This window comes from Hyla sarda, chromosome 8, assembly GCF_029499605.1.
Source record: "Hyla sarda isolate aHylSar1 chromosome 8, aHylSar1.hap1, whole genome shotgun sequence".
NCBI classification, from domain to species: domain Eukaryota; kingdom Metazoa; phylum Chordata; class Amphibia; order Anura; family Hylidae; genus Hyla; species Hyla sarda.
The window spans coordinates 29,392,324-29,464,412 of record NC_079196.1 but is presented as its reverse complement, the minus strand read 5'-3'; the positions used below and the strand labels follow the sequence as shown (position 1 = coordinate 29,464,412).

Genomic DNA, 72,089 nt, shown 5'->3' with positions numbered 1-72,089 from the left:
CACCCATGTCCACCCCTCCCAGTCACCCATGTCCACCCCCCAGTCACCCATGTCCACCCCCCCTGTCACCCATGTCCACCCCCCCTGTCACCCATGTCCACCCCCCCGTCACCCATGTCCACCCCCCCCATCACCCATGTAATCCCTCCCCCGTCACCCATGTAATCCCCCCCAGTCACCCATGTCCACCCCCCCTGTCACCCATGTCCACCCCCCCGTCACCCATGTCCACCCCCCCCCATCACCCATGTAATCCCTCCCCCGTCACCCATGTAATCCCCCCCCCGTTACCCATGTCCACCCCCCGTCACCCATGTCCACCCCCCCCCCGTCACCCATGTCCACCCCCACTCTGTCACCCATGTCCACCCTCCTGTTCACCCATCTGTCCCTTTGTTACCCCAGTCCACCCCTCTCTGTCACTCCTGTCCCTCTTTTACCCCCTTGTCCACCCCTCTGACCCCCTGTCTCCCCTGTCCACCCTCCTGTCACCCATGTCCACCCCCTGTCCACCCCTCTGTCACCCCTATGCCCCCGTCACCCATGTTCACTCTTCTACACCCATCTATCACCCTTGTACACCTCTCTACACCCCTCTGTCACCCATGTACACTTCTCTACAACCCTCTGTCACCCATGTACACTTCTCTACAACCCTCTGTCACCCATGTACACCCATCTGTCACCCATGTACACTCCTCTGTACCCCCCTGCCACCCATGCACACTCCTCTGTACCCCTCTGCCACCCATGTACACTCCTCTGTACCCCTCTGCCACCCATGTACACTCCTCTACACCCCTCTGTCACCCATGTACACTCCTCTACACACCTCTGTCACCCATGTACACCCCTCTGTCACCCATGTACACTCCTCTACACCCCTCTGTCACCCATGTACACCCATCTGTCACCCATGTACACTCCTCTACACCCCTCTGTCACCCAAGTACACTCCTCAACACCCCTCTGTCACCAATGTACACTCCTCTCTACCCCTCTGTCACCCATGTACACTCCTCTCTACCCCTTTGTCACCCATATACACTCCTCTACACCCCTCTGTCACCCATGTACACCCATCTATCAGCCATGTACACTCCTCTACACCCCTCTGTCACCCATGTACACTCCTCTACACCCCTCTGTCACCCATGTACACCCATCTATCACACATGTACACTCCTCTGTCACCCATGTACACTCCTCTCTACCCCTCTGTCACCCATGTACACTCCTCTCTACCCCTCTGTCACCCATGTACACTCCTCTCTACCCCTCTGTCACCCATGTACACTCCTCTACACCCCTCTGTCACCCATGTACACCCATCTGTCACCCATGTACACTCCTCTACACCCCTCTGTCACCCATGTACACTTCTCTACACCCCTTTGTCACCCATGTACACTCCTCTACACCCCTGTCACCCATGTACGCTCCTATACACCCCTTTGTACATTCCTCTACACCCCTTTCACCCATGTATACTCCTCTACACCCCTGTCACCCATGTACACTTCTCTACACCCCTGTCACCCATGTACACTCTTCTGCACCCCTCTGTCACCCATGTACACTCCTCTACACCCCTCTTTCACCCATGTACACTCCTCTACACCCTTCTGTCACCCATGTACACCCATCTGTCACCCATGTACACTCCTCTATACCCCTCTACACCCCTCTGTCACCCATGTACACCCATCTGTCACCCATGTACACTCCTCTATACCCCTCTACACCCCTCTTTCACATATGTACACTTCTCTACACCCTTCTGTCACCCATGTACACCCATCTGTCACCCATGTACACTCCTCTACACCCATCTGTCACCCATGTACACCCATCTGTCACCCATGTACACTCCTCTACACCCCCCTGTCACCCATGTACACCCATCTGTCACCCATGTACACTCCTCTATACCACTCTGTCACTCATGTACACTCCTCTATACCCCTCTGTCACCCATGTACACTCCTCTACACCCCTCTGTCACCCATGTACACCCATCTGTCACCCATGTACACTCCTCTACACCCCTGTCACCCATGTACGCTCCTCTACACCCCTGTCACCCATGTATGCTCCTCTACACCCCTGTCACCCATGTATGCTCCTCTACACTCCTGTCACCCATGTATGCTTCTCTACACCCCTGTCACCCATGTACGCTCCTCTATACCCCTGTCACCCATGTACGCTCCTCTACACCACTGTCATCCATGTACGCTTCTCTACACCCCTCTGTACACTCCTCTACACCCCTCTGTACACTCCTCTACACCCCTCTAAACCCCTCTGTCACCCATGTCCACCCCTCTACACCCCTCTGTCACCCATGTAAAAATGGGTACTGTGGTGGTACTGTGGTGTCCCGGTACCGTATTGCATACCGTACCTTGTATGATGGTCCCCAAAGTCAGAGTTACTACGTTCAGGTAGGGTCCTCCAGGTGGGACAGCCCCTAGTCGCCTCCTCCTTCTCTAATTCTATAGTGTTTATGTGTATATATTTAATAATGTATATTAATATAATTACCTTTATAGTATCGCAGGACCTTTGGTCATGTGATTTATGTTGGTTCCTCTATGGTATGTTGGAGGACCTTTGGAGGTCCTTGGGTCACATGCTTACCCATAACTCTTTGTACAGGAGATTGACAGTTGTTATGGACCAGTGAGCTTTAGTCCAGCCCCTGCCCATATAAGGGAGCTGTAGCCAATGATCGCTCTCTTGGGTTGCTGCTCTCGTTAATGCCGGACTATCAGCACGGATCTGCGCAACTTACAAAGACAAGCTAGGCCAGAATCCTGCCGGCCTCGGCCTGAAACTAAACCGTGAGTTAAAATCTCAATCCCCGCTAAAAGTAGTGTGATTACTGGACTGAATCCAAACCCCTAAATCCAGTGGATCTGCGCAACTATTACCTTCCTAAGCTCAATAGACTCACGAGGTCCCAACCACTTGTCATACTCTAATAGACTTTGTTATATGGACTGTTCCTGTTCATTATTGCATAAAACCTTCAGTTAAAGTCCTGAAAAGTTTCTGCAAATCTCCGGTTGTGGACAATCAATTATTTCCTATCTCCCGATCGCTCTTGGGACGGGTGGCGGTAGTACAAGCATACAGAGAATAGCCCTCACCCTGGCGTAACGAATAGAAAGGGTTAACCAGACACCCTTTAGTTACCACACAGCTACACCCGATATACCCTACAACCCCAGGCTACCACACAAGCAACAAATACAAATAAGGCTAGGGCTACATGGTGACTTTGGCGCAACACAGGTTTCATTGTCAAAGATCATTGTGTCACTCTCCCTGGCAGATAAAATAAATGTATGGGGTAAAGTTGTGAACCACAAGTGGCTGTAGCCATGACTTGTAATCCATTCTGAATGAATTTCTGGTGCTTGATAGGTCATGGCCACTTATTGGTTGCAACGGGACCCAATTCACTTACATAAGCTATTCAGGTAAAGTGAAACAACAATATTTGGCTGCGTGAGCTGTGTAAAGCCAAAGTTGATGTGTAGCCCTAGCCTTAGACCAGTCTTACACTTTGGAATTTCCAAGCGGAATTCCACTTAAAGGGGTTCTCCGGTGCTTACACATCTTTTCCCCTATCCAAAGGATTGCATTGAGGCTTACATTGAGGGACGGAGCGTGATGTCACACGGGGGCGGAGGCGTGACGCCACACGCCGCCGGCCCGGTGGTCATCTGTAATCAGTCCTGGAGTGAACACACTCCGGGGACTGATTACAAACGGGGTGCCGCGTGCAAGATCACGGGGGGCCCCCAGCTGCGGGACTCCCGGGATCAGGCATTTTATCCCCTATCCTTTGGATAGGGGAAAAGATGTGTAAGCACCGGAGAACCCCTTTAAAAAAAATCAGCTTGGAAAACTCCAGAGCAGCGGAGTCTCATTGTTGTCAATGGGGTTCTGCTGCACAATACACACTACGGAATTTCGATGGCAGAGCTTTCCGCCACTGAAATTCCTCCGCCAAAAGAATGATCTTAATAATACCGGAATACCGCACAGAATACATTGCCGTCTATGGCAGCGGCAATGTCCGCACGGTCCTGATTCAGTTGGCGTTGGTCGCCCTTGGAATCTCTTGCTTCTCTATGTCTGCTGTGTATTCTATGTCACCCCATTGTGTATTGTACATGATGTAATGCAACTTAGACATCTTTAAGGAGTTCACAAAATGCATTTAGCCCTCCAACCTAAAATAGTTACATTGTTATATTGTCATCTTGTCATCTGTATTTGATCTTCGTGGGAGAAAAAAAAACAAAAAAAAAAAAACGAAGACCCGAGATTGTAATTGAAACAAATTAAGGACTAATGAATGACATCACCGAGGGCAGATGGAGGACGTCTAAGGGTCCTGCATTGACTGGAGACAATAATCTCCTGTATAAGAGTCAAGTGGTGAGCTACAATTATATCCTCACTCCCTAATTGTCGCTGGGAAACATTGTTAAAGCTTCGGGATAACCACGGAATGAATAGATGAGATGTAGAACGTAACACAATGATCCCTCGCCGACGATACGCGCAGATCTACGACTCCGCTGCCGTGCGCAATTACGTCGAGATCAGTCGATACCTCTGGTTTCTTCTACCGCATGACGACCCCCGAAAACTGGCTCAGATTGTGTGTGTGTGATCTCAGTAAAGTATTATAATGCGTCTCGAAACAAAATAAAATCACTCCGTTCCCTGCGTTTTATATTCTTTTATATTCCTTTTAAATCTGTTTTGCTTTACCAACAGCTGCGAGAGCAGGAAAAATGTATGAAAAACACACACTATTAAAAGCGGATCAAGTTTCACTTTTTTTTCAAAAGACCGCAGAGAACACTTACCAGATACTTTTTACTAAGCTGTTGCTGCTTTTGTTCCCTTCAATATCTTCACTTCTACCAGATACTTGTACATGACTTTTTTTTTTTTTTTGGGTCAATAAATAAGTTAACCTAGTAAAAGAGCATTTCCCCTTAAAGGGGAATGAGCAGCTCGCTCATTCTGACAATATTTTTTTTTAAATCAACTGTGTGCTAGAAAGTTAAACAGATTTGTAAATGACTTCTATTAAAAAATCTTAATCCTTCCAGTACTTATCAGCTCCAAAGGAAGTTGTGTAGTTCTTTTCAGTCTGACCACAGTGCTCTCTGCTGACACCTCTGTCCATGTCAGGAACTGTCCAGAGCAAGAGCAAATCCCCAAAGCAAACATTTCCTGCTCTGGACAGTTGGAAGCAGAGCAATGGTCAGACTGGAAAGAACTACAAAACTTCCTCTGGAGCATACAGCAGCTGGTAGGGAACTGGAAGGATTACGTTTTTTTAATAGAAGTCATTTACAAATCTGTTTAACTTTCTAGCATCAGTTGATCTGAAAAGAAACTTTTTTTTTTTTTTAAATCAATGGTCTCCAACCTGCGGCTCTCCAGCTGTTGCAAAACTACAACTCCCAGCATGCCCAGACAGCCTACGGCTGTCTGGGCATGCTGGGAGTTGTAGTATTGCAACAGCTGGAGGGCCACAGTTTGGAGACCACTTCTTTAAAGAGTACCTGTCATATCATAGAAAAAAAGAATCCTTTTATATTGTTATTTCATCATGATGCTTTACATGTCTTCTGTATTTGGCTCAAAAATCCCTTTGTTTTGCTGCTCGCTCATTCTGATATCCACTGCTCAGGAAGGGGGCATGTCCGAGGCAAGCACTGATCTGCCCTTACTCACCATGCAGTCACTTCCTCCCCTTTCTATAAAAAGGAGATACATTTTTTTATGAAGTATATTAAAAATGTTAATATTTTGCCAAGATTTATAACATATAAAAAGTTTTTGATTCTGACAGTGCCCATTTAAATCCATAAATCAACATTAAGACATTTAGTTTCCTTTTGTTTCAACATAATGGGCCTCATTTACTAAGAATGTTGGGCTTTTAATAGTGTGAAATGTTGTTTTAGACTTGAACGAATTCTCTCTATTTACTATGGAGACTCACAGATTTACAAGTTGGGAACATTTTCGGACCACCTTTTTCTAGGTGTAAATTTCCAGCCATTTCTTATGTAAATAGGTGTGGTTGTGAAACCACGCCCCCATTTGTGACAGACCACTCCCCTTTTTTCGGCTTTTCACAATGCAATGTCATGTTTGTCGGATTTACCTGGTACACACTGGAGCAGACATGTCACCGACACTAAATAACCTGAAAAAAAATAGTTGGTTTTGACATGGTATGTGGACCCCTACTCATCTTTTTTAAAAGCCATGATTTCTATAAAAAGAGATAGGGCATGATGTGGTATGATGTGTGGCTTAAGGCAGTATTTTCCAACCAATGTGCCTCCAGCTTTTGCAGAACTACAACTCCCTGCATTTCTGGACAGCTAAATGCTTTTTTGTTTGACTTTGTTTTATAATGTGTACAAGAATGTTAGTGTAGCATGTGGTATGATGTATAGAGTACAGCAGTGTTTCCGAACCCGTGTGCCTCGCACTGTTGCAAAACTACAACTCCAAGCATGTCCGGACAGCTAAATGCTTTATTGTTTGACTTTGTTTTATAATGTGTACGGGAATGTTAGTATAGCATGTGGTATGATGTATAGAGTACAGCAGGGTTTCCCAACCAGTGTGCCCTCAGCTGTTGCAAAACAACTCCCTGCATGTCCGGACAGCTAAATGCTTTATTGTTTGACTTTGTTTTATAATGTGTACAAGAATGTTAGTGTAGCATGTGGTATGATGTATAGAGTACAGCAGTGTTTCCCAACCAGTGTACTTCCAGCTGTTACAAAACTACAAGTCCCAGCATGTCTGGACAGCCAAATGCTTTATTATTTGACTTTGTTTTATAATGTGTACAGGAATGTTAGTGTAGCATGTGGTATGATGTATAGCATAGGGCAGTGTTTCCCAACCAGTATGCCTCCAGCTGTTGCCAAACTACAACTCCCAGCATGTTCGGATAGCTAAATCCTTTTTTTTTTGTTTGACTTATAATGTGTACAAGAATGTTAGTGTAGCATGTGGTATGATGTATAGCTAAGGGGAGTGTTTCCCAACCAGGGTGCCTCCGGCTGTCCGGGCATGCTGAGAGTTGTAGTTTTGCAACTGCTGGATGGCCTAAACTGACCATTTACATGTATCTATCAAACACCTACTCATGACAAAGCTCCGCCGCCCTCTGCTTACTTACACGACCTTCTCCAATTTTCTGCCTGCAGCAGATAAAGAAAAATGAAGGCGGCATCTTGTTGAGATTATTCCTCCACTTAAACTACACTTATTCCTGCAATTACGAAGCTGAATTTAATTTTCCTTCGCTTTCATTTTCCTACCTTTTATTGAGCCTTAATTGCGGCAGATAGGGAGGAAAACGAGTAAATCATCCAAATTCGGAGATGGTTACGGTTGTTTTTTTCTGTTCCCGTTAAATATCAGTGTACTTCATGTCAATTGCATATTGGCAATTATTGGCTAATGAAGAAAAAAAAACAAAAGAAAAAAAAAGCTTACGGCAATACGACGACGTGTTCAATTTACACCCGGCTCCATTTACCTTTGTAGATAATTCTGTTGTTTTATCCCTTTGATGTTTTTTTTCTCATTGGGACAAACGACTTTCTACCTAGTCACCCGTATCTAATGCATTGCTACAGTTTTCATTAATGTTCCCGCACCTTGTGATCGTTTTACCGGTAATTCATGATCCGCGGTTACCTTTGTAACAGGTATCAAGGTGCAGGAGGTAAAGACAAGAATATGGGTAAAAGAAGACAAACAGCTTTTAAAGGTGAAGTTTGTACCTTGTACGTTCTGCATCCAAGGTGACATAGTCGTGATCACTGACCCCCAACCTGAACCGGCGCTATTAATCTACCTGAAATACCTGAGCTCAGTCATATAGATAACTGGTCACCAAATAACTAACCAGAGAATAACCGAGGCTCCGGAATAACTTACATACAACATAATACTAATACAATAATCATTGTAGTATAATCTGCAGTTTATATAAGATAAATAGAAGGATAGATGGATGGATGGATGGATAGATAGATGGATAGATAGATGTAAAAAAAAGAAAAATAGCAGCACACAGGTACTTTGGTGAACAAAAATGGTGGTCTTTATTCACCCATCATCAGAGGCGCGTTTCGGCTGCCTCTCGCAGCCATTGTCAAGCCTTGACAATGGCTTGACAATGGCTGCGAGAGGCAGCCGAAATATCGCCCTCTGATGATGGGTGAATAAAGACCACAATTTCTTTTCACCAAAGTACCTGTGTGCTGCTAATTTTCTTTTTTTCTAAATTTTTGGGACTTCTATTGGGACCAAGTTCAACATAGCTAGCACCTAAAGATTGTTTCTTCTCTCAGTGCTGCCCACAATTGCATTCTACTACCTAGATGGATAGATGGATAGGTAGGTAGGTAGCTAGCAAGCAGCATGGTCGCCTTACCACTGTTGCCTTGCAGCGCTGGGGTCCTGTGTTCAATTCCCACCAAGGCTGACATCTGCAAAGAGTTTGTATGTTCTCTCTGTGTTTGTGTGGGTTTCCTCTGGGTACTCTGGTTTCTTTCCACACTTTAAAATACAGTGGTACCTCAACATACGATGGTAATCTGTTCCAAATGGACCATTGTATGTTGAGGGATCCGTGCAATGTAAAGTATAGGACAGTGGTCTCCAACCTGCGGACCTCCAGATGTTGCAAAACTACAACACCCAGCATACCCGGACAGCCAACGGCTGTCCGGGCATGCTGGGAGTTGTAGTTTTGCAACATCTGGAGGTCCGCAGGTTGAAGACCACTGGTAGAGGAAGTTGTACTCACCTGTCCCCGTCGCTCTGGACCGTCACCGCTCGTCGCCCTCCATCGCTGTCGCCACGTCCCCGGGGTGTCCCCGACGCTCTGGTAAGGCCTCTGCTTCCCCGGAATCTTCTCTCTCCGTCGCCGCCATCACGTCGTTACGCACGCCGCTCCTATTGGATGACGGGACGGCGTGTGTAGCGACGTGATGATGACGATGGAGAGCGCCGACGATGCAGGGGATCCCGAAGAGGACGTGCCGGAGCCCCGAGGACAGGTAAGTGATCGTCAGCGGACCACACGGGGCATCGTAAACGCCAACCGGTGGCAGCTGAAGCAGTCTGCGCTGCCGGATAGCTGTTTATGCGATGGCCCCGACATACAAAAGCATCGTATGTTGATGCTGCCTCTGAGAGGCCATCGCATGTTGAAATGATCGTATGTTGGGACCATCATAGGTCGGGGGATCACTGTATACTGATAGGTTTAGATTGTGAGCCCCAATGGGGACAGAGACCAATTTGAGTGTACAGCACTTCAGAATCTGTGTGTGCTATATAAATGAAGAGTTATTATTATGTGAGATAGATACTGTAGGTAGACAGAATGTCAGGTGTGTTTTGTCAATGATTGAACGCGAATTTTAGGTTAATGTTTAGAAGATGGAAAACTCATCAACCTGACCTTCTTCCCCCCCTTTCTGATGCTTCAGGTGACACTCCGTTTACCAATACAAAATGACTAGAATTTATTTGAAAGATTACTAGTTTGTCAATATGTTACAAATAAACTCACTAAGCTCCGTAATGTACTGACACCGGCTGATCACAAGACAGAAGAACTCAAATTCACCTATAGCAGTTGTTTTTTCCAGGTCCCAGCAATGGCTCCCAGTACTTAGACCCCCCCTGGGCTTATAGCAGGTCCTAGCCATATACCAACCAGTTGCAAGAACAAATATATGAGAGCAGATAACAATGCAAGCTGGTAAAAAAAATAACAAGAAAAGTAACTCACCATAAGATGAAAGAGATCGAAAGGTAATGGGACTGATAATGGCACAATGGATGATGAAGATGGACATGAGACAGGAATTGAAGCAGACAGATAATGAACATAAACTAAATAACTTGTGGTAACACAGGGTATTAGGAGAAATACCTTATCACTTCGTGACGCCAGGGCACCGTTATCCTATACATGGCCCGAGGTTGGAGACAGCTTCTCCTGGGCCAGACACAGGTTACGGATAACTGTCTTTACTGAGTTGGGTGCAGATGATGTTACACAGACTGTTGGTTTTGGGTGAGAGGATGCAGCGTAACCATTGGGAGCCCTGTTGCCTTGCTGGGACTTGTGGTGCTTTCACCAAATGAAATAATGCTGACTTGAAAGATGGGTAGATGATTCCTGGAAGGTAGGGTTCTGTCACGGTATTGAAGCCTTTTTCGCCGAGGCATGAGCTACCACTGTACGGGTGATCCTTGAATGACCAAATAAAGTAGATTTGAGCTAGGCTTTCCCTTGGAGCTCACAACACAACAGCACACCTTAACCTCATCAGGTTTAGTACTATGGCTAGACCTGGGTAACTCCTCCCCCACTACACTATATAGGGAAAAATTTAGGGGTTCCCATTGGCAGGCAGGGTAACATGGTGTTTACACAGCTCCTCACTTAAGGGTACAGTTACACTTTTTTAACTTACATAGGCATGACAACAGCAAAATACTTAAAAAACGATATTACTTCATCAAGTGCAAAACAAAATTATTAATAGCATAAGTCATTTTGATGGGCCCAACACCTTGTACTGCAAAGCTACCCAAAATAGTCTGAAGCCACAGGACAGCCATTGGTGCTGGGACACCACAAACTGACCCTAACTAGCTTTCCGTGAATCTTTCCCTGAGTCTGTCCCTGCACACTGAACCTAACACTACACACCACTGACCTTTATTGTCACTAACATTATTCCTAATGAAAAAGCTTATCTTCAAAACAGATGCTAACACAAAGAGTAGTGTAACAGCCGGGCTCCGCCCGGACACGCTGGCCGTGAGCGCGCTGTCTCTGCCAGCGGGACATACCCGCATGTGAATCCCAGCCTGTCACTCACCTCCCTCAGCCACTGCCTCACTTTGTCCCTGTCCTCGCAGCTCTGGTGCACGTGGCTCCGCCTTCTAGGGCGCACGCCATAGCTCTGTTTCTTAAAGGGCCAGTGCCCAATTAATTAAAGTTATTACACCAGTCCCCTGGTCCATATATTCCTGCTCCACCCTTGCTTCCCTGCCGGATCTTTGGTTGTTTATGCCATAGTGAAGTCCTGTGTCTCGCTACTGTGTAAATGTTCCCTGTTTCCCTACCTATCCTGTACCTCTGTACCTGCCCTGACCTTCTGCCATCTGTCACGTTCTGCCAGTGTCCTTTCGTGCCACGCCACCCCCCCCCCAGCTACCTGTGTGGACGAGTCGTGCCAGGGGTAGCAACCTGGGTGCCGCCTGCCACAGCAAGAGCATCCCACTTTGTGGCGGACTCTAGTGAAAACCAGCGGCACCTTAGACTCCACTCCCTGGCACGGCTCACGTCTACACCCATACAGGCCCTGAGGATCCACCTCCTGCTGTCCACCTGCCGTTATTCCTAACAGTAAGATCCGGTTATGGATCCCGCTGGGGTGTCTTTGGCAGATGTCTCGGATCTTCCATCCATCGTGGCCCAGCAGTCGTAGCAGTTAGCCCGTCAGGCGCAACAACTGAACCAACTTACAGCCATGATGCAACAGCTCCTTCCTGTGCAGCAGCAACAACAGCAGCAGCCACCTGCTCCTGCGCCTGCAGCTTCTCCTGGGACTCAGCTTCGTTTGTCCTTGCCTTCTAAGTATGATGTAGACCACAAGCTGTGTAGAGGCTTTGTGACACAGTGTTCTGTCCATCTTGAACTAATGGCGGATATGTTCCCGACAGAGCGTACTAAATTGGCGTTTGTCTTCAGTCTGCTGTCCGGAAAAGCCCTGGCCTGGGCTACTCCTCTCTGGGATTGTAGAGAACCGGTCTCCTTGAACCTGTCTGCATTCCTTTCTGAATTTCGCACAGCTTTTGAAGAACCCGCCCGAGCCTCCTCTGCCGAGACGGCTCTAATGAACCTTTGCCAAGGAAACTCTCCATTGACGACTACGTGGTTCAGTTCTGCACTCTTGCCTCAGAACTTTCTTGGAATGACGAGGCCTTGTGTGCTACCTTTAAAAAAGGACTTTCCCCTTGAATGAAGGATGCTCTCGCTGCACGAGATTCTCCGACTAACCTGAGCTAACTTATCCATTTGGCCACCCGTATTGATGTGCGTTTTCCCGAGAGTGAGGAAGAACTTCTTTTGGAAGGAGATCCTGCCCGAACACGGCGATTACCCCGACTGGCACCTGTGTTGCAACATCCACTTCTACTATCTACTTTGCCTCCTGCCAAAGTGGCTATGGAAGTGGGCCATTTTAGCTTGACGCCACAGGAAAGATCCCGTAGACGCAATGAGAATTTATGTTTATATTGTGCCAGTCCAAAGCACTTTCTCAAAGACTGTTCTGTATGTGCTTCACATCCGGGAGATTGCCCTCATCTTGGTCAAGTTGGAGTGGCATCCCTTGGTGTGAATTTTGCCTTTCATCGCTTGACCATCCTGGTTCAAGTGTTCACCTCTGCCAGAACCTCTTTCATTGACTCTGCTCTTTTGGATTCTGGTTCCGCTGATAATTTCATTGGTGCCTCCCTGGTCCATAAATATCATCTTCCACTGTCACATCTCGCCAAGCCCTTTAGATCTCTTCTGTAAATGGACAGAATCTGAATTGTAAGGTGCAATTTCGCACGCAACCCTTTGACATGCATGTGGGAGATTTGCATAAAGAAAAAATTGTGTTCTATGTGCTACCACAGTGTACTTCAGAGCTTCTTCTTGGTCTTCCTTGGTATCAACGCCATTCTCCACATCTCAAGTGGAGGACCGGAGAAGTCACTTCCTGGGGACAATATTGCCAAGATCACTGTCTTGATCCTCCTGTGATTCCTTCTGTACCTGTTAGAAGACGGAAGGCTCCTCAACAGAAGCCTGCAAATTCCTTACAGCCTTTGCCCATTTCTAACACTCCTTGGTCTCATGTGGTGGGGAACTTTTTTAGTTCCAAAGAAAAGGGGGAGACCAAAAGGGGGGGGTACTGTAACAATGGCTGTGAGCACGCTGTCATGTCTCTGTTGCCGGCGGGGCTGGGATCCGCATTGCGGGATGCGCCCGCAAGCGAACCTCAGCCCATCACTCACCTCCCTCAGCCACTGCCTCACTGTGTCCCTGTCCTTGCACCTCTGGTGCGCGTGCCTCCGCCTTCTAGAGCACGCACACGCTGGAGCTCTGTTTCTTAAAGGGACAGTGCCCAATTAATTAAAGTGATTACACCTGTCCCCATGATCCATATATTCCTGCTCCTCCCTTGCTTCCCTGCCGGATCTTTGGTTGTTTATGCCATAGTGAAGTCCTGTGTCTCACTACTGTGTACCTGTTCCCTGTTTTCCTACCTATCCTGTACTTGTGTACCTGCCCTGACCTTCTGCCATCTGCCACATCCTGCCAGTGTCCTTCCGTGCCAGACCACCCCCCAGCTACCTGTTTGGACAAGTTGTGCCAGGGGTAGCGACTCGGTGCCTCCTGCCACAGCAAGACCATCCTGCTTTGCGGCAGGTTCTGGTGAAAACCAGCGGCACCTTAGACTCTGCTCCCTGGCACAGCTCACGTCTACATCCACACAGGCCCTGAGGATCCACCTCCTGCTGTGATTCCTAAAAAGTAGGAGGACTCTAGAACCCAAAGACAAATACGGAGACAATACCAAACTAAGGAGCAAATGCAACAACATCAAGCTGGAAGAAACAACAGCAACTATAATATACAGAACTAATTACTACACAAAAATGGACCAAGAACCACCAGGGATGACTTGGAGCAAAAGTAGCCGACAACAAGGTACTAGAGAGCTAAACTCACAGAGCATACACTATAATCCGCACCACACTGCAAAGGTCAGGAATATTCAGAGAGGCTAACCAATTAGCTATTAGGTAATTGTATAGCAACTTCCTCAAACTATTAAAATATAATTTTAATGATATCACACAGTGAATGGCGTAAACACAAAACAATACCAAACTCCAAAACTGGTGATTTTAGGTCACATTACATCCTAGAAAAAGAAAAAAAAAAAGAAAAAAAATAAAAAGTGATGAAAAAAAATCCCATCAAATCAAGAATGATGGTACCAATGTAAACAAAAGATTACGGTGCAATGAATGAGCCCTATAAAAAAAAAAAGCTTATTGGGCGTACAGATATGCCCTTGCTGTTTAGGTCTTAAAGAAGTATTCTAACCTTGGACATTTGGGGATAAGATGTTTGATTGCAGGGGTCCTTCCGCGATCTAAGTGCAGCCCCAGCATTCTGTGCCAGGCGCTGCTCCCGAGATGTGATGTCACGGCCACACCCCTTCAGGCCATCACGCCCCCCTCCTATAGACAGGAATGGAGAGGATGTGGCTTGACGTCATGAGGGGGGGTGTCAGAACTGTTGAGAATGCCTGAGATCATGGGGAGGTCCCCGCAGTGGGACCCCCTCAATCAGACATCTTATCCCCTATCCTTTGAATGGGGGATAAGATGTCTGAAGGTGGAGTACCCCTTTACCGATAGAATCGTATGAATTTGAAGGATGGAAAAATGTGATGTGAATACAGCCGTAAAGGGTATCAATGCATTGTCTGCCCTTCCCTCCCCCAGTGTTTAGCTCTACTTATACTCGGGGCACTTATGTTATTGTTATTTTATTTTCCTTTTGTTTGACTTTTCAGCCCAGACAAAAGGGATTTGTTACCGGCACATGGCGAGAGATGTAAAGTAGGCTAATTTAATGAGAGCCGGACCAAACTTTCTATTCATGTAATCTATGTCGGAACAACACATCTACCTTTTAACTCCTGACTTATAAAGAAAGAAGGTATTTTAAACACAAACACATCTCATTCCCGTCTCACTGAACTGTGGTGCATGCTGTGCCATTTGGGGATTTGGGCCTTTTTTTTTTAATGTCTAAGCTCCACAGGTTCTAGTAAAATGAGCCGGAAAAAAAAAAATGCTAAATTCAGATTTGCATTATAAATATTATACAAATATATATATTTAAACCTTTGGTTGATCTTTTATATCAAAGCTTCTTTTTTGCAAGCGGGTTTCAGTAATATAAATGCAAAGGAATGAAATAATTGACTTGAAAGTCACCGGGAAGGAGAGGGATTTTTTTTATTATTGCTTTACCCTTATTTTAGTGTTTTTAAAGGGACATTTAAAGGGGTACTCTGGTGGAAAACTATTTTTAAAGAATCAACTAGTTCCAGAAATGTAAACAGGATTGTAAATTACTTTAAAAAAATCTTAAGCCTTCCTATCAGCTGCTGTATGATCCAGGGGAAGTTCTTTTCTTTTTTAATTTATTTTGTCTGACCACAGTGCTCTCTGCTGCCACCTCTGTCCGTGTCAAGAACTGAACAGAGCAGGAGCAAATCCCCATAGCAAACTTCTCCTGCTCTGGACAGTTCCTCACATGGACAGAGGTGTCAGCAGAGAGCACTGTGGTCAGACTGAAAAGAACAACACAACTTCCTCTGTAGTATACAGCAGCTGATAAATACTGGAAGGATTAAGATTTTAAAAAGGAAGTAATTTACAAATCTGTTTAATTTTCTGCACCAGTTGATTTAAAAAAATATATCTATCTATCTACCGGAGTACCCCTTTAATGTAAATTTCACTCACTGGTCACTTTATTAGGTACTTGCTAGTCCCAGGTTAGACGCCAGTGTGCCTTCATTCTTTGGAGCATACTTTCTACAAGATGCAGGAGACATTCATCAGAGATTTGGGTCCATATGGACATGATGACATCACACAGCTCCACCATATGGACATGATGACATCACACAGCTCCACCATATGAACATGATGACATCACACAGTTCTTCTATATAAACATGATGACATCACACACTTCCTCCATCAATGACATTACACAGTTCCTTCATATAGACATGATGACATCACACAGTTCCTCCATATGGGCATGATGACATCACACAGTTCCTTCATATGGACATGATGACATCACACAGTTCCTCTATATGGACATGATGACATCACAGTTCCTCCATATGGACATGATGACATCACACAGTTCCTTCATATGGACATGATGACATGACACAGTTCCTCCATATGGACATGATGACATCATACAGTTCCTTCATATGGACATGATGACATCACACAGTTCCTTCATATGGACATGATGACATCACAGTTCCTCCATATGGACATGATGACATCACACAGTTCCTCCATATAGACATGATGACATCACACCGTTCCTCCATATGGACATGATGATACCACACAGTTCCTCCATATAGACATGATGACATCACACAGTTCCACCATATGGACATGATGACATCACACAGTTCCTCCATATGGACATGATGACATCATACAGTTCCTCCATATGGACATGATGACATCACACAGTTCCTCCATATGGACATGATGACATCACACAGTTCCTCCATATGGACATGATGACATCATACAGTTCCTCCATATGGACATGATGACATCACACAGTTCCTCTATATGGACATGATGACATCACACAGTTCCTCTATATGGACATGATGACATCACACAGTTCCTCCATATAGACATGATGACATCACACAGTTCCTCCATATAGACATGATGACATCACACAGTTCCTCCATATAGATATGATGACATCACACAGTTCCTCCATATGGACATGATGACATCACGCAGTTCCTCCATATATGGACATGATATCACACAGTTCCCCCATAGTGTTGAGCAGCATAGGCCATATTCGAATTTGCGAATATTCGCGAATATATGGACGAATATTCGTCATATATTCGTGAATATTCGCATTTTGTAATATCCTCGCTTTATTTTCGCATGCGCGGAAAATCGCGTACGCGAAAATTTGCATAAAAATTAGCATAAACAAAAATTCGCATATGTGAAAATTAGCATATGCTAATGTTCGCATATGCGAAAATTTGCACGCAGTCTCACACAGTACTATTAGAGCCTTCTTTACACCACACAAGCTGGAAGGAGAGAGGGATGATCACTGTGATGTGTACTGTGAAAAAAAAAAAAAAAAAACAATATTCGTAATTACGAATATATAGTGCTATAATCGCAAATATTCGCGAATTTGCGAATATTCGCGGATAAAATTCGCTTTGCGAATATTCGCGAGCAACACTATTCCCCCATATGGACATGATGACATCACACAGTTCCTCCATATGGACATGATGACATCACACACTTCCTCCATATGGACATGATGACATCACACAGTTCCTCCATATAGACATGATGACATCACACAGTTCCTCCATATGGACATGATGACATTACACACTTCCTCCATATGGACATGATGATGTGGTGTCCCAGTACCGCATTTCATTCGGTACTTATTTATCTATGGGTCCCCGTAGCCAGAGTCCCTAGGACTTAGTAATATCTGTTAGTCAGTCCGCCCCTAGTCGCCTCTATTATAGTGTATAGATTCCTAATGTATCCATAGAATAATGTATATAGTATTATTTCTGCATATAAATGGTTAATTACTTGTTTCCATGGTATCGCAGGGCCTTCGGGTCATGTGATGAGTTCCAAGCCTCATTCTGGATGCGTTCCAGGCCTCACTTTGGTATCTCTAGCCTCATTTTGGGTTTTTGCAATGTATATAGATCCTGTGATGTAAGCAATCCCATGATACCATGTAAAGTGAGTGGCAGACGTTCGGACCAATCAAAATCGCCACATATAAGGGAGCGGCGGCCATCTTATCTATCTCTTGTTCCTGGGATAGCAAGCAAGCAAGCCCTGTATAGCAGTAATCGCAGTGAGTTAGGCCTGAGCCTTGCGGTAAAGGCTGAATGATCTAAATTATGGAGTGTATCATCCCCTAAGCACTCTGCAGTATCACCGGACCCAATATTTCCCCTAAATCCGGATGGATCTGCACATCACTCCCTAAATTCAGAGGCTATAAGTTTCATGCAAGGTCCGCAACTTCTGCCAGTCGCTAAGCAACCTAAGAACTGTTATATGAGACTGTTACTACACATTGGATATTGCAAGCACTGCAGTAAAGTTAGTCAAGTTCAAGTTAAATCTACTTGTGCACCTTCAGTCATTTCATTGCACCTATCGCTTCTGGGAAGGGCGGCGATAGGCCGGAACATAGATTCAGCATACCAGCCCACACCCTGGCGTCAAGAGTGACTGGGTTAATATTAACCCCTCATATACCAACATCATACCATCCCTACCATACACGCCCCAAGGGCTACCACAATGACATCACACACTTCCTCCATATGGACATGATGACATCACAGGCATTATCTTGCTGGAAGTATCATCAGAAGATGGGTCCATTGTGGTCATAAAGGGATGGACATGGTCAGTAACAATACTCAGGTACGCTGTGGTGTTTATACCAGGATCAATTGGTACTAAGGGGCTCAAGGTGGGCAAAGAGAAAGTCCCCCCACCATTACACCATTCCCCACCAGCCTGAACCTGATACAAGGCAGGATGGATCCATGCTTTCATGTTGTTTACACCAAATTCTGACCCTGTCATCTGAATATTACAGCTGGAATGGAGACTCGTCAGACCAGACAACGTTCTTCCATCTTCCATTGTCCAGTTTTGGTGCCTGTGGGAATTTTAGCCTCAGTTTCCTGTTCATAGATGACAGTAGTGGCACCAATTGTGGTCTTCTGCTGCTGTAGCCAACCTTTTTCAAGGTTGGATGTGTTTTGCATTCAGAGATGGTATTCTGCATACCTTGGTTACAAGTGTTTATTTGTCTTACTGTTTCCTTTCTGTCATCTCAAACCAGTCTGCCCATTCTACTTTGACCTCAACAAGGCATTTTCAGTGAGTGTATATTGTACTGGACCTGGCCATGGACACAGATACAGGATAAGTGGTTAATGAAGGTGATGTTGCTTTCATAGATGCAAGAATGTTTCCTATAATTAGTAAAATACTTAGTGTGAATCCAGCCTAACTGTGTGGGGGCACTATCACTGTGTTGGAGCAGTATGGCACACTTGTACTGTGAGGAAAGCTCTAAAGAGGTACTGTTACTAATTGGGGGCACTAAGGAATGCACTGTTATTTTCTAGGGGTAGTAAGAGGGTACTCTTACTGTGAGAAGTTCACTAAGGTCGCACAATTATTGTGCTGGGGGCAGTATTACTATGTGTGTACATAAAAAGGGCACTTTTTCTTTGTGTGGAGTTAAGGAGGCACTATTCCTGTGTGGGGGACAAAGGGAGGCACTGTTATAGTGTAGGGCATGAAGGAGGGCATTATAACTGTGCAGGGTATAAAGGGGACATAATTACTGTATGGGGACAAAAAGAGGCATAATTACTATGTAGGGCCCATAATACTATTACTGTGTAGGGCATGAAGGGGTAACAATTACTGTGTGGGGGATAAAGCTGGCACTATTACTGTGTAGTGCATAAAGGAAGGCACCATGGCGGTAACGTTGACCAGTTGCCCATAGCAACCAATCAGATTGTTTGTTTTATTTTTCAGAGGTCTTTTCTAAAATGAAAGAAGTGATCTGATTGGTTGCTATGGGCACCTGGTCAACTCTTTCTTTGCACAGGTTTTGATAAATCTTGTGAGACACTATTAAAGGGGTACTCCCGTGGAAAACTTTTTTTTTTTTTTAAATCAACTGGTGCCAGAAAGTTAAACAAATTTGTGAATTACTTCTATTGAAAAATCTTAATCCTTCCAGTACTTATTAGTTGTTGAATACTCAGAGGAAATGGTTTTCTTTTTGGAACACAGATCTCTCTGCTGACATCACGAGCACAGAGCTCTCTGCTGACATCTCTGTCCATTTTTAGAACTGTCCTGAGTAGGAGAAAATCCCCATAGCAAACATATGCTGCTCTGGACAGTTCCTAAAATGGACAGAGGTATCAGCAGAGAGCACTGTGGTCGTGATGTCAGCAGAGAGCTCTGTGTTCCAAAAAGAAAACCATTTCCTCTGTAGTATACAGACCCTAAAAAGTACTGGAAGGATTAAGATTTTTTAATAGAAGTAATTTACAAATCTGTTTAACTTTCTGGCACCAGTTGATTTAAAAGAAAAAAAAAGTTTGCCACGGGAGTACCCCTTTAACATCTGGGATCTACCTGTTCTGGGTGGTAACTTTATTTATAAGGGGCCGGGGTAGTTGCAGACATATTGTGGGAAGCTGGGGGATGGGAGGTTTGTGTAGAAGATGGGGGATAGGTTGGGGTGGGAATGTGCTGTAGACCCTGGATGTTACTATATGTCATCACTTACATTGTATACAGAGCCCGTAGAGTAGGGGAATATTGGTCTTTTCAGAGCTGTTTTTATTCAGTAACAGTATGGTGGTATTATTGCCTCTGTATGTGGCGGTAATAATATGTTGCCCTGGTGTGGCAGTATTATTTGCTAACTGTATTGTGGCATTATTCAGTAGTCTTATGCAGTGGTCACATGTGATCCTGATGTGGTAAAAATATTTGTTCCTTTTATAGTAATATTACATGGTATCTGTATGGCCGTATTATTTATAGGTTGTGTACAGTAGACGTGACTCTTCTGAGCAGAGGACACAACCGCTTATCTCCCCGAACACCGGCAGCCACATCCTCTGCTCAGCAATGTCTGCTGTACTGTATATAGCCTACCCAGCTGGCCTATAGTGCTCGGAGTAGATACTCTACATACTGACTATTACTGTTCTCTCCCAGTACACCGGTACCGACACAGGTTGGACCGGCCGTGTGCCGATAGGGTCGCCACCTTTCTTGAAAAAAAATAAATAAATACCGTCCATGCTAATTTGTATAATCAATTATATATGCATGATATCACAGGATACACATATGCGGGGGAAATTTTGTCCTATTCTTACCCCTATAACTTTTTTATTTTTCCTTATATGGGCTCATGTATGAGGCTTATTTTTTTGCGCCCCGATCTGTAGTTTTTATTGGTACCATTTTTGTTTTGATAGCTTTTTTTTAAATTAAATTCAGGAGTTGCAGTTAAATACTAACTACAACTCCCAGCCAGCCCTGATACAGCATGTGGCTCAGAAGCTGCCCCAAATGAAAACTACAACTCCCAGCATGTTGGACTATATAGTAGTAAATAGTATAGGTCAGTTTTTCCCAACCAGGGGTGCCTCCAGCTGTTGCAAAACTACAACTCCCAGCATGTTGGACTATATAGTAATATATAGTATAGGTCAGTGTTTCCCAACCAGGGGTGCCTCCAGCTGTTTCAAAACTACAACTCCCAGCATGTTGGACCATATAGTAGTCTATAGTATAGGTCAGTGTTTCCCAAGCAGGGATGCCTCCAGCTGTTGCAAAACTACAACTCCCAGCATGTTGGACCATATAGTAGTATATAGTATAGGTCAGTGTTTCCCAAGCAGGGATTCCTCCAGCTGTTGCAAAACTACAACTCCCAGCATGTTGGACCATATAGTAGTATATAGTATAGGTCAGTGTTTCCCAAGCAGGGATGCCTCCAGCTGTTGCAAAACTACAACCTCCAGCATGCTGAGAGTTGTAGTTTTGACACCGCAGGAGGCACCCCTGGTTGGAAAAATCTGGTGTAGGTTATGATACAACATTTCGGGAGTTGAAGGATTGGTTGGATAAATACCGGCCACTGCATTGCCGGTATTTTTAATATAAAAATACCGTCAGGATGGCCAAAATACTGGCTAAGGCCCTTTTCACACTATAAAAATACCTCCCTTATAAACGTCCGTCATAAAAATCTTGAAAATTGGCCGTTAAACGGTCGTTAGAAAATCCCATTATAGTCTATGGGATTTTTCTAATAGCCGTTTTAACCCGTTATCGCCCGTTATTAATAACGCCCGTTATTTTGTGACGGGCGATAGTAACAGGAGAAATAGTCCATGCACTATTTCTTCCATTCATTCGCCCGTTATTAATAATGGGCAATAATGGGTTAAAACGGCTATTAGAAAATCATAATGGGATTTTTCAACGGCCGTTGAGGAATTTCTAACGATCGTTTAACGGCCAATTTTCAACATTTTTATGACGGACGTTTATAACGGAGGTAATTTTATAGTGTGAAAGGGGCCTAAGCCGGTAAAATACCGGCCAGGTGGCAACCCTATGTGCGGAGGATGTGGCTGCTGCTGGTGTTCATAGAGAATTAATTCCCGTCATTAGGGATGAGTGACCTTACAGTAAATTTGATTCGTCACAAACTTCTCGGCTCGGGAGTTGATGACTTATCCTGCATAAATGAGTTAAGCTTTTGGGTGCTTCGGTGGGCTGGAAAAGGTGGATACAGTCGTAGGAAAGAGTCTCCTAGGACTGTATCCACCTTTTCCAGCCCACGGGAGCACCTGAAGGCTGAACTAATTTATGCAGGAAAAGTCATCAACTGCCGAGCCGAGAAGTTTGTGACGAATCAAATTTACTGTAAGTTTGCTCATCTCTACCTGTCACCATTCTTTCTCCCCAATAACGGGAAGGCACATCCTCTGCTCAGCCTATCATAGAAGGAGTTATGAGAAGTGTGCAGTGTGAAGTGTGCAGTGTGACAACTCTCCGAATCCGGCCAAAGCTTTATAATAACATTTTAATTTACATTTTTAATCTACCCACCTTGAGAAATCCTTCGTACACCGACTGGTTCCAGAAAGTTAAACAGATTTATAAACTAATTCTATTTAAAAAAAAAAAAAAAAAAAAATCTTAATCCTTCCAGTACTTATCAGCTGCTGTATACTACAGAGGAAGTTCTTTTCTTTTTGAATTTATTTTCTGTCTGACCACAGTGCTCTCTGCTGACACCTCTGTCCATGTCAGGAAGTGTCCAGAGTAGGAGCAAATCCCCATAAAAAAAATCTCTCCTGCTCTGGACAGTTCCTGTCAGGGACAGAGGTGTTAGTAGAGAGCACTGTGGTCAAACTGGAAAGAAATTCAAAAAGAAAATAACTTCCTGTCGAACATACAGCAGCTGATAAGTATTTGAAGGATTAAGATTTTTTAATAGAAGTCATTTAGAAATCTGTTTAACTTTCTGTCACCAGTTGATAAAAAAAAAAAAATCCACTTGTGTACCCCTTTAATAGAAGTGTTAAAAGACATTAAAGGGGTACTCTGGTGGAAAACTTTTTTTTTTTTTTAATCAACTGGTGCCAGAAAGTTAAACAGATTTGTAAATTACTTCTATTAAAAAAAAATCTTAATCCTTCCAGTACTTATTAGCTGCTGAATACTACAGAGGAAATTATTCTCTTTTTGGAACACAGAGCTATCTGCTGACATCATGACCACAGTGTTCTCTGCTGACATCTCTGTCCATTTTAGGAACTGTCCAGAGCAGCATTTGTTTTCTATGGGGATTTTCTTCTACTCTGGACAGTTCTTAAAATGGACAGAAATGTCAGCAGAGAGCACTGTGGTCATGATGTCAGCAGAGAGCTCTGTGTTCCAAAAAGAAAATAATTTCCTCTGTAGTATTCAGCAGCTAATAAGCACTGGAAGGATTAAGATTTTTTTTTTATAGAAGTAATTTACAAATCTGTTTAACTTTCTGGCACCAGTTGATAAAAAAAAAAGTTTTCCACCGGAGTACCCCTTTAAACACTGCTGGAGGTAAGGCCGAGTGTACATAGACCGGTAGACATGGAGCCGGTCACATAATACATGGTAGGTTCCTACTGTTTGTAAAATGCTCTATTTGCTCTCTGTTGTTTAATAAACTTTAAAAGATCATTTGGGCCTTTTTCATCACTTAGATCAAACCAGTGGCAGAGCGCCCCGGGCTATACTCAGTTCATCACTCACATCCGTCCCTTAATTTTTACCATACTCCCTGTCTGGCATATTCTATATTCGGAATGTGGAGTCTGTCTTTGAGCAAAGCATCTGTGGGTAACAGATCTACTGACCAGGTGCGGACCACTCGTACCACCTGAATTCCTACACAACATATCGTGCTCAGAAATCCAGATATGGTCCTGGAAAGTCAACTGGTCCGTCTGGTCGAATAACCTTGAACGTCACAGAACCTACGATGTAGTTGGACAATTCTAGACCCTCCATATCAACATCTGTTTGGAGGCGTAAGACACATTATCACTGCATGAAATTAAAATAATTTCCTTTGATTAAAGGGGTACTCCGCCCCTAGACATCTTATCCCCTATCCAAAGTATAGGGAATAAGATGTCTGATCGCGGGGGTCCTGCCATTGGGGACCCCCGGGATCTACCATGCAGCACCCACCATTAGTGGCTTCCGGAACCACTGGAGGTCCTCAGGCTGAGTCCATCTTGACCACGAGGACGGAGCATAGTGACGTCACGGCTCCGCCCCGTGTGATGTCACTATGCTCCGCCCCCTCAATGCAAGCCTATGGGAGGGGGCGTGACAGCTGTCACGCCCCCTCCCATAGGCTTGCATTGAGGGGGCGGCGCATAGTGACGTCACACGGGGCGGAGCCGTGATGTCACTATGCTCCGTCCCCGTGATCGCCAGTAATCAGACCCGGAACGAACACGCTCCTTGGACTGATTCTACCGGGGTGCGGCGTGGAAGATCACGGGGGTTCCAAGCGGCGGGACCCCCGCGATCAGGCATCTTGTCCCCTATCCTTTGGTTAGGGGATAAGATGTCTCAGCGCCGGAGTACCCCTTTAATAGAAAGAAACCATCCTACTTGGCTGTCGTTACTATGGTAGCATGCCTCTGTAATGTTGTAGCCCATGTAGGAGGGATAGTAAACGAGATCATACAAATCTAGGGGAAAACACCGTACATTAGATACTGTGACTATGACATTTAAAGGGGAAAAAAAAGATATGCAAAGCAACTGTCTCATGTCAGATTTTCCCAGGTCATTTTCCCTTAAAGGGGTACTCCACTGGAAAACTTTTATTTTTTTTTAAATCAACTGGTGCCAGAAAGTTAAACAGATTTGTAAATGATTTCTATTCAAAAAAAATCTTAATCCTTCCCGTACTTATTAGCGGCTGTATACTACAGAGGAAAATGCTTTTCTTTTTGGATTTCTCTTCTGTCTGACCACAGTGCTGACACCTCTGTCCATTTTAGGAACTGTCCAGAGCAGCATATGTTTGCTATGGGGATTTTCTCCTGCTCTGGACAGTTCCTAAAATGGCCAGCAGAAGTCAGCAGAGAGCACTGTGGTCGTGACAGAAGAGAAATCCAAAAAGAAAAGCATTTCCTCTGTAGTATACAGCCGCTTAATAGTACTGGAAGGATTAAGATATTTTAATAGAAGTAATTTACAAATCTGTTTAACTTTCTGGCATCAGTTGATTTAAAAAAAAATTGTCCACCGGAGTACCCCTTTAAAGGGGTACTCCACTGGCAAGCATTCGGAACATTTAGTTCCAAACGCTGGGTGCGCGCTGCAGCGCGCACCCAGCGTTCGGAACTAAATGTTCCGAACTCTGGATATTGGAGTACCCATTTAAAGTCAGTGTTGGAGTTGGAATGGGAGGACTACAGTACCCAGAAAGATTATCAGAATTAGGGTTCTTTAGTTTAGAAAAAAGAAGGCTTAGGGGCGACCTAATAACTATGTATAAATATATCAGGGGACCGTACAGAGATCTCTCCATGATCTATTTATACCCAGGACTGTATCTATAATAAGGGGGCATCCTCTACGTCTAGAGGAAAGAAGGTTTCTACAGACGGGGGTTCTTTACTGTAAGAGCAGTGAGACTGTGGGCTCTACCTTCCAGAGGATGTGATCATGGTGAACTCAACAAAAGAGTAGTGTTGCTCGCGAATATTCGCAATGCGAATTTTATTCGCGAATATCGCATATTCGCGAATTCGCGAATATTCACGAATATAGCGCTATATATTCGTAATTACGAATATTTGTTTTTGTTTTTTTTCTTTCACAGTACACATCACAGTGATCATCCCTCTCTGCTTCCAGCTTGTGTGGTGTAAAGAAGGCTCTAATACTACTGTGGGAGACTGGTGTGTGAATTTTCGCATATGCGAAGATTTGCATATGCTAATTTTCGCACATGCGAATTTTCGCTTACACAAATTTTTAGATATGCTAATTTTCGCATGCGCTGATTTTCGCATATGCGAAAATAAACGGGAATATTACGAATATGCGAATATTCGCAAATATATGACGAATATTCGTCCATATATTCGCGAATATTCGCGAATTCGAATATGGCCTATGCCGCTCAACACTACAAAAGAGATCAGGAGTGGCCTGGATGCATTTCTGAGAGGAAAAATATTACAGGTTATGATGAATATTAGATTTATAGGGACAGAATATTTAACCAGGGATTTATTCTGATGCCATATTTGAGTCGGAAAGGAATTTTTCCCCTAGTATGGGGCAATTGGCATCAGCCCCATAAGAGTATTTTTGCCTTCTTCTGGATAAACACAGTAGGGACACATTAAAGGGGTAGTCCAGTGGTGAAAAACGTATCCCCTATCCTAAGGGGATAAGTTTGAGATCGCGGGGGGTCCGACCGCTGGGGCCCCCCGCGATCTCTCTGTACGGGGCCCCGGCTCTCCGCCGAGATAGCGGGTGTCGACCCCCGCACGAGGCGGCGGCCGACACGCCCCCTCAATACATCTCTATGGCAGAGCCGGAGATTGCCGAAGGCAGCGCTTCGGCTCTGCCATAGAGTTGTATTGAGGGGGCGTGTCGGCCGCCGCCTCGTGCGGAGGTCGACACGCCCCCTTCCCGCGGGCTGTCGGGGCTCCGTACAGGAGATCGCAGGGGGCCCCAGCGGTCGGACCCCCCGCGATCTGCAACTTATACCCTATCCTTAGGATAGGGGATAAGTTGCTCACCACTGAATCACCACTGGACTACTCCTTTAAGGTTTTAGGTTGAACTTAAAAGGACTCTGGTCCATTTTTTCAACCTTAGGAACTATGGGGGAGATTTATCAAAACCTGCGCAGAGGAAAAGTTGCTGAGTTGCCCATAGCAACCAATCAGATCGCTTCTTTCATTTTTCACAGGCCTTGTTAAAAATGAAAGCAGCAATCTGATTGGTTGCTATGGGCAACTGGGCAACTTTTCCTCTGCACAGGTTTTGATAAATCTCCCCCTATGTAACTATAATCTGTCGGGAGAGTCTGGAGGCCGCCATAACCTTTCAAAGTGTACGGGTTGTGAGAAGGTGAAGGGTATGGTGGTGGATGGACGATATGTGTCACCAAGGCTCCTGGTGAAGTAAGAGCCGGTATTATTCAGTGTCTGTACTGCGATGCAGTCTGACACTGAGACTGTACTATACTGGTGTGGTGTTCCGGTACCGTATTGCATACCGTACCTTGTATGGTGGTCCCCAAAGTCAGAGTTACTACGTTCAGGTAGGGTCCCCCAGGTGGGGCAGCCCCTAGTCACCTCTCCTCTATTCTAATGCTGTGATGTTTCTATGTACATATTTAATAATAATGTGTATATTTAATATAATGTATAGTACTTACCTTGTTAGCGTCGCAGGACCTTCGGTCATGTGACTATGTTGATTCCTCTATGGTATGTTAGAGGACCTCTGGAGGTCCTTGGGTCACATGCTATCCATAATTCTATGTGAAGGTGATTGACAGAAGTATTGGACCAATTAGCATTAGTCCCGCCCCTGCCCATATAAGGGAGCTGTAGCCAATTATCGCTCTCTTGGGTTGCTGTTCTCGTGGATTCCGGACTAGCAGGACGGATTTTCGCAACTTTCAAAGACAAGCTAGGCCTGAAAACCTACCGGCCTCAGCTGAACTAAACCGTGAGTTCTAAACTAATCCCCGCTAAAGCTAGTGTGACTACTGGACCACAAATTCATTCCCCTAAATCCAGTGGAACAGCGCATATCAGTCTAAGGATTCTAAAACGCTTAAGGTCCCAACCTTTGTCAATCTCCAAGAGAATTTGCATGTATAGAGACTGTTCCTGTTATGAAGCATGCATAAAATCTTCAGTAAAAGTTCCAACTGTTTTCAGCAAACTCTCCAGTTGGGTACATTCAATTATTCTATACCTCCTTGGGAAGGGTGACGGTAGAACAAGCATTACAGAGGTTCCCTCATCCTGGCGTCAGGAATAGCAAGGGTTAAAGGGGTATTCCAGGTGAAAACTTTTTTTTATATATCAACTGGCTCCGGAAAGTTTAACAGATTTGTAAATTACTTCTATTAAAAAATCTTAATCCTTCCAATAGTTATTAGCTTCTGAAGTTTTCTGTCTAACTGCTTAATGATGATGTCACGTCACGGGAGCTGTGCATGATGGGAAAATATCCCTTGCATGATGGGAGAATATCCCCATAGGAGCTGGACAGCTCCCGGGACGTGAGTCATCAGAAAGCAGTTAGACAGAAAACAGCAACTCAACTTCAGAAGCTAATAACTATTGGAAGGATTAAGATTTTTTAATAGACGTAATTTGCAAATCTGTTTAACTTTCCGGAGCCAGTTGATATATAAAAAAAAGTTTTTGCCTGGAATACCCCTTTAACCAGACACCCTTTAATTACCGCACAGCTACACCCCATATACCCTACTTCCCCAGGCTATCACACTGGGAATGACCAAGTGCAGGGTGGGGGTCATTCCCCACAATCCAGGCCGCTTTTGTTGGCCTTAAAGCTGGGCTGTCTCACCAGCTGAGGGGGATTTGCTAGTTGCAGCTCACAGTGTAGTGGAAAGCTGTGAGTGGAGTTCTTCCCTTTGGTAGCTCCAAGAGTGGGAGCTGCTGAACAGCCTAGCTGGAGGCTTGGAAAGGTCTTGCTTAGTGTCGCACGGAACAAACTCAGGTGTGAACAAACACCAAGGAAATACAGGTGGACTGTTTAGTTTTCCTTTGTTTCTGCGTTTAAAGACTGTTTTACTGTATGCTGAGTGTGAATAAAACACTGGACTTTGATTTAAAACGCTGTCTCCTTACCGCTATACTGCAACCGCACCTGTCTGCAAGAGCGAGTCATCACAGGGTTTAACCGACTTTTGTCCAAATTGTATGGAGCATTAACCTCAGCAACACTAAACCATGACTTTCTCTATCAAGAGTTTGAACACTTTCTTAAGCCCATGGAAATGAGAGGGACTCCGGCTACAGAAAGGGTCTACTGAGCAGAAGACAAGAACTCTGAGGACTGATATGTCTCGGGAACATGAATTATTAAAGGGGTATTCTGCCCCTCGACATCTTATCTCCTATCCAAAGGATAGGGGATAAGATTTCTGATCACAGGGGTCCCCCCGCTGGGGACCCCCGCAATCTCTCCTGCAACACCCCCGTTTATGAGATGCATGGAGCAAAGATCGCTTCGTGGCTGATGACGGGCGATACAGGGGCCGGGGTATCGTGACATCATGGCTCCACCCCTTGTGATGTCACGCCCCGCTCCCTCAATACAAGCCTATGGGAGGGGACATGATGTCAGCCACGGAGCGATCTTTGCTCCGTGCAGCTCATAAACAGGGGTGTTGCAGGAAAGATTGCGGGAGTCCCCAGCAATCAGACATCTTATCCCCTATCTTTTGGATATGAGATAAGATGTCTAGGGGCGGAGTACCTCTTTAAAGCCAAGGTATGTGACCCCAAGAACAGATCTAGAAATACATCCTTAGTATTACCTTCAAGGCCGATCCTTTCTTTCATTTCCAGGGAGATTCAATGTAACCATGTGGTGTTACCGTATAACCCTCCATGTTCTCAAAGTCTCTTTTCACTGAATTGTATTTTTAAGCTGGCCCTTGTGCAGACACACAAAAAAAAAGTCCTATTTTTTTGGAGGATCTAGAGCAATTTTTTCCAACCAGGGTGCTGCCAGCTGTTTCAAAACTGCGACTCCCGAAGGCTTCCCGGGCATCCTGGAAGTTTTGCAACAGCTGGAGGCACCCTAGTTGGGAAACCCTGATCCTAAAAAATAATGTGGTTGGAAACTGCCTTAATAAGAGTAGAAAGACACAGTTCTTCTAGAGCCACGCCTGTCCACAGGTTGTGTCTGTTACTGCAGCCCTTTAACATTAAAGGGGCATTCTGGTATCACAAAATAGTTTTTAGAGAAGGACCCCATCCAAAAATAACTTATCTACTATCCACAGGATAGGGGATAAGTAGCTGATTGTGGGAGATCCGACTTCTGGGACCCCCTCCGAACTCTGAAACAGGACCTGGCTCTCAGTAAGGAGCCTTCATGCATCTCTGGTGATCCCATAGAAATGAATGGAGCGCATGCCATCTACTGGTAGATGACGCAAGCTCCTCACTGACAGACGGGGTCCAGTTCCGGAGATCGCGGGGGGTACCAACAGTCAGAACCTCCTGCGATCGGTTACTTATCCCCTATTCTGTGGATAGGGGATGTTAGTTTTGGCTGGAGTTCTCCTTTAAATAAAACTTCTAACCCAAGATAAACTAATATTGTGTTATCACAAATTGTACTTGGTCCTGGCTCCTCCATTTCTTTTGACAGGAAGTTGTGTAATCCTCTCCTTGTCAGTGGGGTGTTGTCTCAGCAGCCCTCTGGCTCCTCCTTCTCTCCCAAAACAACGCATCATCCTCTGCTGTCTCATATAGCGTGGCTAGATCTTATCTCTGGGCCCGATATGTCAATGATTAAAACCAACATAATATGTGACCCCCCCCCCCCCAATAGCAGATCTAGCAATACATCTATGGTCGCCCTTGGGGGGGTGTATGGTAGTGGTGGTATGATATCGGTATATAAGGGGTTAATGTTAACCCTCTAGTTCATGACGCCAGGCTGAGGGCTGGTATGCTGAGGTAATGCTCCGGCCTATCGCCGCCCTTCCCAGTAACGATAGGTGCATGAAATGACTGAAGGTCCACAAGGAGATTGAACTTGAACAACTTTACTTAAGTGCTTACGATACATCCAAGGCACAGTAACAGTCTCATACAAACAGTCCTTATATTGCTCAATGACTGACAGTTGTTGCAGACCTTGAGCTATTTAGAAAGTCTCTGAATTTATTAGGTTATATTAGGTACGGTGATGCTGCAGAGTGTCTGGGGATTGATACACTCTCTATTCTGAATTACTCAGCCGTTGCCGCAAGGCTTGGGCCTAACTCACTGCGATAGTTGCTGCGCAGATCCTTCTCGTTTGACAGCCCAGGAACAAGAGAGAGAAAACATGGCCGCCGCTTCTTTTATATGGGCAGGGGGTGGGGTAAATCCGATTGGTCGGAACATCTGTCATTCACCATTACAGAGAGTAATGGGATTGCTTATGTCACAGGGCCTCCAAAGGTCCTTAAGCAGAATACCATTGAGTTTACCTAGTCACGTGACCCGCAGGTCCTGCAACGCTATGGAACCGGTAATTAACCATTTATTTACATATATATATTACTATATTTACATTACCCTTACATAAATTACTAGGCTATTAGTTGGAATAGAGGCGACAAGGGGTAGGCTACACAACATGGATCCCTACATCCTAGGGACTCTGGCCATGGGGACCCACAGATACATAGGCACCGTATAAGATGCTGTACCGGGACACCACACATCCTTAGTATTACCTTCAAGGCCGGTAATTTCTTTCATTTCCAGGGTGATTCAATGTAACCTTGTGTTGTAACCGTATAACCCTCCATGTTCTCAAAGTCTCAGCTCACTGAATTGTATTTTTAAGCTTTCCTTCCCTTCCTTTTTTTTTCAGCTACTTTAGAGAAACGAATCCTTCAAGCAAACCACAATAATATGGACGGCGGCCAGACCACCTGGGAATCGAACTAGGTTAAGTGTCTATCCCATAATTTAAAGGGAAGAAATGTTAAATTGCTATCACATGCATTTTTTTCTCTCCTTTGGCCCATTTGTGCAATATGTGGCAACTCAAAAGTGAACGTTCCCTGCCAGTGCCTATAAAATGTAAGACAAAGTTCTTTCTCTCCCCTCGTGTTGTTCTTCCGACACAAACCGAAGTGTAAAAAGTGGCCGGGGTTCCTTTGATCTGTTCTATTTTCACGATGTCTGCTTATTTGCTGTGAATAACACCTCGTAACCTTTCTCCCAATGTATCTCTGCCGCTAACCTTTTACCGTAGCATCAGACCGAGCGGCGATGAAAAGTTACAAAAGTCTCTCCTTTGATGCTCCATGTACGCCAAGTGCCAAATAGCCTCCGAGGGGCGCCGATATCACTATAAAAACCTAGCACTTCCACTGAGGTGTGAAACTACATGTCCTAAAGACTGCCGGCAAAATTAGAAATTACTTTAAAAAAAAAATAAAAAAAATATCTCATTTGGTCTCGCAATGTCATTGCTACCATGCGTGCGCGCTATAGGTCAGTACGGAGGTCCTGATCATTTCCACAATTTTTGCAGAGATTTCTAGGCAGCTCCAAAATACAGCTGTCAGATGACCCTTTTTTTTTTTTTTTTTTTTTTTTTTTAAATCAGGCCGTTGGCTGTCTGGGCATGCTGGGAGCTGTAGTTATGCAACAGCTGGAGGCACCCTGGTTTTAAAGCACTCCTCTTGAGAAATAATGCATTGGGAACTGCCCTAATAAGATTAGAAAGACATGGTTCTTCTACAGGTTGGGTCTGGTATTGCAGCTCTATACATTTAAAGGGGTACTCCGCCCCTAGACATCTTATCCCCTATCCAAAGGATAGGGGATAAGATGTCTGATCGCGGGGGTCCCGGAATATTGCATGCGGCACCCACCTGTTTCTTGTCTGGAAGCGCTGGAGGGTCTGGGTCGCGACCACGGGAACGGAAGACTGTGACGTCACGAATCCGCCCCCGTGTGATGTCATGCCCCGTCCCCTTAATGCAAGTCTATGGGAGGGGGCGTCACGCCCCCTCCCATAGACATGCATTGAGGGGACGAGGCGTGACGTCACACAGTGGCGGAGTCGTGATGTTCCCATGATCGCGACGCCCAGACCCTCCAGCGCTTCCAGACAAGAAACAGGTGGGTGCCGCATGCAATATTGTGGGGGTCCCCGGCGGCGGGACCCCCGCGATCAGACATCTTATCCCCTATCCTTTGGATAAGAGAAGATGTCTAGGGGTGGAGTACCCCTTTAAGGGGTATTCTGGTATCAGAAAACTGTTTTTAAATAAAACTATCTGCCCCCAAGATAAATAACTTACTAATATTGTGTTATCACTAATTGTACCGGCTTCAGCGTCTTTATGTGTGATTCACCATGACAGGAAGTTGTGTAGTCCTCTTCTTGTCAGTCTCATATTGTCTCAGCAGCTCCCTGGCTCTTCCCTCTCTCCTGACAGAAAGTCGTGTAGTCCTCTTATTGGGAATCTAGTGTTGTCTCAGCAGCCTTCTGGTTCCTTCCTCTTTCCTGACAGGAAGTTGTGTAGTCCTCAGGGTGGTGTTGTCTTGGCAGTTCTCCCCGGCCCCTCCCTCTGTCATAAAACAACGCATCATCCTCTGCTGTCTCAGGTAGCATGGCTAGTTCTTATTTCTGCATAAAAAGACACTACTATAAATGTCATATAACATAGTTACATAGTATGGCTGAAAAAAAGGCATCTGTCCATCAAGTTCAACCAAGGAATTGAAGGGAAGGGGTGTGGTTGGATGAAGGGGAAGGGATGTGATTTTATATTTCTGCATAAGTATTAATGTTATTTTGTTCTAGGAATGTATCTAATCCTGTTTTGAAGCTTTCATCTGTTCCTGCTGTGACCAGTTCCTGAGATAGACTGTTCCATAAATTCACAGTTCTTATGGTAAAGAAGGCGTGTTGCCCCTTGAGACTAAACCTTTTCTTCTCCAAATGGAGGAAGTGCCCCCTTGTCCTTTTAGGAGGTTTAACCCGCAACAGTTTTTTTTAACATATTTTTTGTATGGGCCATTAATATACTTATATACGTTGATATAACTAAATTAGATGGGGTGGGAACTGTTATGGATTTTGCTCTGGGCCTATAAGCTTCAATTTACGCCTGATTTAAAGGGGTTCTCCAGTGCTTAGACATCTTATCCCCTATCCCAAGGATAGGGGATAAGATTCCTGATCGCGGGAGTCCCGCCGCTGGGGACCCCCATGATCTTGCACGCGGCACCCCGTTTGTAATCAGTCCCCGGAGCGTGTTGGCTCCGGGTCTGATTACCGGCGACCACAGGGCCGCCGGCGTGTGATGTCCCGCCTCTGCCCCCGTGTGACGTCACGCTCTGCCCTTCAATGCAAGCCTATGGGAGGGGGCGTGATAGCAAGTAGGGAACTCTGGGAGATTTTAGCTCTAAAGCTGTAGAATGGTGAATAGTGCAGTTCTTGACTGATAAAACCTATATCTGATGCTGCTTTGTAGGTGTCTATGAAAACACCATCTGCACTCTGTTGACATTCATGTGACCTAAGCATTGAGTTTGAACTAGGCTTCTGTCATATAAGTTCCCACTATGCACTGCACTCTTTATGGTAGGGTCAGACGGAGCGCATCCTGAATGTATTTCATACTGCAGATGTGCCGATGGCAATCACAAGAGCGAGCTCCCTGCTGCGGCTGGGTACCTCTGTGTGTCCATTCGCCAGCAGGAAATCCACTGCTAAGGCTGGGTTCACATAACATTTTCAGCCATACAGAACCGCATACGGCTGGGGGGAGCTAAAACCGGGCGCTGACGTATGCCGCCCGTATGTAATTCATTTAATGCTGACTCCAGTCGGCTAATTTTTGCCCCGTATGTGGTTTTCCACTGGACCTAAAACCGTGGTCGACCACGGTTTTAGGTCAGGTGGGAAAACTGCATGCAAGGCAAAAATGAGCCGACCGGAATCAGCGTTTCACTCTGGTCGCTCATTGAAATGACTTACATACAAGCGGCATACGGCAGGGATACGGGAGCGCCCAGTTTTAGCTCCCCCCAGCCGTATGCGGTCCCGTATGGCTGAAAACGTAATGTGAACCCAGCCTTACAGCGGACACACAGAGCTACCCAGCTGCAGCAGGGAACTTGCTGTTGTGACTGCTGTTGGCTCATGTGCTCCGCGTGACCCTGCCCTTAAAGGGGTACTCCACTGCCCCAGTGTTCAGAACATTTAGTTCCGAATGCTGGGTGCGGGCTGTGGGGGTCGTGACGTCACGCTACGCCCCCTCAATATAGGTTTATGGGAGGGGGCGTGGTGGCAGCCATGTCCCCTCCCATGGCCATGGACTTACATTGAGGGGGAGTGGTGTGACATCGTGAGGGGCGTGCCTGTGACATCACAACTCCCACAGCCCACACCCAGCATTCAGAACTAAATGTTCCGAACGCGGGGGCAGTGGAGTACCCCTTTAATCAGTAAAGTAGCAAGATTCCGTCTTTAGCTTTGATCAAGGAAGAGAACATCATGCCAATTCCATACGCTATTTCACTCAAGGTGCAGTTGCCCTTTAAATACTGCAATCCATTTGCACCGGCCTAGATTCCGACAAGCCACCCTATCCTGTTATTGAATTCACATCCATGTTGTTGGTATATTGCTCTGATGACTTGCAATGTATTCTGACCAGTTACAGTATTTTGTATATCTTACAATCTTCAATTGAAGCATAAATTGCCCTTGCTTGAAAAGGATGCAGTGGCCAAGTATCGGTGGGAGATAGAACAGCCTGAGAGACAGCCCAACAGATGTCAACAGCACAGCCCGGGGAAATAGGAACAGATGGTGTAGAAGGCACTGAAGAGAAAAGATGAATGAGAGGTTGCATGTTAAGATGAAATGTTGATTTATATCTACAAAAATTAAGAATTAACCTGCATCAGATCAGCGTCCGCTAACATGTAAATCACAACCTCCGCAGAAAGCGGCCTCTTCTGGATCTCGCCAGGTTACCAGTCTGAGTTACAAATAACAAGCTGTTTTCTGTATGACTATATATATCTACATTGTAGGAGTGAAACGGGAAACTAACTTCTAGTCATCTGCTCTATAGGTTAGAGTCATGGCCGGGGACCGTCCTTACTAAGAAGTTCATCAATAATTGACAGGAACCATCTTGATGCCACCTGGTCGATTCAAGTCCCAAAAAAAAAATCTCTTTTTTTGTGTTCCAAAGGAACTTCCAGTTCCCTGGTTACAATTATGAGTGTTGGAGCAGGAGTGTTGTATAACAGGAAGAAAATGCAAAATTAGGACCCAGTGGATTCCATAGGGGGTAGTGTGATGAGGTGGCTGAATCTTTAATACTCTATGAGGATATTGGATGCATCTTCCCTTTTTGTGCAACCTTGTTTGCCTAAAAATAGATGAATATATTGTTTGGTTCCTCTAAGTCAACTATCGCCTTCCCACTTTCTGCATTTAAAGTGGTTCTCTGGCCCTAATACATCTTATCCCCTATCACAAAGGTGGGTGCGGAATGACAGATTGCGGGGGTCCCCAGCGGAGGGACCCCTGCAATCGTACATCTTATCCCCTATACTTTGGATAGGGGATAAGATGTATTAGGGCTGGAGTACCCCTTTGAGTCAAGGAACTCAATGTCTAAGGCATAAGCTGGCCATGCACATAATATCAAATTTGGCAAACTTGTGGATTTGGGGATTTTGGTATAGTCCAGCATTGTAATGTGCATAGGGGCTCCTAACTCTCCCCAAACAGATTTTGGGGGAGATAGTAAGGCATGCTGAATTTCAACTTGCCTGATTTTATTATTCTCGGGGAGATAAGCTGCCACCATTTAGGTAGCAAAACACCTTCAATAGCTGTAGGCCGAATGTTTTTTTGTCTGTCAGCGATCTCTCCTGTTTGGTGGGCACCGGGCCGCCTAGGGCTAGGTGCCACGGACTGTGTGGTCTATGGTAGGAGGTAAGGAAGGGGTTAAGGTGAGCCCCATTACAGGTACGGGAGGGAGATTGGTCCCGATAGGAGAGGGTTAGCCAATGAGGAGAGCGGATGGGGGCAGAGAGGGTGGGCTTGCTGCTATTTAAGGAGGGGATCCCCCCCTCCCACTTCCTCTTACCGGTCTCAGCGCCAGGGAGAAAGCCCCGCCCTCCCGCCCAAATTTTCTCTGGTTGTTACTTCTTTGCTACGGTGCTTAATTGTAACCCCCTGTTATAAAAAAAAAAAATTTATTAAGAGACGTTGTTTGTAATTTCTGTCTGCATGTGTTATTCTTTTGTGTTTGTGAAGTCACAGCTGGCGGTACAGGAGATATGAGATCGGAATAAGAAAAGGTGGAAGGCTTTTATGCCCGTCGGCTTAGGCCGGCGGCTGGCTGGTTGCTTCCTCTTGGTAGTCAACCTACGGAGGTTGATAGTTAGTTATTTCTGGTTAAAAGGTTAAAGGAATAAAGCTGTGGCCGACTCCCACGTCCACTAAAAGAGATCAGTTGTCCGTGTGGTTATTTAAGATATATAAGGTTAATGGGTCGAACAGGAGTAAGGGGAGCGGTGTAGTACACACAGTCTAGCTGAGCATTGGTGTTCTAAATGGCAAAGAGGGGTAAGCTGATGTCAGATTCCTCTGGTGGTGAACTATCAAAGACCTCAAAGATGACCAGAAAGGGGTCAGTCTTCCAGCCATTCACCAAACCATATCACAATACATAGAGCAACCATGAAACAAAACTCAATAGCTTTGGATGTAATGAGAACAAGACTGTCTTCGATCTTGTGGCCAGGAATTCCATAGTTCTGGTGGAAATCTGCCTGATTTCAGCCTTCAGCCTGTTGGCAAATACCTAGACAAGGATCCTCTCCACAAGATCACGATCATTCTCTACCTCAACAAAGGAGGCATTCTGCCCTCCACCACCATTTTCTCATACAAATCCAACAGGTTTGAGCAAGTGAGCTCCCCCAGTGCTACATAGAGCTCGTCTGGGAGACAGTCGTTGCCCGGTCTCCTGCCAGGACTAAAGGATTCAGTGGCAGAGGGCAGCTAACTGGCCATCAAGGGAGCATCCATGGCTGCTTTTTCTAAGAGCTCTCGAATCACCCAGAGTGCAAGAAAAAGTGCAGACGTGTTACACTAAAAAAAACGTGCACAAAGGATGCGGTCTATCGCAAGCCCTTCTCCGATAGGAGAGAGGCCCCCCAACAAACCTTACCCTTCGCCTCCGGACAAAAAGGTACCTGCAAGGTTCCAGGTTTGATGTCCCTTTTCGCTGAAGCTACTAAGGGACCACAAATGCTCCCGACAACCCCCTTGGCGTTAGCCAAGGTATCTGCCCGCAGAGCCGATAATGGTTGGTACCCTGCCAAAGCAGGAGTACCCGGGGTGTTTGCAGGGAGGTGCGGAACCTAATGGCAACACCCACCTCCCCTAGACCACCAGGAGGGACACCCAGAAGGGCTACCACATCCTGACAAATCCTGTAGACACACAACATGCAAAAAGTGACACAGTGAGACAAAAATAAATAAATAAGTGAATGTGCGCAGATATACTGCCCGGACATCCGGACGGATCTATAAAAATGCCTCAGATCCTCGCCAGAAGGCCGGGAATCAAGAGGTGGGTGCCACAAGGTGAAGAGATTATGGTGCCCGTGCTTCCACTCAGTGAGCCAGTACACCCAGTGAGTTTCGGAACCTCGGGGTCACCACTCCCCGAGGCACAAAATTACTTTGGCTCTAGACCCTCTCAGCCTCATGGCGAGACCCGGAGGAAAGAAGCAGGTCACATTGGGGCAGCCGTCGGGCTGATTCCTCAGAACCAGCCCCGGAACGCCCCGGTACACCTGCTCCCTACCATGCAGCACCCATCCCCACCAATCCCACACTGGCGTCGCCTGCCACCAGCATGAAACTGATAAGAACAGATACTACGCTTGATCTTAGCCATAAGGCCGAGAAGAAGCATTCATGGCTGCTGCACTTTTGTAAGGGGATCTTTGCACGTCTTGACAACCTTCTTTTAGTACACAGCTGCTGGGCTGTTCCTTATCTTTCTATTCGTCTGAAGGGTACCTAAGGTAGAAAAGAGGGGGATATTCCTCCAAATTAAATGCCACAGCAGCTGGAGGAGCCAGCAGCCATTTTTCTCTATTGGCATGGGACCAAAGGTTTCACCTTGTGGAGAGCATCATAAAGGCATATGGAAGCTTATAGAACCATAGGGCATTTATGAAAAAAAAGGGGAGAAAAAAGGATATGCAAAGCAGCTCTTTCATGCCTTACCTTAAAGCGCAACTGTCATGAAATTTTAGTGTAATAACCTGCACACAGCCTTTGTACTGTGTGCAGGTGTTGTCTACAGCAATTATTTTACCTCATATTTGCCGGTTTTCGTGACGCTAAAAAGTGCTTTTAATCAAAGCCACTGAGGGTCGGATAGGCATGGTGCGAGGAACGCGATGCCCCGCCGCCACCATGCCCTCCCACCCGCCCACTTTGTATCTCAGTGCTGGGACCGCTGTGTGATTGACACACAGGTCCCAGCGCATGCGCCCTTCAACTAATGTAACGCGTACGCTGCTGCGTGTCATCCAGCAAGCGCTCGCTCCTCCAGAGAGCGCGGGAGCGAGCGCTTGTTGGATGACACGCAGCAGCGCGCACGTTACATTAGTTGAAGGGCGCATGTGCTGGGACCTGTGTGTCAATCACACAGCAGTCCCAGCACTGAGATACAAAGTGGGCGGGTGGGAGGGCATGTGGCGGCGGGGCATCGCGTACCTTGCACCATGCCTATCCGACCGTCAGTGGCTTTGATTAAAAGCACGTTTTAGCATCACAAAAGCCTGCAAATATGAGGTAAAATAATTGCTGTACACAACACCTGCACACAGTACAAAGGCTGTGTGCAGGTTATTACACTAAAATTTCATGACAGTTGCGCTTTAAAGCCAGTTTTTTTTTTTTTTGCTTTTTTCACTCCAAGTAGAAGACTTAAAACATAACCGAGGATGTATGCTAAGATAGGAATCATTTCAGAAGAAAAAAAAAATCTGTAGACAGCTGTTTTTGGGGTTATTGCCTCTTACTCTCTGTCAGTACAGAGCAGGATGCTGGCTGGTAAGATTCCTATCCTTGTGGGACCAAAGTGGTAATGTTTCTCCTTAAAAAGATATGTGGAGACATTATAGGCCATTAAAGGGGTACCCCGCCCCTAGACATCTAATCTGCTATCCAAAGGATTGGGGATAAGATGTCTATTCGAAGGGGCCCCGCCACTGGGGTCCCCTGCGATCTCCCTGCTGCACCCGGCGTTCGTTTAGAGTGACATGTGCAGCTCCGGTGGCTTGTGACATCATGGTCTCGCCCCGCTCATCACGCCCCTCTCATAGACTTGCATTAAGGGGACGTGGTTTTGACGTCACGAGCGGGGCGTGACCTTGACATTTTGAGCCTCCGCCCGGCATCGCCAGTCATCCAAAGGATAGGGGATAAGATGCCTAGGGGCGGAATACCCCTTTAATGCTACCACCATGTAAAATTATATCAATAAAGGGTTAATTCACTCCTAATGCTGCATTTATACAGTGATACAGATCACAACCACATATAAATACCCAGAGTTGCAATTTAAGTTAATGTCCTTTTTCATATATTTTTCTGTTTGCTTGTATATCTGCCTCAAAAAAAAAAGTAAAGCTGAATGTGCGCGGTGTTTGAAGTGCGGTAAAAGTGCTGTTTTCTCTAGCAGATTGCTGTTTACACGTTGTCAGCTGTGTTCCCGTACGCGCGGCTGTGAGCAGGCTACTCCTTTCTTAACTCATTAGCCATCTAACGTCAGGTATCTTGATGAAACCCGACTGAAAAATACATTAAATCCTGAAAGCTGAACGGGATCTCCCCGTACAAAACCTGTCATCTACACAGAGCGCGGGAATTATGCACATGAGTAAGTGATCTTTGCATTTGATATTTTAATGGCCCTACATCAAAGTACTTTCTCCGCAGTTTCCATGTCCATAAACGTATTCATCTTTTCCCTAAAGTTCATAATCTGAAGTTCTGTGCAGGTTACTCGCTGCAATAAACTCCAACTGCTCTTAGCGGGACTATTGAAAGATTCGGAGCTTTATAGGTAAGTATTAATAGCTGTGAATGTCAAGGAGTCCATGTTCTAGACAGTTACATAATTAAAATGAGGCCTAATAAACTTATGGATGGGAAAAGCAGCGGCGGCGAGTATAATGAAGACTGGGAGATGGCAGCCTAAAGAAGAGTAAAATAAATGGTATTCAGGGCTATCGAGCAATGAAAACTACAGAACAGAACAATGATGAATAAATTCCCATATGTTACTGTCCCTAAAAGGGGACTATAGCAGAGGTAAGGTTAGCATGTTTGGGAAAACTTTAAATTACCTCACCCTAATGTGATGGCTGGAACCACTCTTTGGTGAGGTGTGTGATGTTAGCTGGTATGTCGCTTGCCTCCTATATACAGGACCCCACCTGTTGGTAGCTTGCCCCTGTAAGTAGGATCTCTTGTAGGTAGGACCCAACTGTAGGTCGTTTTCCCCATGTATAAAGGACCCAGTGTAGGAAGACTTCACTCCCTGTATCTAGGACCCAGCCGACCCCCTAGAGCACAACTCCCCGCCCCCCCCCCCCCCCCCCCCCCCCCCCGCTTCTGGATTCAAATCTATAACCTTAGCTTCTCGGTCACAGGGATTAACCTTAGGAAGAGATCTGAACAAGCAGAATTGCACGCTTCGATGCCGAAGGGAACTGAGTGAGACCGGAAACGTACCTATTTTATCTTTCTGGCTGCCGAGATTGTCATAGCCAGGAGTTGTTTCAGGAGAGTAATAACATTACAGGTTATGGTAATATATTTTATAGGGACAGAACGTTCATCCAGGGATTTATTCTGATGCCATATTTGGAGTTGGGAATTATTTTTTCCCCTAGTATGGGGCAATTGGCATCAGCCTCATAAGGGTTTTTTGGCTTCTTCTGGATCAACACAGGAGTGACAAAATAAGGTTATACGTTGAACTTGATTGACTAGTCTTCTTTTGGATTCACTCACCTGCAACTTGAGGGCAGTTTCCAATATTCCACTTGCATACATGTAGGATTCCCCCACAACCTCCCAGTCCCCAACCCCCCCCCCGCCACAAACACACACACCTCCTTTTACCATTTGTATGTCTTGCCTGTTTTCCCTTTCGTCTGTGTCCCGAGAACACTAGGATTTACCTTGTTATTTTTACTTGTCCATGTATGTGGGACATTACTAGGGAAATCTCTATTCCCTGGTATTCTGTTTTATACTTCTGGCCTATACTTATTGGAATATTCATCTCCTAAAATACCTCAGTATACTGGTCATAGACAATTCTAATAGGGGCCTGAGAAAGAACAGGGTAGGAAAAGTCCACATATGAGGACTGGAGTAATTCTAGAAGATGACCCCCATTTTGGGCTGAAATGGGAGAACATAGTGAACTAGGGGAGACAATATAGATAATTTCTCTGGCCCTTTCCAAGTCTGGCTTCTAAAACCTTTATCAATCAATTGTGGTTGATTGGAGAGAGATTGGTAGACGAAGCTGTAGTCAGCCACATCAGCATTATATGGCGTCCATGTGATGCTTTTTCTTGGGACTCCTCTCTAATCCACACCTCTTGTTTGAATAGTTATTGTGTAATATTATGTCTGATACTTGTCTTTGTACAAACCCCATAATTGTAAGCGCTGCGGAATCTGTAGGCGCTATATAAATAATAATAATTATTATTAATCTACATAGCAAGTAGACAACCTTCATCCTATGACCTCCATGTTGCCTCATAGGGTGTTTGAATAGGGTTGCAATCATAAAACGTCCCCTGTTGGCATGTACGTATACTTCAACCAGGTTCACATCTTTTGGGGAATCTAGAAAACTCTACAAAATAATGCTAGGTTCTATCTGCCATGGTTCTCCTGTTCTCAGAAGTGATAGACACATCTAATCAGCTGCTATGATAACTAAGATCTTTATATCATAATGCTTTTCTACAGGATATACAACCTTTAGAAGAGGGCACTTAGATGGCTGAGGTACTAGATTCTTACGTGGGCCTTAAAGGGGTACTCCGGCCCTAGACATCTTTTGGTTGATGGCGGGGGTCCCGCGGCGATCTCCCTTCTGCACCCAGCGTTCCTTTAGAGCGTCGCATGCAGCACCGGAGGCTCGTGACATCACAGCCGTGGCCCACTCGTGATGTCACTGCCACACCCCCTCAATGCAAGTCTATGGGAGGGGGCGTAATGGCCCTTTGGATAGGGGATGAGATGTGTGATTGCGGGGGTCCTGCGGCAATCTCCCTGCAGCACCTGGAGTTCCTTTAGAGCGTCAGGGGCAGCGCCGAGGCTCGTGACGTCCAGCCATGGCCCGCTAGTGATGTCACGGCCGCGCCCCCTTAATGCAAGTCTATGGGAGGGGGCGTGACCTCACGAGCGGGGAGTGACAGGGATGTCAAGAGCCTCCGCCCCGCATTGCCAGTCATCCGGCACGGAGTGAAGTGCGCTCCATGCACCGGAGGTCTGGGGTGCCACAGCCGAGATCATGGGGGTCCCCACCGGAAAGACCCCGCAATCAAACATCTTATCCCCTTTCGTTTGTATAGGGGATAAGATGTCTAGGGGAATAGTACCCCTTTAATATATAGAACATGATAGCAGTACATCTATTTCCTCTGATGGGCACATCTTCATAATCTGCATTCATTTCATCTCAGTTTAGTTTTCATACCATCACATCATCTCTTCATCCTTCACCTCCTTCTGTCCGCCTCACAATCTGTTGCCTAAGGATATTCTAACCTGTGTTGTTTCTTGCAAGTCTCATCCCATCCGTTCTTATCACAACAATATTAATGCAGTGTATCGGTCCATGTATGTAAACAATTATGTTCAGTTCCTAAGTTAAGAATAGACATTAAATATTAATATATTAATTAAGACATTTAGGCTGGAAATTAATTAAGGCATTAAATCAAATTAGAAGCCGGTGCAAACAAGAAGCGTGGACAAAGGAATAACAACTCCTAAATAATATGAGCTTATTATTCATAGACTGACAGGTAGAGAATGTAAGTCCTGTATACGGGAGATCCAAAAAGTATTTATACTGATACATTAAAAATATAAAGTATTGTCTCATCTGGAAAACTGCCATCTTGTGATGCTGTTGAAGTTAAAGGGGTACTCCCCCCCTAGACATCTTATCTCCGATCCAATGGATAGGGTATAAGATGTCTGTTCGTGGGGGTCCTGCTGCTGGGGACCCCCGCCATCTCCCTGCTGCACCCAGCATTTGGCATTTAGAGTGTCGGGTGCAGCACCGGAGGCTCGTGAAGTCATGGCCATGCCCCCTCAATGCAAGTCTATGGGAGGGGCGTAACATTCATCACACCTCCTCCCATAGACTTGCATTAAAGGGGCGTGGCCATGACATCACGAGCCACCGCCCTGCATGCCAGTCATCTGGCACCGAGCAAAGTTCGCTCCGTGCACTGGATGTCTGGGGTGCCGCAGCTAAGATCGTGGTGGTCCCCAGCGATGGGATCCCCGCGATGAGACATTCTATCCCCTATCCTTTGTATAGGGCATAAGATGTCTAGGGGCGGAGTACCCATTTAAGTGAAGAAGACAGTCCAATATGGACCAAGTGTCACCAACAACTTATGAGCCAACTCAGCAGACAACTGTGGCCAATATGGTGTGCAGCACTTGGTAAATTCCTTCCCAATTCCAAATGGGGCAACTAGAATACATTCTCAGATCAACGACCCATCACCATCAATCTAGTCCTATTTGTATGAGAAGTTCCAGTTAAGCGAAACAGTTCAACAATAGTCACAAGGCTAAACATTCTGTATTGGCAGAACTCATAAAATATTTTTTAGTTATGATATTCCTCATACAACCACGAGGGTCTTCATTCCAGAAGACTCAAAGTGTAAGAGTAACTCTCTAGAATTGCACAGATTTTGCAATTCCTAAATCTGTGGAATGCCGAAATGGTAAGAACAAAAAAAAGAGGACGGCGCCTCGTGTAATTCCGTGGGCTAAATGTCCTGAATGCCCAGAAATATTGCTCACCTTAGGTGACGCTTGGTTTCGTGCATTGAACGCCTGAGTAGCAGGGTGGTTGGAGAAATCCTCGGCTGCAGCCGCAGAGATAACCGGGCTCTTTGCGGGAGTTGGTGGAGGTCCAGGCGATTGTAGAAAGAAAAATTACTGCGGTGGCGCTGCCCAGGTGGATAACAAGAAGACCAGACTCGGATGATGTGGTGAAACATGTATTTTATTCATACATGAATCGGTCGTTGCACGACCGATTCATGAATGAATAAAATACATGTTTCACCACATCATCCGAGTCCGATCTTCTTTTTATCCACGTGTGGCAGCGCCACCGCAGTAATTTTTCTTTCTACAATCGCCTAAATCTGTGGAATGACCTTTCTGAGTCTTTCTTATACTGGGGTCAGATATCTCGATCTCCTCTAGAGCTCCCAGTGATCCTTGGCTCTCAGCCCATTCTGTTGTGCCACTATGGATCTCTGAGAGGACGTTCTCTCTTATCGTCTGACCCACCTTTTCTAAACTTAATATGTTGCTCCAGAATGTTTCTTTCAGGTTCTTATGACTGCCACACCACTATCATTCACAAATACCACACAATTTGTAGTTGCAAGCAAGCAATGTACACATCGCTTATAGGGAATATGTCATTATTTTATTCTATCAAGATAAAGCATTTCATTTATGTATTTTAGTTTTAGGACAATGTAGTTTTAATGTTATTCATTAATAAAGTGTGTACTGGGGGCAGCCATTACTGTAGCCTCTTTGTGGTGTGTCTCTTCACAACACCTACACAGTTGCTTTATGGCAGGCACAGGGAATAAGAAAGTTAAGACTGCGAGCATCTCATAGAAAAGCATGGGCTGCTTACTGCACATGTGCATAGCACAGGCTGGGTGAAATGAAAGGGGGAGTCAGCACCATTTTCTTGAAGTATCTGAGGAGCAGCGACCTATCAAGAGACATCTAGTCTGTTCTTTACCACTCTTCAGACACCAACAAAATGGTGACGGTGGAATTGAAAAAATAACAACAAAACCCCCTACCCCCTCTCCTTTTGCACATAGACAGAGGAGAAAGGTAGACAGGTGAGGTCTAATTTGCAGCAGCCAAACAAGTTGCTTGCTTTCACCATATTCCTCATGTTAGCTCCCTCTGATGGTCAACAGTGGGAGATATGAAAAGTTATGATTTAGTTTTTCATATTTTGTGACAAGTACATTTTTTTTTTTTTTATATTTTCTAAAATATTTTAAAAATGTCAGCAGAGAGCACTGTGGACAAGAAAAAAAAATTCAAAAAGAAAATAATTTCCTCTGTAGCTGTAGATACAGCTGCTAAAAATTACTGGAAGGGTAAATATTTTTTTATAGAAGTAATTTACAAATCTGTTTTAACTTTCTGGCACCAGTTGATTTAAAAAAAAAAAAAAATTTCCACTGGAGTAGCCCTTTAAAAGCATATTCTAAAAACACACTTTATCAACAGGAGAACTATAATAAGGAATTAATTTCAATTTTCTCATTGAGACCTAAAGGTCCCATAACCGCAGTATCCACCAGCTTCCACCGGCTTCCTTGTTCAATAGATTATCATGCCGATCCCGTCCACCCTGTGCCTGTTTCACTCTTTCCAGTGCGGAAAAACAAAAAGGTATTCTTTCTTTACTATGACATTCACTAATATGCTGTATGAACCGTTTGGCTCCAATACCTGTTTTTAGGGAGTGTACATGCTCGCGAATTCTATGAAATAGCACAGTCCTAGTTGTTACTGATGGGGCTCCAGTTCTTTAATGAAACATTCTGGAACGTTTCACAATGGTGCACAGGAGAAGCAATTTGATTCTTGTATTTGTCTTCTTAGACCCACCAGGCAGTGATTTAAAATGGCAACTATAAAGAAGCCTGAAGGTCTCTCTGGCATAACATATAGTCACTGCTGCACTTTGCCAAATTCTCTCCTAAATTAAAGGGGTTATCCAGGAAAAAACTTTATTTTATATATCATCTGGCTCCAGAAAGTTAAACAGATTTGTAAATTACTTCTATTAAAAAATCTTAATTCTTTCAGTACTTATGAGCTTCTGAAGTTAAGGTTGTTCTTTTCTGTCTAAGTGATGTCTGATGAAACGTGTCTTGGGAAACGCCCAGTTTAGAAGCAAATCCCCATAGCAAACCTCTTCTAAACTGGGCGGTTCCCGAGACACGTGTCATCAGAGAGCACTTAGACAGAAAAGAACAACCTTAACTTCAGAAGCTCATAAGTACTGAAAGAATTAAGATTTTTTAATAGAAGTAATTTACAAATCTGTTTAACTTTCTGGAGCCAGTTGATATATAAAACATTTTTTTTTCCTGGAATACCCCTTTAGCACAACCACAATAGAAACATACATGCACTCACCACTCGGCGGGCATCTAAGCGCTCAGGAGTGCGGGGTCACGGGATCGTCCATGCAGATGCCTTTGTGGAGCGCTCCACAAAGGCGTCTGTATGGATGATCCCGTAATTCCAGACTCCTGAATGCTTTGATGCCCGCCAAGCGGTGAGTGCAAATATGCTTCTGTTGTGATTGTACTATGGATACTTTATCTTAATATATTCACCCCGCAGGTATCATTCTGGTTGGACCATAGGATCTCTGCTACTCTATGAGAAATAATGTATTCCACTGGGAATTAATATATTACTATATTGAGTGCACTCTTCCGTCCCATATTTTTTTTGAGCATTTCTCCTAAATTAACGTTGGGCCTGTCAAGTGATTATGTAAGGCTCTTCGTCCTGAAATCTAGCAGTCAAGAATCCATGTCTCCAAGTGGCCGATAACACTGGCAGGACATTGTAGTAGATCCCACCCCAGTAACCCACCAATTCTCCCGTATAAGGAGGATTGTTGGGTGACTGGGGTGGAATCTCTACGCTGCATGTACTACTATATGCTTTATTTGTTGGTAATCTTTGACTTCATTGACCAATGCTTGAGGATTTGATCAGCCCCTTACTGCCATGTTTACTTTGTATGTTGGGTATAGCAAGGAAAAGGGGACCCTCATAAAGGCGTCCAGGTATCCAGAGGAATATCATGACCAAGTCATGGAGGTGAATTAAAACTTCAGGTTTATTGAGATACAGCAGGAATGACGAGTTTCAGGGTGTTCAAACCCCTTCTTCAGATTAGAAAATTCAGGTGAAGGTGAAGAAACTTGAAGCTTCAATTCCCCTCCATGACTTGGTTTTGGTATTCCTCTGGATACCTGGGTGCCTTTATGAAGGTCATCTTTTCCTTGCTTTACCCAGTTTGAAGGGGTACTCCGGTGGAAAACTTTTTTTTTTTTTTTTAATCAACTGGTGCCAGAAAGTTAAACAGATTTGTAAATTATGGACAATAGGATGTGTAGCTCACTTAAAGATAAAGGTAAGGAGAGTGTTCGAGGTTAAAGGTGATGTCTTCACCCAATCAGGCCTAGTCAAAAAATGGGAAAATATATGTATATACCAGTCCTCAAGAACACTAGGGATGTGTAGAATAAAGAGGAAAGAAAATAGTGGATCTAATAAGGATTTATTAATATATGTATATATGTAAGTAAATGCAAATAAATCACCAATCACTCTGCAGGGCCCTTGCAGGAATGAATTGGTAATAATCAATATATAAATAAAAATGCTAATGAAAATGCAGATAAAAATGCAGATAAAAATAATATAGCAGAAATGCACCAATGTCCACTACGGTGGTTAGCAACGTGTCTCTTTTGGTTAGTAGTCACTCTTGGTCACAGTTAAGTCCAAGGATATCCAATTAAAAGAGTCACAGTTCAGTAATCAACTCCTATGATACTGTAGCCAAATATAGCAATAGTGGCGATAATAGCAACAGTTGTAGCAATTATGGCAGTAGTTTGTAGAGTATCGGTGCACAGCACCACTCACCCTTCTTCTCGGCTGTTAGCGATCCCGGCAAGCAATGATGTTCACAGGTAGCGATTTCGGCAGACCGCGTTGTCCTGTAGGTGATAAAAGCTGTTTGTATTGCCAGTCTGGATCGTAGCCTAGGTGAGTGGTTCTCCGGTAGGCTGTAAGTATCCTTGGCTGGCACGGGGAGGCGTCCGGCCTAGGGAGAACGTGTCCAGGAACTCTGCCGTCCGGGGCTGTGAATTAACTGTTGCTATTATCGCCACTATTGCTATATTTGGCTACAGTATCATAGGAGTTGATTACTGAACTGTGACTCTTTTAATTGGATATCCTTGGACTTAACTGTGACCAAGAGTGACTACTAACCAAAAAAGACACGTTGCTAACCACCGTAGTGGACATTGGTGCATTTCTGCTATATTATTTTTATCTGCATTTTTATCTGCATTTTCATTAGCATTTTTATTTATATATTGATTATTACCAATTCATTCCTGCAAGGGCCCTGCAGAGTGATTGGTGATTTATTTGCATTTACTTACATATATACATATATTAATAAATCCTTATTAGATCCACTATTTTCTTTCCTCTTTATTCTACACATCCCTAGTGTTCTTGAGGACTGGTATATACATATATTTTCCCAGATTTGTAAATTACTTCTAGTAAAAATCTTAATCCTTCCAGTAGTTATTAGCTGTTGAATACTACAGAGGAAATGGTTTTCTTTTTGGAACACAGAGCTCTTTGCTAACATCACGAGCACAATGCTCTCTGCTGACATCTCTGTCCATTTTAGGAACTGTCCAGAACAGTATATGTTTGCTATGGGGATTTTCTCCTACTCTGGACAGTTCTTAAAATGGACACAGATGTCAGCAGAGAGCACTGTGCTCGTGATGTCAGCAGAGAGATCTGTGTTCCAAAAAGAAAACCATTTCCTCTGTAGTATTCAGCAGCTAATAAGTACTGGAAGGATTAAGATTTTTTAATAGAAGTAATTTACAAATCTGTTTAACTTTCTGGCACCAATTCATTTAAAAAAAAAACTTTTCCATGGCAGTACTCCTTTAACTACAGGACCTCCACTTTGGTTCTATCCTGAGACCTGCGGGCTTGCACAGGATCTTTTCTTCTACCACATCTCTGTTTGAGGTTATGTGTATAATATGTGTGTGTATATATATATATATATATATATATATATATAATCTATATATATTTTTATATTTATATGCTCCAGGTGAGCGACCAATCTATAGATTCTACATCTACCCCACTTTTTGTGGGTAATCTACAGTTATTTAGGGTAACGCACAAGGCGCCTTTCCTGGGCCTTTTTCTTTTCTACTTCTACTTTGTGTGTTGGTCTGAAGATGTTCCCAATATATTCCTGCCATTATTACATGCCTAGGGGCATCCAGATAGATGGATACTTTGTCCCTAGTGATCCTCACTCCAGTACTTACATTTTTCTTTCTGTACTTTTTGTAATATTATACTGGATGTTATAAATAAAGGGGTATTCCAGGAATTTTTTTTTTATTTGACTATGCTACAGGGGCTGTAAAGTTAGTGTAGTTCATAATATAGTTTCTGTACTTGTGTGTGACGGTTTTCTCACAATTCTTCTGTGATTTTCACCCCAATATTTATTTTTAACAGCATACAAAATGACTGTTGTCTCGGATTTTTCCCAGCTTGCAATGCGGTTGAGACCTGACTCACTAGTCAGCTGATGACAGGGAGCCTGTCTGCTTCAATGGGTGGAGGGATCGCTTGGTGGGAGAGACTGAGTATGACCCCATTTATGTTATAAGTCATATAAATATGTAATGTTCCATGATGTATCAAAGAAAGCAAGAACATTCCATTGAAGTCTGTCAGTAGAACGGTTCTGTGATTGATGTAGATAGAATCAATGGAAAGAAAGCGAAACAAGGTGTCAAAGCTTCTCTCCTGTCACACTAGAACAATTCCACTGTGCTACATGCAAGGCTTTATTGGTTGAATGGCTATAGTATGTCAGGGACAATGTTCCCCATTCACTTTTATGACACACTGTCTGGGCCTCATGTATCATGAGTTCCTTGGAGAAATGTAGACTCAACCATTCAGATTTCAACCTTTATTTTTTGATCTGCCCTAGGATATGAAGCAGGGATTCTCATAAGGAAACATTTTGAGACATAAAGCTGACTATATACCTGAAGCAGACTTTAGGTCTTGTGGTAGAACATGGTAGAACCATAAGCATGGCCCCTATATCAAGGCACACAAGATCACAATGTGTGTGAATGATACATGGCACCATGCAGGGCCAGCTCTGCCTATAGGCAACATAGGCAGCCGCCTAGAGTACCCTCTTAATGGGGGGCGCCCCTCTGCCTGCCACAAGAAAGACAACCAGCATCCAAACCCCTCACTCAGCCAGCATTATAAGGAGGAGGTTTGTTACAGTGTGTCACCCCAGTAGTAAGGTGGGGCATGTCAAAAGGTGGACCAATGGGCGTAGTCAAGGGGGCAGCAAAATAAGATTTTGCCTAGGGTGACAAAAATCCTTGCACCAGCCCTGGCACCATGTTACAGAAATGAGTCTGGTGACGGCTACATAAGATGATCTCATGTATCAAAAGGAGATTTCAAAATATATCATGTGATTTCATCTAAAAGTAAAGGGTTAAATAAGTAAAGTCAACCCCCTATAGACCTCTAAAGAAAATGTATTACAATATGGAGGTAGTATGGAGAGTAATTCAGTTATTTCTAAAGGCCAATAATCACAGCGGTATCTACAAGTTGTAGACCGGGCATTTTACCCCCTAAAAATTTCCATTTGACATGTAATGCAGTTTTAAATGTTGAAAGAAAACTTAATGAATCCCTACAGGTAAAGAATAAGCCGGGAAGCCGGTCTAACTTTCAAAGTGATGACAGAATAGTATTTGAATTAGATTTGGAAAATATCACACATTCCCTACACGTATGCATTATTTTTCCAAGACAACAGTTTCTTTCCTATTCAGCAGCTTCTGCATCAACTTGACTTTCTCTCTCTAGACTGCAAATATAGCAATTATATAAAAGTTATGCTTTGACGCTGTTACCACAGGCAAATAGCTACGGTGGATCAGCAGTCAAGATCTCGGAGCAAGTTAACAAGATTGCTTTTGTTTTCCGAAAGTAGTAGAGGAGGAAAATGGTTTAACTTCTGAGAAATGATATATAAAAATAAATAAACAATAATATATATATATATGTAGATTATTAATAATTTTTACGGAGCTGGATGTGGATCCTCTAACCTGTGTGGCTGATCACTCGGACAGTATGGTGAAGTGGAGTCTAAGGTGCCGCTGGTCTTCACCAGAGCCCGCCGCAAGGCTGGATGGGGCAGGCGACACCCAGGTTGCTATCCCCAACATGGCTCGACCACACAGGTAGTTGGGCAAGGTGAGGTACCGAAGGATAAGGCAGTAGCGATAAGGCAAAAGGTCAAGGCAGGCGACAATGGTGCGAAGTCAAATAACATAGCAGGAAGGTCTGGATACATGCATGAGGCAAACAGGCAACAAAGAACGCTTCATCTCAGGTTAGTGGCACTGAAGAACCAGCAGGGATGAGGTGGGGGGGGGGTGCAGGAACTTATAGACAAGTGTCAGGTGTGTGGCACAGTTATGGGCGCACTGGCCCTTTACATTTCAGAGCTCTGGCGCGCACGCGCCCCAGGGGACAGGAACACGCGTGCCGGAGCTGATAAACAGCAGCAGAGGAGTCAGAGCAGCATGGCAAGTGATGGGACTCGCATGCAGGCGCATGCCGCGATGCGAATCCCAGCCCCGCCGACAGCAGAGACAAAGTTTTCGCGCCCCCGCCCCCTTTTGGTCTCCCCCTCCTTTTGCGGTTCAGGCATTTTCTGAGAAGGTCCTGGTCCAGAATGTTTTCCCTCGGCTCCCTATACCTCTCCTCCAGACCGACTCCTTCCCAATCCACAAGGAGAAAGTGCTTTCCTCTCATTAATTTTGAGTCCAAGATCTCCTTAACAACAAAAACATCTGAGGTACCAGAGACAGGAGAAGGGGAGATGTCCTTTTGAGAAAAATGGTTGTAGATGACTGGTTTCAAGAAGGAAACATGGAAGGAATTCATGATCTGGAGAGAGGAGGGTAAGTGGAGGGTATAGGCCACAGGATTAAGTCTTTTCTTGACCTTATAGGGACCCAAATAGTGAGGACCTAGTTTATAACTGGGTATCTTGAAACTGATATATTTAGTTGATAACCAGACTTTGTCACCAGGAGAAAATTCAGGAGGAGGATGTCTTTTCTTGTCCACTTGGAATTTCATGCAAGAAGTAGCATGTAAAAGAGAGCGACGTGTCTTCTGCCATATGGAAGAAAACTTGTTCATCAACAGCAGGAACTCCAGAGGAAGAAAAAGGGTGAGGAGGATGAGGGTGAAGTCCATAGACCACATAGAAGGGTGAAGTACCAGTGGAATCGGAATCTTTATGATTGTAGGAAAACTCTGCCCAGGGAGGCAGATCAACCCAGTCATCTTGGCGTGCAGAATTGAAATGGCGTATACAGTGGGGATCAAAAGTTTGGGCACCCCAGTTAAAAATGTGTATTAATGTGCATAAAGAAGCCAAGGAAAGATGGAAAAAATCTCCAAAAAGCATCAAATTACAGATTAGACATTCTTATAATATGTCAACAAAAGCTAGATTTTATTTCCATCATTTACACTTTAAAAATAACAGAAAACAAAGAAATGGAGTCTGCTAAAGTTTGAGCACCCTGCAAAGTTAATATCTTGTACTGCCCCCTTTGGCAAGTATCACAGCTTGTAAAGGCTTTTTGTAGCCAGCCAAGAGTCTTTCAATTCTTGTTTGAGGTATCTTTCCCATTCTTCCTTACAAAAGTCTTCCAGTTCTTTGATATTTCTGGGCTGTCTGTCACACGCTGCTTTTTTAAGGTCTATCCATAGATTTTCAATAATGTTGAGGTCAGGAGATTGTGAAGGCCATGGCAAAACCTTCAGTTGACGCCTCTTGATGTAATCCTCCGTGGATTTGGAGGTGCGTTTAGGATCATTATCCATTTGTAGAAGCCATCCTCTCTTTAACTTCAGCTTTTTCACAGATGGCATCACGTTAGGATACAAAACTTGCTGAAATTTTATTGAATCAATTTTTCCTTCTACTCGTGAGATGTTCCCTGTGCCACTGGCTGCAATATAACCCCAAAGCATGATTGATCACCCCCATGCTTAACAGTTGGACAGAGATTCTTTTCATTAAATTCTGTTCCCCTTCTTCTCCAAACATACCTTTGCTCATTCCGGCCAAAAAGTTAAATTTTAACCTCATCGGTCCACAGAACTTGTTTACAAAATGCATCAGGCTTGTCTATACGTTCATTTGCAAAGTTCAAATGCTGATTTTTGTGGTGAGGACATAGAAGAGGTTTTCTTCTTATGACTCTTCCATGAAAAGAATATTTGTACAAGTATCTCTTTAAAGTGGAATAGTGTACCACAACTCCAGTGTCTGCCAGATCTTTCTGGAGGGATTGTGCAGTCAAGCGTGGGTTTTGAATTGTTATTCTCACAATCCTGCGAGCTGTTCTGTCTGATATTTTTCTTGGTCTTCCAGATCTTGCTGTAACTTCCACTGTTCCTGATGACTGCCATTTCTTAATTACATTCCAAACAGAGGATATTGACATCTGAAAACGTTTTGCTATCTTCTTATAGCCTTCTCCAGCTTTGTGAGCGTCAACTATTTTCAGTTTCAGATTTCTAGACAACTGCTTAGAAGAACTCATGGTGCTGATTGTTGGGGCAAGGTCAGATGAGTCTGGGCATTTAAAACCTTTGAGTAAGACATCACCTGGTCTTCCCAGATGATGACTGAGAACAATCCATGACACTGGCAGGTCTCAGCTTTGCAAAGGGGGCTATAAATTCTGCAGGGTGCCCAAACTTTTGCAGACGCCATTTTTTGGTTTCCTGTTATTTTGAAAGTGCAAATGATGGATATAAAATCTAACTTTAGTTGACATATTATAAGAATGTCTAATCTGTAATTTGATGTCTTTTGAAGATTTTCCCATCGTTCCTTGGCTTCTTTATGCACATTAATACAAATTTTTGCCTGGGGTGCCCCAACTTTTGATCCCCACTGTATATATATATATATATATATATATATATATAATACAATAGTCTCCTAAGATCTGATTCACCCTCTCAACCTGTCCATTGGATTGAGGGTGGTAAGCCGAGGAAAAATACAGCTTAATTTGAAGACATGAGCAGAGGGCCTGCCAGAACTTAGAGACGAATTGGACTCCACAGTCATAAACTATATGGGAAGGGAGTCTGTATAAATGAAAGATATGCTGAAGAAAAACCTTAGCAAGCTGCGGTGCTGATGGAAGTCCAAAATGAGCCATTTTAGAAAATCGATCTACTATCACCCAGATGACTGTATTGCCACGGAATTATGGATGGTCGGTAATGAAGTCGATGGCAATATTGGTCCAGGGAAGCTCTGGAACCAGCAATGGCTGAAGAAGTCCTGTTGGTTTTGGAACGAGGGATCTTGTCCCGAGGACAGACTGAGCAGGACCGGACAAAATCAATGACATCCCGTTTTAAGGTAGGCCATCAATATTGTCTGGAGATGAGCTGTAGGGATTTACGAATACCGGGATGGCCGGCCAGAAGAGAGGAATGTCCCCATTTCAAGACTCTGAGTTTCATATGGGGTGATACGTAAGTCTTTCCGGGAGGCAGATGCTGAAGACTTGCAGGTGCAGCAGAGATGAGACGTTCGGGGGAAATGATATGCTGCGGGGGAGATTCAAGGTCATGAACATCAGAAGACTTGGAAAGAACGTCTGCTCATAAATTCTTTTCCGCAGGACGGAAGTGGATGTAGAAGTCGAATCTGGAAAAAAATGGAGACCACTGGGCCTGTTGTCGGTTGAGTCAATGGGCTGTCTGAAGATAGAGCAAGTTTTTGTGATCTGAATAAATAGTAACAGGATGTACAGAGCCTTCCAAGAGGTGACGACGCCATTCTTCTAAAGCCAACTTAATGGCCAAGAGCTCACGATCTCCGATGGTATTTTTTTTTTCCGCAGGGGAGAAGGTTTTAGAGAAAAATCTGCAGGTTAAAGTTTTCCCCTTAGTAGACTTTTGCGTTAACACTGCACCTGCTCCAACTGAAGAAGCATCCACTTCCAAGATAAATGGTTTGCTAGGATCGGGTCTAGATAGAACAGAAGCAGATGCAAAGGTTGACTTTAACTGTTTGAACGCTTCTTCAGCCTCAGGAGTCCAGGCTTTAGGATTAGCAGTCTTCTTGGAAAGAGAAACGATGGGAGATACCAGAGTGGAGTAGTGAGGAATGAATTGCCGATAGTAATTGGCAAAGCCGAGGAAGCACTGAATGACTTTCATACCAGTAGGTTGTGGCCAGTCCAGAACTGCGGATAACTTGTTGGGATCCATTTGAAGACCTTGACTAGTAACAATATAACCCAGAAAAGGTAGGCAGGTCTTTTCAAAAGTACATTTCTCCAGTTTAGCAAAGAGATGATTTTCACGGAGACACTGTAACACTTAAACTTAACACTTAAACGCAGTCTTCCATTTGTCCCCTTCACATTTACGAATCAGATTATAGGCCCCACGAAGGTCTAGTTTAGAGAAAATCCTGGCACCTCGCAGACGATCAAATAACTCAGAGATTAAAGGAAGTGGGTAGCAGTTCTTTACTGTAATTTTATTCAAACCTCGGTAGTCAATGCACGTTTTTTTTTTCCACAAAGAAGAAGCCGGCTCCGGCAGGGGAAGAGGACTTCATGATAAACCCCTTCTGAAGGTTCTCCTGGATTTAATTAGACATGGCCAGAATTTCAGGAACAGACAAAGGGTAGATTCTGCCCCTGGGAGGAGTGGTGCCGGGTAGTAATAGGACAATCATAGGGAAGATGTGGAGGCAAAACTTCAGCTTACTTTTCACTGAAGACATCAGCAAAGTCCTGGAGGAACGAAGGCAAACCAGGCAGAGGACAAGAAGATGAAGGTTCCAACTTAGACAAACGTATATGAATACAGTCGTTGTTGCACTACGGACCCCAGTGAAGAACTCCTCCAGTTTTCCAATCCAGCTGCGGGGCATGAAGCTGCAACCAAGCTAGGCCAAGCAAGAGAGGAGAGGTACAATGAGATAGTACATAGAAGGACAAGTTCTCCATATGCAAGAGTCCGAGCAGGTGCATCGACAACAGTTCTGTACGATATAGCACGGTAGAGTCCAGTTTTTCTCCATTGACAGTAGAGATGTACAGAGGCTTTAACAGGCAGGACACAGGCAGATGATACCTATGTACTATGGCGGCATCAATAAAGTTTCCAGCTGAGCCAGAGTCCAGAAAGGCAAGAACGGAGATGATCTCTTTGGAGGGTAGAAAAAGCTAGACCGTCAAATTTAAGCATGGATAGGTGGTATTCACACCCACAAACCCTAGATGCGAGTGTTTCCCTGTGACTGTCGACGCAGAGGACAATCCTTGAGGAAGTGATCTGCATTGGCGCAGTATAGGCATCGATTCTCATTTTGTCAGCGAGTTCTTTCCTGCAGGGTCAGGCGAGACCGATCCACCTGCATAGCCTCCACTGCTGGAGGCAACGTAGAAGGTTGCGGTGGTTGCTGGAAGACAGGTGCCAGGCGAGGAAAGCGCTGAGGTCGTGCAGACTCCCTTTCTTGGCGTAGTTCCTCACATTGCTCAGAGAAATGGATATCAATCCGGGATGCCGAGGACATCCTTGATATAACTTGATAATCCTCTCTTGAAGGTAGCGCAAAGAGCTTCATTATTCCATGATAACTCCAATGCTAGGGTACAAAATCGTATGGCATACTTGCCCACAGAGGAGTTGCTCTGAGATAGACTCAGCAATGCAGACTCAGCAGAGGAAGTTCGGGCTGGTTCTTTGAAGACCCCACGAAATTCCGAAAGGAATGCCTGGAGATTAGTAGTGAGAGCATCACTGGGATCCCAAAGTGGACTTGCCCAGGCCAAAGCCCTTCCAGTTAAGAGACTGATGACGAAAGCTACCTTTGCACATTCCATAGGGAACTGTTCCGCCATGAGTTCAATGAGCATGGAGCACTGAGTCACGAAACCACGACAGGACTTGGGATTTCTCTGGAAGAGAGAAGCAGAGTTTTTATCCGGAAACAACTGCAGGAGTGGGAGGCAAGACCAGAGCAGGAGGTGGCTGGGGCTGTTGAGCTGTGAGTAACTGCTGCATGATGGCAGACAGCTGACTCAACTGCTGTGCCTGCTGGGCCAACTGCTGTGATTGGAGCACCACGAAGGAAGCGAGATCCGTATTATCTGGCTGGGGGACCCAGCAGGATCCATGGCCTGATCTTGCTGTTACAGAGCTGGATGTGGATCCTCTAACCTGTGTGGCTGATGAATCGGACCGTATCGGGAAGCGGAGTCTATGGTGCCACTGGTCTTCACCAGAGCCCGCCGGAAGGCAAGATGGGCTTGCTGAGGCAGGCGACACCCAGGTCGCTACCCCCAACATGGCTCAACCACACAGGTAGCTGGACAAGGCGAGGTACCGAAGGATAAGGCAGTAGTGTAGTCAGACATAGCAGAAGGTCAAGGCAGGTGGCAAAGGTGCGAAGTCAAATAACGTAGCGGGAAGGTCTGGACATACGATAAGGCAAACAGGTAACAAGGAATGCTTAATCTCAGGCTAGTGGCACTGAAGATCCAGCAGGGAAGAGGGGGAGGTGCAGAAACTTAAAGACAAGTGTCAGGTGTGGGACATAACTATGGGTGCACTAGACCTTTAAATTTTAGAGCTCTGTCCCGCGATGCAAATCCCAGCCCCGCCGACAGCAGGGGCAAATCGTTCACGGCTGGCGTGTGTGGCCGGAGCACGATCCTTAACAATAATAAGAGCAACAACAACAATAATAATACTAACACATAAATAAGTAAAATAATAATAATGATAATAATAATAATACCAAATCAGCATAAGACAGGGTGCTGCCACATCTTTGTGTATGTGTGCCTTTTGACATTTCACCCTTGCAGCCCATCACTGCCTCAGCATTCCTACCATTAAAGGGACATTCCCACCTCATTATTTCACCTTCCAAGCCCCCTCTGCCCTGTTTCCGACCAATGGAGGCAGTTGGGAAGTGGAAAGCAGTCAAAGCGGGAAAGTTGTGCAATTGACTTATTGGCCCTTTTTACTAATAGTGTTGTGTAGGTTTCCGTGTGGGTTTTAATTCCCTACAATTTATTTTCCACGGTATTTACTAAGGTTTCCCTACATTTTTCACTGTCCCTACATTTTGCTTTTTTTTACACATGTTCTGATCTGTCGGGTTTTCCTCAGCTGAAATCCACCACATTTTATGTGGAAACCTTAGTAAATATGTAGTTTTTTATTGAAAACGCCCCTTTTCGGTGAACACCTCCCCTTTTCCCAATGGTCACGCCCCTTTTCGGGTTTTCTTGGAGAGTTAGTCGGGTTTTTTTAAATTCTGGCGCAAATTCTGGGGCAGACAGAATTTCCGGCACAAGATGCCAGAATCTGGCACACAACCCGACAAAACATGTCGGGTTTGCAATAGTGAATGAGGGCCATTGACTTTAATTGGAGTTGTTCCAACAGTGCAGCTCCACAAGCTACATTGTGTACATAATGCATTTTGCACAACTACCATTGAAGTCAATGGAAGTTACGCAAATTAAGTAACTTGATTGCTTCAGATGCTTTTAGCTTCCCGACAACCTCCAGTGGCTGAAATAATGAAATGTGGATATCGCATTAAATGTGCTACAAGAGTAGTGAGTTTAGAGATTGGCTGCAGCAGTCACTTGTCGGTATGTGATAGTTGTTGGCACGCAATCATATACCAGCAGGGAATCACTGAAAACAACTAATGCATTTTCTATGTTTTATTACAAATTTATTTAAAAAATTATTTTTACTATTGGAAAACCAACTCTGTGGAAGGTTGGTCAGTGTACTAACAACAGCGCCATCAAAAGGTGAGACTCAGAAATTAAATCAGAAATAAATAAAAGGATAAATAATTAAAATAATGATTATATATATATATATATATATATATATATATATATATATGTATATACAATAAAGGGGTATTTCGACTTATATGGCAGACATAAAAATTGTATATTTAACTTCCTCACTCCCTTCAATGCTGGCGTTCTCTCACAGCTGCTCAGAACTTGTCTGATGTCGGCACATGCACTGCCGCAGTAGTTTCCCGCCTCTAATTGGCTGAGCAGGTAGTGCATGGGCCGGCCCCAAACAAAAAAAGCTCTGGACAGCAACAAAACTACTACAATAAAAATAAATATAAAAAAATATATAAATATATAAAAATTATTAATATTTTAATTGTTATTATTATTATTATTAATAACATAATAAATAAATATATATATATGTAAAATTATATATATATATATATATATATATCATTATTATTACTATTATTAGTAGTATTAAAAATAATAATACACTTGTTGAACAAAAATGTTGTATTTTAATGGGAATTAGTGATGTTTGTACCAGGCATGTTTTTAAAAAGAAATAAAAAAAAGTCTAAACACACATGATCTTCATAGGTTTCAATAACCCTATTACTATGTACATTTTTATTAACATTCGCTGCTGTTCAATGAAGGCAATGTTTTTTGTTTTTTTTTTAAACATGCTTTTAAGATCAGACTACATTTACTTTATTTCAGAATTTTCAAAAACAAATCTAATCTCACACACAAAAGACATTGAAACTCATTAAATGATTTAAAAAAAATAAAGAAAACAAGAAATTCAGAACAAATCATTATTTCTCTCGGACTCCATATATCAGATTTAATTAGGTGAGCTTTGTTGACGAGGTGCCGAAAAACAAAAACAAAAATGTTCCCAAAAAAAGCTCTAGGTCCCGTACAAGCTGCATTTTCTTTCTCCCAGTGGCACGGTCGGTAATTGAGCATTTTAAGGGCATGAAAATGGAAGAATAGAGGCTGTGCCTCAGACAAAAGCTTTCAACTAAAATTTATTTTGATCTCCCACCAGGTGATTTTTTTTTTTTTTTTTTTCAAAAATCATAACAGATATAAAGAATCAGCGAAAAGAGATCAGAGCGATAAAGAACACAAAGCGGGCCTAACTGGCAGCATTGTTGCATGAGACTAATCATATGTATTTAGTCAGGCTTCTTTTTTTTTTCAGGATAATCAATAGCTATGCCTAAAACAATATCTCGTCTGCAAGGAAAACAGTTTACGCTCAGCGTGAATCCTTAATAACGCACTTTAAAACCCAGATGACACTTTAAAACTAAAGACAAAAATGATTATTATTTATTTTTTCTCAATTTTAATGATAAATAAATAGCCGCTTATTGCAAAGACGCGGCCTGCAAAGCAGAAAAAGCTATTCCAAAATATTCAAAAAGTAACAGTTTAACTTTTTAGAATTTTTTGGGGGAATTCCCTATCAATTAAAACTGTTGTATTTTTTAATGCAGTGGTCTCAAAGCTGTCACGCCCCCTCCCGTAGGCTTGCATTGAGGGGCGGAGCATGACATCACACGGGGGCGGAGGCGTGACGTCACACGCCGCCGGCCCTGTGGTCGCCGTTAATAAGACTCGGAGCGAACATGCTCCGGGGACTGATTTTAACTGGGGTGCTGCGTGCAAGATCATGGGGGTCCCCAGAGGTGGGACCCCCGCAATCAGGCATCTTATCCCCTATCCTCTGTATAGGGGATAAGATGTCTAAGCGCCGAAGTACCCCTTTAAGGCCCATACACATTATGTTTGTTTGTTTTTTTTAATTACTGCATTGGAACAGAACAGGAAAAAATCCTTATCCTGGACTGTTGGAGGGCCTTGAGGACTGGTTTGGGGACCTCGGTCATAAATCACACCATAGACACCCTGGTGGAGACCACCACCCATCCTTTTTCTACTAAATAAAATTATTTCTCATGTACTTGCTGCTTCCCCTCATATAAAATACAACATTGGATGCACTTGCTGCTTCCCCCTTGCATTGTCTGACTTTATCCTATGGAATCCAGATTTGATCAAGACAATACCAGGCAATATAATTGAATCTTAAAGGGGTACCCTGCAAAAAAACAAATAGGGAATAAGATGTCTGATCGCGGGGGTCCGGCCCCTGGGAATCCTCGCAATCTCCAGCGCTACACCCCAGTCATCCATGCCGGATGACTGGTGACTACAGCCACCGCGCTCCCTCCATTCATGTCTATGGGATAGACATGAATAGAGGGGGCGGGGCGTGACACTACAAACATGGAAACTCCAAGCTTTGTGTTCCGGACGCCGCCACTGCTGGCCCACGGAGATCGGGGTGGGGGTGGGGGGTCCTGCCGCTTTTGGGTAGGAGATAAGATATTTTTCGGTGGAGTACCCCTTTAAGATTTAACATGTATATCAATATTTATATTATACTGAACGCCGACCTTACACTGGAAATGGATGTGCCGCAAGTCAGTGCCAAATACCAGTTACTTTTTACAAAGTGATATACTTACTCAAAATATTTAGGCTATACTGTATAACCCGCTATACGGTGTTCCTTTGTTAGTATACTATTATTACTATATTATAATGATATACATTGCAGAACATTTAAAATAACTTTGGCCAACTGTTCCCGACGTCTTCCCCGTAGCCTGGCTACACTAAGCCCTATTTCTGGACGCGGTTAGAAAGTTGGTGAAGTAAAGCACGGTCTGACAACAGTATTTAGTGAGTAAACCTGTTATTCCCAGCATACGTATAATGAAATGATCAGGTTTCTGTGTGTTCAGTGAGAGAAGAGTTATGTAAACCACACTTGCACATCAACCCTATTTAGACCTTTTTTTACATTAGTTTTCAGTGTCATCGGAAAAAAATTCATTTTTTTTTTTCATGCGCAAGACAAGGGATGATGCCAAAGTATTTTCCTTGCATTTTATATACCTTTCTGAAAATTAAAGGAGAACTCCAGTTAACAAAAAAAAAAGATGAAATCTCTATTTGCCCCTTACATGCGCCCATTGTATTCCCTGTCACAGTATAATTTTCACATCTGTTTTTTTTAGGAACACATATATTTTCCCGGGCCAGCAAATCCATCAAACTCCACCTCCTTCTGTTATTTTTGTTCCTTTGCAAATCTCATAAAGTCATGTGACAGCTAAGCCCCACCCATACTGGGACACATTTTGAATATGATTATTGATGCAAACTAAAAGGTAAAATTAATTAGTTTTAATGTTCAATATTTTTTCACAATTTTTGGCCTGATCCCCATTGATGTCCCCCAAGTTAGTTATCAATGTGACAATAACATTGAGCTGGGTTCTGTTACTCTCTGCTGTCCCAGCTGTTGGTTGCATAAGGTTTCTAGGTAAACTGATGTTTTCTCCTTCCATTCTAGACTGCCTATTGATCTTGGTGTGGGGTTTCTTTGACCCCTGGCCCCATCTGAAGATGTTGGGCCTGGCATCTGAAGAGGGTTCTTGCTGCACAATGACACCATTTGATTAAGATGCTATTTTCCTGGTTCTCGTGTCCTAAGCCTTATTTCCTGCCTATGCTCCTGTCTTGGAGACCACACCAAGTACTTGTGGTAATACTCTTGGTCCAAGCTTGCTGTCATTTCTGAATACATTCCAATCTTAACTCCTTGATGCTTTACTTGGTGGATCCTCTGGTTACTCCTGCCCACTCCTTTGCCTCATTCCTTGGCCTGCTGCATTTCTGGTGATGACCCTTGGCTCAGTTCCTGACCACTTCATGACCAATCCATGACTTTGGGACCATGACCCAGTAATCTTCTGGAAGAAAAGTCAACATCTCCTTGCAGGGGTTATGGTAAAACCCAGTAAGTTCTTGAGACTGCACTAAATGGATAGTGGCTTACAGAGTTCTGCTACATGACAACACAATTTTCCTTGGCCGAAAAAAACTAAAATTCTGAAGGCCAACCCTCCATTAACATGACCTGTGCATGTGCACTTGTAATTTCATTGTGTGGTATGGGGTGTGATGCAGGGCAGATAGAATTACCCTAGGGGCAAATGGCATTAACCCCTTGTATTCATGACGTCAGGGTGTGGTTTACCCTCAATACCACCCAAAGGTATACTGCTGGATCCTGGGCTAAGCACGGGGGCAATAATGACTCCGACGCCAAGTTACGGACAATGGTAGCTTTACTGAGTGACAGATGGAACAGTCTGTACAGTGTAGCCAGAGCCCACGGAGGTGACCAATGCCTTCAGAAACCTTAAGGGCTTGCTGGGATTTGCAGTAGATATGGACAATTTAGTGCAGGCCACGCTGACTGGACAATAGATGACAGAGACTGACTTGACTTGATTTGAGGTAGACTAAGCTGTGACTGTAACTTACTTGCTGATTTGTAATGTGTGGCTGCAGGACTTGACTTGGGGCCTCCTATGACTCTAGACACACTCCTAGACTCGACTGTACTGGACCTCCGCAACAAGAGCAGAGCTCAAAAAGAGAGAAGAGACTCCTCCCAGGAAGACTCTGGTGGGGTCCCATTGGTCAACCTTAAGTCACCTGGTCACTGATACCTCCTGGGTAACAATCGCATGACAACTCACATGACAACTGATGATTACATGGGAACATTTCTTAAAGTACATATCACATAATATAACACATGGCAAACAATATATACATGAGGGGACAGGAGCAAGGGGGCCAGGGGACACTGCAGGGAGGCTGCCTGACAAGGCAGCAAGGGTAGGGGGTAACACCTCCCGTACTGGGCCACCACAATTGCAATTGTTGTTGCTGTCGTTGTACATATCAGTAAAGTCAAATAGTCAAGTGAAGGACTGAAGATGTCTTCTGCTGTATCGATCTTTAGAAGACTCTTATATAAGGGGATTATTGGTGTTTATAGCCTAGGCCCACTAGAGGATCTCTTAGCCTGGGTTCACATAAATCAAGCGACCGGCATAGTTTGCCTTCGGCGTGCACCAGAGGGAAATATAGAAACGCAAAATTAAAGCAAAGAAAGGGGGGTGCCATATTAAAACCACAATTTATAAATATCTTCAGGAAAAGCCACCAGATGAAATAGTGCAGTGGGTATCCTTTATTTAAGAGGGCACTGGGACAAAACTATGTATGCCCTTATATGCTAGTGAGGACTCTATCAGGTGGATATAACAACTCAAATTGTATTTGTGGTCTATTTATTGTGGCTCATACTTATGAGGGGTCAAGTCCTGGGAAAAAAAACTCAAGGGTTTGTCCAGCAGGACTTCAGCTGATGGGAATGGTGTTCCTGCTGTGGAATAAGTGCAGTAACTCAGTTTCCATGCGTTCCTGCAGGACTTGAGCCCTGGATATACAGTTCTAATATAACTCTTGATCTGCTTATAGCAGATTCACATGACTTACTATACACTATATTTTATGGGCCAGAATTATTTAGGTCAATCTCTTAGCGTACCCAGCTGTGCCTAAGAGGTTCTCTCATCTCTATCTTTTGGGTAACTACATTATTTGATCTGGTGTCTTTTACTGAAGATATTAATAAATTCCAGATTAAGTACAGCGCACTTTTTTTTTGTTGCTTTAAAAAGTACCTCTCATCAAACCATATTTTCTAAACTAACTCAGATTATATTCAATAACTACTCCTAACACCCCTCCTGCTCTTAAAAAAATTCAGAGCTTTAAAAAGCTGTGCATCATACCTTTCCCCTTGCTCACACTGTGGGAGCTCCCAGCAGGATAAAGTGGGCGTTCCCCAGCAAGTGCAACGTCACTGAAGCCTGCGAGAGCTGTGCCTCCCCATGCCCTGCACGCACTTCCTGAGTGTGGTCTCCTGCCAGGCCAGGAGGAGACCAAACTAACTGGGAACAGAACAGAGCCAGCTAGTGGACGTTTTTTCAATCACATTAAAAACATATAAAGGTTGAGAATTTTAACAGCAATTAAAGGGCTACTCCGGCGCTTAGACATCATATCCCCTATCCAAAGGATAGGGGATAAGATGCCTGATCGCGGGGGTTCGCCGTTGGGTCTGATTACTGTCGATTACTGTCGCTCCGGGTCTGATTACTGTCGATCACGGGGCCGGAGCATTGTCACAGCTGTCACCCCCTGCCATAGACTTGCATTGAGGGGCGGGGCATGACATCACCCGGGACGGAGTCATGACGTCACGGTCTCACGTCACCGTGGTCGGGAGCCAAAGCCTCCAGTGTTTCCGGAAGCCGCAACAGGCGGGTCCTGCAGCCGAGATCCCGGGGGGTCCCCAACGGCGGGACCCCCGTAATCTGACATCTTATCCCCTATCCTTTGGTTAGGGGATAAGATGTCTAGGGGCGGAGTACCTCTTTAAATAGCAAAGTGTCTTATAATAACATAAGGGACAATATATTAAAAATTTTGTTTGGTGACAGGTAGTCTTTAAATGTTGTGCTCTGGTGGGAAAGTGTGGCCGGACTTAAGCAGAGCTAGGGGGAGGCCATCATGACAGGGTTAGCCAGGGAGGGAAGGGTTAATGAGAATATAGTAGGTGAAAATGGTTGGGGATGCAGGGGTGTCAGGTTACAGAGAGATAGAAGGAGAGAGGGGAGAAGGGGGGGCCGAAGGGCTAGTGGGGTACAGGGATAGTGATTGGCACAGTGAGGGGTATGGCATGGAGGGGAGGAGAAGGGGAGGGGGGTATAGATATATATATATAGTAAGAAGTGGGGGGCTGGGGCACCATTGGTGAAGTGACAGTTGAGAGGAGGCAAAAACTCCCACCCAACCTCCCTGTTGTTTATGATGTTTTATGTATGTGTGTCTTGTGTGGTTTGTTTGGTTTGTGATGTGGTGTTGGGTCAGTGTTAGGGATGGAGGAGTTGGCAAGTAGTGGGGTTTTTTCCTTCGTCACAGCAGTTGGGGGCAGGGGGGTCCTCGAAGTTGGTGAAATAAAAAGGTGGAAAAACGGAAAGGGAGGGAACCGACTCGGTTCTGGACTCCTTTTCGGGAGAGGTGGTTAAATATTGGGGGCTGGCGATACCGATAAGGTTATGGGAAGATGGGAGGCTTAGGCTTCTGGGGAGATACGCAGGCCAGGTTTTTCCTGCCTCCGAGCCATTGGGTTCGGCTAGAGGCAAAAATAGGGCCAGCGTGTGATAAAATGGAGGGGAACCACCAGTGGAAGGAATTTGGGGCTTCGAGGACCACCTTTTCTGCTGGGGGGGTTTTCTTATTGTTAAAATGTTTGTTATTATATTTTGTTTAATAAACTGGCTGCTGTGGCCAATTAATTCCATCATGGTGTGTGTCTTTATTTAAGGAAGGGTTAGGAGACGGACTTGGCAATACCCTTGTCAAGTCTTTCCTTTCCTAGTTTTGGGGTGGGAAGCTCTCCAAAGGGTAAGAGAAAGGGCACAGAAGGAGGAACAATTACCTGGCTCTTCCAGTGGCATATCACTATAATAAAGGGAGCCATTTTGATCTTTGTACCCTACGTGAGCCACTGGTCACTGGCGTTCTTCTTTGTCACACGGCTTTATTGACTGGGGAATAAATGTCAGGGCATAGTTAAAATGAACATATGATAAGCCCCTTGTTTAATAAACTAAGACCGTGAAAGGCTATATGTACCGATATGTTTTATGTGTTGCTATTGCCGGCAATATTCTTCTGGTCCCTTGTGCAGAGCTGTCTCGTATGGCACAATACAGTACCTCTCAGCAACAGTAATTTAAACCTTTCCTCTTTGTAACACACTAAACCGTCATAACCTGTCTTTTCCCATTTAGTTTAACCTACAACCACCACATACTGATTTGGCTGTGTGTGTGGCTCTCTCTATAGCCATTTATTACTCTCCTCGACTCCTGAAATTCTGTTTGCAATTTAAGGCCACAAATTAGAAGCGCAAGTCATCTGTTTCATATAATCCCCTGTCAGGAATGAAAACACATTTTAGAGTTGTTCACCAAGCAGTCCCGTTCAGCCTCTCAGATAGTTTAACCAGTTCTCTGCTCTTATGTGGGGAAGTGTAGCGTTCTTCTGATTCTGAACCATGCTGGAAAAAAGAAAAATAAAGTTCCTTAAAATTGATTTAAAAGAAGTACTCCGGCGAAAAATAATATAGGGGATGAGTAGCTGATTGAGGGGCCCCCCTCAATCACCATCACCGGGACGGGACTCTGGCATTCTAAGTGAGAAGCATGTGTCGTCTATTGGTAGACGGAACACGCTCCATTTTATTTCTATGGGAGCGCAGATGATGCCCGAGAGCTGTACTCAGGTCTTTTCTGTGCTCCCATGGGACTCCTGGGGATTGCAGGGGGCCCCAGCGGTCGGACCCCCGTGATCAGCTACTTATGCCCTATCCTGTCGATAGGGAATAAGTTATTTTTCACCAGAGTTCTCCTTTAAATATAAGGAAGCACATTGTTTTACCGCATTGGTTGCTATGAGGATAACAGACATCAAAAATGCTAAAGGCAAGATTATAGATAGTGGAGCTGCTTGACATCGGGGGCCTAAAGTCCCGGGGGGTATCAAACTAAGTATCACAGTTGCTGTACTCTATTTGTAATGCTGGCGGTGCTCATACGTCCATAGAAAGAGGTCTCGAAATGGGGCAATAAAGTAACAAAAACATAGCACTCACCTAAATGCACACATGAAGGGCTCCTCCGACCTCAAAGGAGCAGCGTCGGCTCAGTTTCGCGGCTAAACTTTGTTTGGTCCCGCCTAATTGAGAATCTGAGCTGACGCTGCCCCTTTGAGCTCAGAGGAGCTCTTGTTGTTTCATTCTCAGCATCCTAATGTAACCTGCACCTTATGTTCTAAATAAAGGACATTCACGTTTGCATCTAAGTCAAGGATATTCTAAAGGGCCCACTTAGGTTTAGGGGTCCACTTAGGTTTTTTTTCCTGAATTTACTTGCTGTAGAAGGTGGTCATGGTGGAGAAGGGTCCATGTGAAGTTTTGGTATAGGGTCCCACGTTGCTTGCTAAGGCCACCATGCCCATTAGACAAGTGTTGGACAAACCTGCCTATTTCGGCAGGAGCAGATAACTAATGTGTATCATTGCCCCGGACTCTCCACCACAGATGATGTCAGGGGTGCAAAGAATTGGGCAGGGTGCATGGTGAGTCTGGCAGTGACTCACTCCCCTTCTCCCTTCCATAAATAGGACTCTCATCCAAACCAAGTGCTTATGTGTATGGCGCCATCCGGGGAGATAGCTGGTAGCCAAATGAGCATTAGGCCAACAGATCCCTTATGTGTTAGTGTAGTGTCCGGGTACCTGTGTCTCCGCTACCGTACATGTGAAATTGTTGTGTGGCTGAGAAACCCCTTGACAAACTGCATAAATGTATGTCTGCTAGGCAAACATATACATGGTCTAGAATGTTTCTCCTAGGTCGAGTCAGGATCAGAACAATAAAGAAAGAGAATCCCAAGTTGAGTGTACCTCCTGGGAGAAGTCCAGGCCTTCTGTAGATACACAGGTCCTCTTCCAGTTACAAGCAGCGTCAAATCTAAGCCAGATCTGGGTTATGTGTACTAGTGATCATGGCACTGTATTGAGATTGGAGGATTTCAACGAAAAGATTGTCTCTGGTCCATGCTGTGAGGACATTGTGCTCAAGTTTTCAGCTCCAAGAAGGAGTATTGTTCAAAAAGCATTGTTGGGCTTACAGGGGACTCTCAGGTCAGCGACATAACCCTCCCATGTGACATCACCATCTGCATCCCTAAGAGGCTACTACTCCCAGATAGCCGGCACTACAACACCTTTCATCCCCTTGAGTACTACATATGGCTACCTTAACACTCCTGGCAATCTACTAACCTAGCAATCTACTAGAAATCTATTGTTTACTAGAAATTTTACTATAAACGTAACATCACTTGTTGCATTAAGGAGAATTATAGTGACCTAGATTTGCTATTAAGTATAGTGAGAGTCCTTGCCCCCTTATTAGCCTAACTTGGTCAGTCATGGGTGATAAGAGGGACCAGGTGTCTTCCTTCCAGAATTTAGTTTACACCATAACCTCCAGCTGCTGAGACCTACTACTGACTAGTGTTGAGCGGCATAAGCCATATTCGAATTCGCGAATATTCGCGAATATATGGACGAATATTCGTCATATATTCGCGAATATTCGCATATTCGTAATATTCTCATTTTATTTTCGCATATGCGAAGATTACCATAAGCAAAAATTCGCATATACGCAAATATGCGTGCACTAATTTTCGTATATGCGAAAATTCGCACACCAGTCTCACACAGTAGTATTAGAGTCTTCTTTACACCACACAAGCTGGAAGCAGAGAGGGATGATCACTGTGATGTGTACTGTGAAAAAAAAAAAATATTCGTAATTACGAATATATAGCGCTATATTCGCGAATATTCGCGAATAAAATTTGTATTGCGAATATTCGCGAGCAACACTACTACTGACATAGTGAACCCCTAATTCTCAAATGTATTAGTCTGTGCCCCATATTTTCCCATGAATGTTAATTGTATTCTATCAGGCTTTATGGTTTGCCGGTATTGTCATATAGTGGTGGAGAGGGCTGCTATAATAATATAGAAAGCTTTCAAATGAATTCAAAAGCAAAGAAATACCTTTAGGAAAAGAATAAAAATGTAGACCCCAGTTTCAGGGTCACTCTTCACTAAAATGGATTTGCATTATGGAAACCAACATCATTCCACTTTAGTTCGTAAAGTAATTTTCATACTTTTTGCTGTAGACATCTGAGCTGCCAAATGGGATCATGCTACTTTCCTGTAATTTTGAGCAACATCTGTACGATTGAGGGTGCAAATTGTTTGTGCCCAGTGGAATTAAAGATGGAGATTCTGTGATTTCAATGTGACTGGGGGTGCAAATTCACGTTACCGAATGAGTTTGAGGATAGAGATTTTTGGTGCTCGGCAGAATTGAGGGTGGAAATTCTAGGTGCTCGCTAGGATTGAGGGTGCAAGCTCTTGTGCTCACTATAATTGAGGGTGCAAGTTTTGGTGCTCGCTGCGGTTGAGGTTGTAAGCTCTCCTGTTCAGTAGAATTGAGTGTGCAATCTCTGGTGCTCAATTGACTTGAGGGTCCAAGCTCAAGTGTTCAGTGAGATTGAGCATGCAAGCTCTGGGGGTCATTGAGGGTGCAAGCCCTGTTGCTCAGTGGTATTGAGGGTACAAGCTCATGTGTTTACTGGGATAGACCATGCAAGCCCTGGTGCTCAGTGAGGGTGCAAGCCCTGGTGCTCCGTGGAATTGAAGGTAAAAGCTCTGATGCTCTTTGGAATTGAGGGTCCAAGTTCAGGTGTTTAAGAGGGTACTCTGGCCCTAAGACATGTTATCCCCTATCAAAAGGATAGGGGATAAGGTGTCTGACTGCAGCGGTCCTGCCACTGGGGAACCCCGCAATCTTGCATTCACAGGGCCGGAGTATGGCGAGGTCCCGACTCCGCCCCCGTGTGACGTCACGCCCCTCCCCGCTATGCAAGTCTATGGGAGGGTGCGTGACGGCCGTCACGCCCCCTCCCATAGACTTGCATAGCAGGGGCGGGAGGGGGTGACGTCACACGGGGGTGGAGTCGTGACATCACGATGCTACGGCCCTGTGGTCGGCACCCGGCAGTTTGTGAGCTGGTAGCGCGGCGTGCAGTTCAAAGAGGTGGGGGCCGAATGCAAGATTGCGTGGTCCCCAGCGGCGGGACCCCCGACATCAGACTTCTTATCCCCTATCCTTTGGATAGAAGATAAGTTGTCTTAGGGCCGGAGTACCCCTTTAATGGGATTGAGTGTGCAAGATCTGGTGCTCGGTGAGTATTAAAGCCCTGGTGCTCAGTAGGATTAACAGTACAAGCCCTGGTGCTTAGTGGGAATGGGGGAACAAGCTGTAGGTGCTCAGACTGTCAGGGACAGAAGTGCCCCCTTCAGTTGTGACATCATTGCCAAGAGTTGAGTT

At 44.5% G+C, this 72,089-nt stretch overlaps 1 long non-coding RNA gene and 1 pseudogene across 1 annotated transcript; both read right to left on the bottom strand.

The window, feature by feature from the left end:
* Positions 1-33,152: 33,152 nt before the first annotated feature.
* LOC130284936 (uncharacterized) lies at positions 33,153-43,794 on the bottom strand. The gene is made up of 3 exons (XR_008847192.1): positions 43,714-43,794; positions 35,611-35,754; positions 33,153-33,549 (listed from the first exon to the last, which is right to left on the bottom strand). It is a non-coding gene; the product is annotated as an uncharacterized LOC130284936 (long non-coding RNA).
* LOC130290073 (U2 spliceosomal RNA) lies at positions 38,774-38,881 on the bottom strand (annotated as a pseudogene).
* Positions 43,795-72,089: the final 28,295 nt, after the last annotated feature.